The sequence below is a fragment of the Coptis chinensis genome, chromosome 9 (assembly GCF_015680905.1).
Source record: "Coptis chinensis isolate HL-2020 chromosome 9, ASM1568090v1, whole genome shotgun sequence".
Lineage (NCBI taxonomy): Eukaryota > Viridiplantae > Streptophyta > Magnoliopsida > Ranunculales > Ranunculaceae > Coptis > Coptis chinensis.
In genome coordinates, this window is record NC_141464.1 from 47,501,972 (window position 1) to 47,574,060 (window position 72,089).

The 72,089-nt window shown below is 39.3% G+C and overlaps 2 protein-coding genes and 4 long non-coding RNA genes across 6 annotated transcripts; 5 read left to right on the forward strand and 1 right to left on the reverse strand.

Annotated features, from left to right (window-relative positions):
• Positions 1 to 18,467: 18,467 nt before the first annotated feature.
• On the forward strand, positions 18,468 to 18,913 carry LOC147476347 (uncharacterized). The gene is made up of 3 exons (XR_015207608.1): positions 18,468 to 18,590; positions 18,685 to 18,724; positions 18,836 to 18,913. It is a non-coding gene; the product is annotated as an uncharacterized LOC147476347 (long non-coding RNA).
• A 9,513-nt stretch (positions 18,914 to 28,426) lies between these two features.
• On the forward strand, positions 28,427 to 29,502 carry LOC147476348 (uncharacterized). Its single transcript, XR_015208161.1, has 2 exons — positions 28,427 to 28,848; positions 29,304 to 29,502. It is a non-coding gene; the product is annotated as an uncharacterized LOC147476348 (long non-coding RNA).
• Positions 29,503 to 33,738: 4,236 nt separating this feature from the next.
• On the reverse strand, positions 33,739 to 35,663 carry LOC147476349 (uncharacterized). Its single transcript, XM_086585708.1, has one exon. It carries the CDS (start codon positions 35,332 to 35,334, stop codon positions 33,739 to 33,741), a length of 1,596 nt encoding a protein of 531 aa, XP_086441834.1. The 5' UTR covers positions 35,335 to 35,663.
• A 94-nt stretch (positions 35,664 to 35,757) lies between these two features.
• Positions 35,758 to 36,321, forward strand: LOC147476350 (uncharacterized). Its single transcript, XR_015208163.1, has 2 exons — positions 35,758 to 35,869; positions 35,954 to 36,321. It is a non-coding gene; the product is annotated as an uncharacterized LOC147476350 (long non-coding RNA).
• Positions 36,322 to 38,779: 2,458 nt separating this feature from the next.
• On the forward strand, positions 38,780 to 41,059 carry LOC147476351 (uncharacterized). Its single transcript, XR_015208162.1, has 2 exons — positions 38,780 to 40,300; positions 40,454 to 41,059. It is a non-coding gene; the product is annotated as an uncharacterized LOC147476351 (long non-coding RNA).
• A 1,116-nt stretch (positions 41,060 to 42,175) lies between these two features.
• Positions 42,176 to 42,574, forward strand: LOC147476352 (polyubiquitin-like). Its single transcript, XM_086585709.1, has one exon. The coding sequence runs from the start codon at positions 42,176 to 42,178 to the stop codon at positions 42,572 to 42,574; it is 399 nt and encodes a 132-aa protein (XP_086441835.1).
• The last annotated feature ends 29,515 nt before the right edge of the window (positions 42,575 to 72,089 follow it).

The following is a 72,089-nucleotide window of genomic DNA, read 5'->3' on the forward strand; positions in this document are numbered from 1 at the left end:
GACGACGCTGAGGTTCGCGAGAAGTCTTCGCGTTATCCTCCAAATGGATGCGATGAGTGCAAACATTAGGGTCAATTCCCTTAATGTCGGCTAGGGACCAACCAATCGCAGACCGATGTTCCCTAATCACCCGGATTAAACGTGTCTCTTCACCCTTAGTTAACTGAGAAGATATAATTACCGGATGACTACCATCCGGATCAAGTTGAATATATTTTAACTCCGGGGGAAGAGGTTTAAGCACTGGGGTGGAAAGAAAATCAATAGATGTTTCATCAGGGTCCCCATTTTGCATAATGAATACTTGCTTAGGTAGCAAGTCTTCATACTCGATATATGGAGCAAACCGGGAAGTCTACAATTGGTGTGGACTCAAGGATGGTGTTGACTTCCTCTAAGTAGGAGTTATTTACAAAATTTGAAGTTCCAAAAGAAAGGAATTTATACATATTGTTTTCGGGAAAAGTGTTGTTAAAATAATCTCGAGCTAAGTGATAAGAGCCCAAAACTGTAGTTTTAACCCCTTTAACCATCACACTTTTAGACCAATTATGTGAGTAATAATTAAGAGTTAACACTGACATGTGTTTTATGCATTTCAGGCTTCAAAGTCCATTATGTGCGTAAATGTGCCACTTTAGCGAGATAAAGGAGCAAAGGTCGGTTACTAAGGAGTTCCGTGATTAAAGGCCAAGATTCAAGAAGATAAAGCCTTTCTAAAGCCCACCAAAAGCTGAAAAAGTCGACGCCGGGGCGTAAATAGCACACAAGTCGCCAGAACTTCCGGGCGTCGTATCTTTGGACTCAGACCTCGGAATGGAGCCTACCTTATGTCAAAACGACCGGCTCGGAAAGAACTTTCCAATGGTCTAAACCTTGACCCAATCAGAGGAGCAAAAGTGGACGAAAAGTCTATTGAAGCCAATTGTAGCTGAAGAGGCCATTTTGGACTAAAGAAATTGGGTTTTGGGCCCGATTTTCCGGCCCAAAACATGGCTCCAAACCCATGCACGATTTTTGGATCTGAATGTATAAAAACCAAAGCTTCACTCTTTGTTAATGGTAGATAGTTAGACCTAGATTAGTTAGCCTCCATTAATTAGTTTTAGAACTTTGTTTAATTAGTTTCAATTCATTGTATTAGATTAAACCTTTGAATCTTATTCTTCATTTGATTAGATCAATAATGTAGTATTTTTATCAATTTCGATTTTTGTCATTTCCATTTCTAGATCTAATTTCAATTCTTGTTCTTATTTCATTTTAGTCATTAAATTAGATGTCATTATTGTTTGATTAAGTAAATTTCAATTCTTTACATTATGTTTAGTTTAGATTCAATGGGAAATGTTAGTTTGATGAATCAAGGCTAAAATCTCCATTAGAGGGGTTGATGAAGCCTTGATGAAAACTTAGTTGTTAGTGTAGAATTGTTTGTAGATTCTATTCCACTCTAGAAAGTCGTGTCTCGCCATGAGAATGGGTGGACGACCTCACATGCTAGTTAGTATTTGGTAGAAATGCCACGAACACTAGGGATTAGAACTCGAAATTCTTGCCGTAAGAACGTAAGAATCGAGATACAACAATCTATGCTAGGTTATTAAGTTGGATTCGAGGTGGATTCAGTTCCCCTCTAATCCTTTATCTAGATTCAAAAACAATCATATTTCCATAGAATTCGTAGTTTAAATTAAAATAATCAATTTCATATTGCATCGTAGTATAATTCCCCCTCGTAAAACTCTCATTAGACTTAAGACCGACTAATTAGATTAGAAAACATTCTATGCTAGAGAACTAGGAGTGGAACGAACTTCCTACTCCACTATATTCGATAGAATTGAGAGTAGAAACTTTGATAAATATAGGCTCATAACCTAGTTTAGTTTACTTACGTTTTGAGTTCATCGTTCATTTCGTAGGTAGACTATTCAATTTTAACTTTTATCAAATGGCGCCGCTGCCGGGGATCGAACCCGGGTCACCCGTGTGACAGGCGGGAATACTCACCACAATAAAAAAAGCTACCTAACCACGCTAAGTTTCTTAAGGACTTGTGCACTACTATGCGTAAGACCAACATACCTAAAGACGCTTTTTCTAACCGAGCGGTTCAACTTTATCCAAAAATAATGGAATTGTTAAGTACAAGGACCCTAGTCGCCCTATCGCATAATGCACCTTAGGAGATTCTCACACGACGATCATTTACTAGACACGGGGCTAGTGTTAACTTACTCCCGCTTTTATTTGTATAAACAAATAGGTCTAGAGGAGATGCAACCTACTAAAATGACATTACAATTAGGCGACGGCCTATTAAGATCCTAAGGGTGTGGTTGAAAACGTCGGCCGGTTAAAGTCCAAAATTTTTACTACCCAAATTTAACTTAGTTATCCTCGACCGCGTAAGTCACTAACGACTCTGTACCAATCATTTTAGGGCGCCCCATCTTGGCACGCCAACGCTCCATAAACCGCTATGCGATGGTTCGATGTCCTTGTCCTTTGGCCATCTTTCCGGTTGAGGTAAATGTTTTCAAAATGAGGACACAGTATCCCGATTCATCTACAAATGGAGAGGTTAGCATGATCGAGAGCTTAGCTCAAGATTACTTCAAAAACATGTTTCCGAAGAAACAGATTAACAAATTCCTTTCCTTCGGAAATTCCGACTTTAACAATGACTCCCTAGTAGTACACGAAATCGAAGAAGAATTCCTGCAACTCTTTTGCACCGCTTCTTTAGCACTTTGCGAGTCCCCCCTTGCCAACAACCATTCATCCCTTGATGCTATGACGGAAGATGAATTTTTCAATCTCTATCCTAGTGATCCTTTTGACCCACCTATTGAGGAATGTCTTGCATATATCAAGATTTCTGATGATATGGACTTGAGAGCTCTAGCTGAGAATCATTCACCTTCCCTCACCAATATTCCCCACCCTCCACCTTTTCAAAGGAACCTCGAAGTTTGCACTCGATCCTTTAGTTTCTCCTGTGCTTCATGATTTTTAAATCCACCTAGTAAACAAATACTTCCCAAGGATAAACCACTTGACACCTTCATTTTCGGACTTGAGACAAATCCCTAACTATACCATGAAGGAGTTTTGTGCTAAACCCACATCCTCATTTTTTCCATGTTTTCCCTCTAAAACTTATCCCAATCCACCATATCTTCCACAACCATTCACTTTTCCACACTTATTCACTAGGACACCCTCTCGCTTTAAAGATGAAACATAAGGTGCATGCTCGGTTTATGTTATAGTCTATCCGACTTCGCTTTCATTCCACTAGGGTCAAGGTCGTAGGAAATCTTGGTGCTTGATTGTGTTTGGATATGTTTTCTATGATATTTATTTATGGAACGATCCACAACTATTTGGGTTGTTGATATATGATAAACCGCATATTCATACATATATTTAGATAAAGTCTCGAGTATCCGACTATAAATCGACTCAATTTTGTGTTTTGGTGCATTTCCTTTCATTTCCATATATTGGTGAATGCACCATTCAGGTAACCGGGCCCTCCCTATGGAGTGTGTGGTTGTAAGTACCGGATCCTAAGTCCACGGTTCACATAATTCATGTTTTCCACTCTTGCATGTTTTCTTGGTTTTTGAGTCATGTTTCTCTATGGTGTGAATTATGTCTTTACTGCTTATTGTTTTCCTTTATATTAAACCTAATTCATAAAAAGTAAAAAAGTTTAAAGCTATAAAAATAGTAATCTAGCAAGTCTCGTGAATCGACCTTAAAAAGACCCAAGTTTTAGTACAATACCAACTTTCTGAGTATAGGCCAAACAAAAATTTCAAACTTAAAAAGAGTTTTCCAATTTTGTTTGGGGGTGCATGATTTTGGTATTCATTTCAAATCTTGTTGCCACCCTAAGCCTGTCATGTTTACTCCAAGAGAGTTTGTGTTAGTTAGTCACGCACCCGGTTTCATTGTGCTTCATATTATCATATCATCTTTACAATATTTACATTACAGTGCGCCATTTTTGCCACGCTTCTATGGTAAATTCTTTTCCTTATCTCTTTACACTTTGAGGAGAAAGCGCCTGATTGTTTGGGGGTGGGATAGAAACATTTGCAAAAATTAGACACTTTTAGGATGTAAATTACGACTTTTTATTTATAAAATGTTAAAAATTATAAAAATTAGATAGTTACATAATTTAATTGTGCTATTAAATTGTTTCATGAACCCCTTCTCCCAAATTGTTTGGGGGTGGTATAGAAACACGATGTAAATGTTAAGCACATATTAGGTTGTATATTACGATTATTTGTCTTAAAAAATAATAAAAATAAAAATAAAAATAAAAAGTTTATGCTATACACTTAGGAATATTGGTATTGTTTCTTTCTCTATGCTCTTAATAATCTAGAAGTCTCAATGTAGCTTTTGCATTAGAATAGTTTTTAGAAACTTAGGTTAATATGTAGGTAATAATCTTTGCATCTATCTATAAATATATTACATGAGTATCTATGATTGTTGGAAGCAAGAAGTTTCAAATCTATGCTAGAGTACTTATTCTACAAATCCTGTGAGAATATAGCCTAAAAGCCTTATATGAGTGAAACATTTGAGAAATGACACAAGGGAGAAGTATATTCCGAATAGAGAAATCACACGTCCACTTGCTTGACCACTATACCATGTCCTAAAAGAGAATTTAGGCCCTTTTTGGATCGATATAGCTAGAAATTCCGACCTAAGTATATTTTCCGCTTGTCGCCCCACTGAGCCTTTTATCAGCCCTTTCATAAACCACAAATCTTTTACCCTGTTACAAAAAAAAAAAAAAAAAAAAAAACCTACCCAATTTAGATAAGTCCGAGAATAGAATAAGGAAGAAAAGAAGAAGAGAAAACCTGTGTAAACAAAAGTTAGTTAATTGCTTCAGAAAATAAAGAAAAGAAGTTTACATCCAAAGAAAAGAAAAATAAAAATAGAAATAAAATAAAAACTCCAAAAAAATAGAATAAAAGGAGTCAAAAGCCAAAGAAAAAAGAAAAAAAATATGGCTAAGGATGGAAACAAAGTGTAGAAGCAAAAGTAAATAACAAGATTTTCTCTAGTTACATAATATGAAGACTCTATTATATCAGACTTGTCCCTTTTGAATATCCATTTCCTTCCTTCTTAAACCATCTCCTAATCCCCACAACACCTAATAAAGACCTCTAGCTCAATTAGGAATAGGTTAGTGGGATAGTAAGTGGCAGATGTGTTTGATCAACTTCGGCTTCCTTGTGTGTCATTGAGATTGTAAGGTAAAGTATGCCCACTGCACACTAGAGTAGCAAAACTTGAGTGAAAAAATCAGAGTGATTTTTGTCTTGACTTTTATGTGAGAACCTACTTAAGGACGCTATTCCAAAGTTTCAGAAACGGACCTGTTACTGCATTTCATAGCATTACTCATTGTATATATGTTTATTCGTAGATGATTGATTATTATGCATATATTAGCTTAGGTTTCGACTTGATTACTCTATTTGCATTGCTAGTAAGAGGTATAGTTAATTTAGAGCATGAATAAGGAAACAATAGTTTTATTTCTTAGTCGTTGTAGTATAGATGAAGTTTGTGAGTACCTTCACTGGAAAACTCTCACGAGACTATAACTCATCCACTAGGGAATTCCTAGTGGTTTAAGGCCTTGTTGCATATGGTCAATGCAATCGCTTGCTAAACGAGAGTAGATAGAACTCCATTTTTGGTCACTTATTCTAATTTCTCATCTTTGCTTGAGGACAAGCAAAATGCTGTTTGGGGGTGGTTTGATAAGAGCCCAAAATTGTAGTTTTAACCCCTTAACCATCATACTTTTAGACCAATTATGTGAGTAATAATTAAGAGTTAACACCGATTCGTGTGTTTTATGCATTTCAGCTTCAAAGTCCATTATGTGCGTAAAATGTGCCATTTTAGCAAGATAAAGGAGCAAAGGTCGGTTACTAAGGAGTTCCGTGATTAAAGGTCGAGATTCAAGAAGATAAAGTCTTTCTAAAGCCCGGTCAAAAGCTGAAAAGTCGACGCCAAGGCGTAAACAAAGACACAAGTCGTGAGAACTTCCAAAGGCCGTATCTTTGGACTCAAACCTCGAAATGGGGCCTACCTTATGTCAAAACGACCGGCTCGGAAAGAGTTTTCCAATGGTCCAAGCCTTGACCCAATCAGAGGAGCAGAAGTGGACGAAAAGTCTGTTGAAGCCAACTGTAGCTGAAGAGGCCATTTTGGACTAAAGAAATTGGGTTTTGGGCCCGATTTTCTGGCCCAAAACATGGCTCCAAGCCCATGCACGATTTTTGGATCTGAATGTATAAAAACCAAAGCTTCACTCTTTGTTAATGGTAGATAGTTAGACCTAGATTAGTTAGCCTCCATTAATTAGTTTTAGAACTTTGTTTAATTAGTTTCAATTCATTGTATTAGATTAAACCTTTGAATCTTGTTCTTCATTTGATTAGATCAATAAAGTAGTATTTTTATCAATTTCGATTTTTGTCATTTCCATTTCTAGATCTAATTTCAATTCTTGTTCTTATTTCATTTTAGTCATTAAATTAGATGTCATTATTGTTTGATTAAGTAAATTTCAATTCTTTACATTATGTTTAGTTTAGATTCAATGGGAAATGTTAGTTTGATGAATCAAGGCTAAAACCTCCATTAGAGGGGTTGATGAAGCCTTGATGAAAACTTAGTTGTTAGTGTAGAATTGTTTGTAGATTCTATTCCACTCTAGAAGGTCGTGTTTAAGCCATGAGAATGGGTGGACGACCTCACATGCTAGTTAGTATTTGGTAGAAATGCCAAGAACACTAGGGATTAGAACTCGAAATTCTTGCCGTAAGAACGTAAGAATCGAGATACAACAATCTATGCTAGGTTATTAAGTTGGATTCGAGGTGGATTCAATTCCCCTCTGATCCTTTATCTAGATTCAAAAACAATCATATTTCCATAGCATTCGTAGTTTAAATTAAAATAATCAATTTCATATTGCATCGTAGTATAATTCCCCCTCGTAAAACTCTCATTAGACTTAAGACCGACTAATTAGATTAGAAAACATTCCATGCTAGAGAACTAGGAGTGGAACGAACTTCCTACTCCACTATATTCGATAGAATTGAGAGTAGAAACTTTGATAAATATAGGCTCATAACCTAGTTTAGTTTACTTACGTTTTGAGTTCATCGTTCATTTCGTAGGTAGACTATTCAATTTTAACTTTTATCACTAAGCTCTCAATCATGCTAACCTCCCCATCTATAGACGATTCTAGTAACTGTTTCATCATTTTAAAAATATTTACTTCAACAGAAAGATGGCCAAAAGATAAGGACATCTTACCATTGCGGCAATTTATAAGCGCATTTGCAGTTGCCAAGAAGGGGCGCCCTAAGATGATCGGTACAGAGTCGTTAGCGACTTCTGTATCGAGGATAACAAAATCAGCAGGATAGTAGAAATCCTGAACCTTAACAAGCACGTTTTCCACTACCCCCTTAGGATACTTAATTGACCTGTCCGCTAACTGCAACGTTATTCTTGTAGGTTGCATTTTCTGTAGACCTATTTGTTTATACAAATAATACGGGAGTAAGTTAACACTCGCCCCCAGGTCTAATAAAGCGGTCGTCGTGTGGGAATCTCCTAAGGTGCATTTTATATTAGGACGACCAGGGTCCTTGTACTTAACAATTCCATTATTTTCGGATAAAGTTGGGAACTGTTCAATTAGAAAGGCGTCTTTAGGTATGTTGGTCTTACGCCTAGTAGTGCACAACTCTTTAAGAAACTTAGCGTGGTTAGGTAGCTTTTTAATAGCTTCGAGAAAAGGAAGGTTTATCGTTAGATTCTTGAAAACGTTCATAATCTCCTCAAAGTTTGTATCCCTGGTTAGCATGGTTAATTTCTGAGGGAACGGTGGTTTCGCTCTATATTTAGCATATGGCTCGACTTGATGTGTAACCTTGGCTTTCTATTTGTTAGTTTGTTGTTTAACTGGTACCTCTACAGTGGCAGGCTCTTCAGTTTCTATTTCGGTATCTAGTTCGATATCCGGTGTGGCGAGTACTGATGGGGTAACTATAGGCATAGTTACTTTGTTATCAACCACTCTTCCAGAACGGAGAGTGGTAATGGCATTTAGGTCACCTACGATTATAGTTTCCGTACTAGTATTACCGTTTACCTCAAAGGCTGTGTTTGCTATTTTAGGGTTTGGTATCGCTTGTCCTGGAAACACGCCTTTTGGTTGGGTTTTCATCTTGGGCTAATTGTTGTATGCCCTGATTTATGGATTATAAGATCTGTTGGTTTAATTGAGTCATTGTTTGGAAAAGTTGTTGGGTAACTTGTATAAAGACATCGATACGATCCGGTTGTGTAGGTGTAGTAGTCACAGGTGGTGCGACTGAAACTATCTCACGTTGATTATTTATGGGTGGGTTATGATAGTTACTATTGTTAACCGGAACGATACCTCTATTTGTATTATAACTATTATAATTACCCTGACCTTGTGCTAGACCTTGTCGTGGTTGCACTTGGTTGTTATAATTATTATAATTCCCCTGACCTTGTCCTTGTCTAGGTGGAACTTGGTTATAATTGTTTGCTTACCTAACATTTTGGTTATTAAACCCTGGAGGTGTAACTTGTTGATTGTTTCGCCAACTAAAGTTGGGATGTTGTCTCCATGGGGCATTAGGAATAGGATAGCTATTAATGGAGCAAACATTATCTTGCTCTAATTGTTGTTGTTCATAGGCGAGAGGACAATAGGAGTCAGGGTGCTCAGGACTCAAACAGAAATTACATGGGTTGGAGTTTACATTCATGACGGGATAAGCTTTTGTTGAACGTAAATAGCCTCAACCTTTTTAGTTAGAGATTTGATTAAATTTTTAAGTTCGGATCGGGTTTCATCTCAAACATACCAAAGTGGCCTTAATCAAGTTAAAGAAGAACTAGCGAGCGGGGGATATCATCACTACCCCCCCCCCCCCCCAATTATTATTGCGTTTAGTTTGATCTTCTAAAATTTGTAAGCCTCCAAAGGCTCCTTTACTTAGGAAACTACCCCCATTCATTACGTCAAGGACTTCTTTTATGGTGGTGTGAAGTCCTTTGAAAAGGCACGAACTAACGGTGTCTTTTGCTAGGTTATGGTGTGGACACTCTATAAGCAGATCGGGTGAAACGATTCCAAGCCTCGAAAAATGATTCATGAGGATTCGTCCGAAAAAATGAATCTTGAAAAGCATCTCATCTGTCTTTAGGGGTGGGTAAAAATGTTCCATAAACAAATTTGAACAAGTTTAGCCCACGAGTCCATGAGTTAAAGCGGCTTGGGCGTTAACCAAGACGCCGCCTTATCGGCTAAGGTGAAGGGGAATACCCTCGCTTTAATTTGTTCCACACCAACCGTAGGATGATGGAATGTTGTAAGGACTTGTTCAATCCTACGATGTGTTGATAAGGTTTTTCATGGTCTAAACCATGGAAAACGGACAAATTAAATATGTTTGGGGAATTCAAAAAATCCCCCACCGGTCCGCTAGAAACGATGCAAGATTTAGGGCTATCGCTCAAGGCTTTGTAAAAGTCGGAGAGAGGAGTCTCTCTTTCTTCACCATTATGTCGTGTGGTAGGTGGAATAATAGCTAGAGGTGTAGTGATTGGTATACTTTCGATAGACTTGTTTGTTGACGCTTGACGGTTAATTATGTTCGGTGTTTTTCTCCCACCGCACCTTAATCTCATGCAAGTCTAAGTCTAAACACGACAACCCTCCAAACAATCTTGATATATTAGTATAAACCTCTAACCGAGATGTGAGGTATGGAAGAAAGGAATACCGATTGCAAGGCCCTTGCTTCGCTTATGAATAGCGTCTTTGTTTACTTGTGTTCAGTGTATATAACAAGTTAGAACACCGAAAAACCTAAAACTTCGAGTTCAAACAAAAACCTGTGGGAAATCGGCAAAATTCAGCTTAGGGCGCTGGTGCAAAGGCCAAGGTTCCAGCATTTGGGCGCAGTGCTCCCGCTTAAGCAGTCGCCTTCGGTGTAATTTTTCACGAACTTTTCAATGCTTGAAACAGATAACCACCAGATGAATCAAACAAGGGTGGGTGGGTTTAATGGGACTTAAAATGACTAATTATACTATGAAAACAATGCTAAAGGTAACTAAGATGGCAAATATTTGATAAACATAAAAATGATAGTTTACCTACGAAATGAACGATGAAACTCAAAACGTAAGTAAACTAAAACTTATTACGAGCCTATATTTATCAAGTTTTCTACTCTCAATTCTATCGAAATAGAGTGGAGTAACAAATTTGTTCCACTCCTAGTTCTCTAGCATGGAATGTTTTCTAGTCAACTAATCGGTCTTAAGTCTAATGAGAGGTTTACGAGGGGAACTCTATACTACGAGGTGAATTCAATTAACAAGTTACGAATAACGAAATGATAGAATGCTAAGGGTTTGAATCTAGATAAAGAATTAAAGAAAATTGAATCTACCTTAACTCGACTTAATCCTACTAACAAAGACTCGTCATGATCCAAATCGAATGCTTCGCATATCAAAATAGTAATTATAATCCCTAATTATACATGACATTTCTACCAATTCATAACTAGCATTTGAGCGATTAAACCCATTCTCATGGTGAATTAATCGTTTCTAGAGTGGAATAATTATCACGACGATTTCTAAGTTTAACAAAGATCAAGCGTCATCAAGGCTTCTTCAACCCCTCTAATGGAGGTTTAGCCTTGATTCATACTACTATCATTTCCCATTGATTTAAAACTAGACATCATATAAAAATTCTATTCTTATGCAATTTATCTAAGCAATGATTGAAATCTCAGGTAATAACTAGGAAATGAATAACAAGTAATAAAGGAATTTAGATCTAAACAATTGTAAATGACAAAAATCAAAATTGACACACTAACTATTTTATTTATCAAACTAATGAAGAACAATGATTCTAAGAGTTTAATCTAAAACAAGAATTGAATTTAAACTAAACTTAATTTTATTTAATGAAAACTAGATCTAGAATTATCTATAGTTTTAGGTCTAACTAGCTACCATTAACAAAGAGCTAAACTTTTGTTTTTATATGTTCAGATCCAAAAATCGTGCATGGGCTTGGAGCCATGTTTTGGGCCAGAGAATCAGGCCCAAAACCCAATTCTTTCAGTCCAAAAAGGCCTCTTCAACTGCAGTTGACTTCGACAGACTTTTCGTCCACTTCTGCTCCTCTGATTGGGCCAAGGCTTAGACCGTTGGAAAGCTCTTTCCGAGACGGTCGTTTTGACGTAAGGTAGGCCCAATTCCGAGGTCTGAGTCCAAAGATATGGTCTTTGGAAGTTCTGCTGACTTTGTGCACTATTTCTGCCCGCGTTGACTTTGACTTTTCAGCTTTGACCGGGCTTTCGAAAGGCTTTGTCTTCTTGAATCTTGGCCTTTAATCACAGAACTCCTTAGCAACCAACCATCACTCCTTTATCTCATCAAATTGGCACATTTCTGCACATAATTGACTTTGAAGCCTGAAACGCATAAAAACACGTAATCAGTATTAACTCTTAATTATTACTCACATAATTGGTCTAAAAGTATGACTGTTACAGGGTTAAAACTACAGTTTTGGGCTCTTATCAGTTAGTGCGACCTAGTGAGGGTGCTGGTGGTAGCGGGAAGTTGCCTGAAGTGGATAGGTCTGCTACTAGTGGAAAGGACAAGAGAGCTTCCCCGTTAATACAAAAGATATCTCTTCCGTTCCTCGTGAGCGAAAGAGTTCCCTGAAGAGGAAGGCTGACGAGCCTATTTCTAGGGCAGTGAAGGTCGCTAGAGCGGCTGAGGTCATCCTCGATAGTAGTTCTGGTGTTGCTAGTGGGGAGCGAACTGGTGGGAAGATAGCTCAGTCTTCTAGATCTAAGCCCTCGGTGGACTTTAGCATTCTGGGTCTCGGGGATGCTGGTACTGTCGCTGAGAGGGTGAAAGAGAAAGCTCCTAGTGTAAAAGTTGGGAAAGGTCATCTTAGTTCTGGTAGGGATGACCTAGAGCGTAACCTTGTTTATGTAAACAAGCGAACTGGCCGTGAGGTGACTGTGAAGAGGTCGGACTACAGTTATAAGTCTGCACCTGTAGCGTCATGCTTGCTGGAAGGGATTACGCTAGATGGTGATCGGAAAGATCTGGACTCGAATGATCTGGATAAGAACCTGCAAGCGTTGGACCGGGCTCTCTGCTTGGTAAGTGCCAAACTACGATCAAAAGATGAGACTTAGTTTGTACGAGCTTTATTTATGTTTCTAACACGAGCTTGCCAGTGTTCGTGAGGTGCAACAGGCTAAACAGAAAGAGTTGAGCGACCTTAGGGGGCAAGTCGTTACCCTTTCCTTGCAGACCACGATCGCGGAGAACCGAGCGAGCGAGCTGGAAGGGAAGTTGGCCACAGTAAATGACTTCGCTGGTAAGTGTAAAAAGGTGGCAGTAGATGCTAAGGAGGCGTATGATCGTATGGTAACCGAATTAGAAGAGCTAGAGGATATGCATGAGCAACTGGTGGTAGAGCATGAACAACTCAAGGAGGCATATGCTCGTACGGTTGCGGGTGAGAAGGGGGTCTCTCCTACCGTAGATACCAGTGTCATTCTTGATGTGGTACCCGCTACTACTGCTCCTATTGTTGAATCACTTGTTGAGATTGAGGTGGGAACGAACTTTGAAGTCCCTCATATGTTGACCTCGCTCCAGGTCGCCTCTGGCTCTTTACTGGATCCGCTTCAAGTTGATAAGTTAATCCATCCTTTGTAAAAGTTATGTTGCTTTAATTGGCCATGGACCTGATACATTAGAACTGGTAACTTGGGGAAACCTGGGCAGTTCGCTTCTATGATGTGTTTTGAACAAGATTGAACGAACTGGTTTCCCGGATTGTTTTGGGCAGTTCATTTTGTGACTAATGCTTGCTAACTGAGTTGGTATTCTAGGGCGCTTCCAAAGAACTTCGGTTAGTAGATCTAACCGGTTTCCCCGAGCATTGCTCGGTTAGATTCGTTCTTTTGCCTTTATGAAATGCACGTTCTTTCTTGTTGCTCTTTTCCTTGGTATCTTGTATGCAGTTGTTGATGTTGTTATACTTGCCTAGCGTTGTAGATTCTAACTGGTCGGGAGCGTCAAGGCTATGTAACCTTTGAGCTTGATTGAGCGTCATGCTCTTTGAAAGTGTTCTTCTCTCAATCACTTCTAGCGTTGTAGGCTTCAACTAGTGGGGGGTGCTAAGGCTATGTAGCATGTGAGCTCGATTGAGCATCTTGCTCGTAGAGAATGCCCTCTACTGGGTCGGTCTTAGCAACGTAGGCCTCAGCTAGTGAGATGTGCTGAGGCTATGTAGCCTGTAAGTGTTCTGCTCGCAGAGAGCATTTGTTGTGTTAAAGCATTCTGGTTAGAGAGGATCTTAGCACGTGTGTGGCATGTGTGAGGATCCGAACCGTTTGCGAGCCAGAAATGGTAACCTCCCTATTTTTTGGAATTTGAAAAGGTGGCGGGTTATGCGAGACGTTAGTTAAGGTTTCGATGTATTAATGGTATGTCTTGGGAAGTGAAACGTTTTACCCTAAAAGACTTTTTGTGAGGGGTTTAGGGGTAAGGTTCACCACTTCTCTTAAGCTATTTCTCCAAGTTAGCTTCCAATTTCATTTCCTTTCTTCTAATGCGCATTAGGTTAGCTTCCAACTTCTCTTCCTTTTCTTCCTTTTCTGATATGTAAGTTATGTATACTTGTTGTTTTTGGTCTTTGCTGATTGGTGGGTTGTCTCTGGAGCATAGAATGGCTAGGGCAGATGGTGATGATTTTGTTAGGGAGACCTCTCCTCTTGTCTTGGAAAAGGTTGAATTCTTGCCACGCCGTTAGCGTGATCTGGGTAAACGGAAGTCGGTAGCTTCTGACACGAGGGCCACGAAGCGCTCTAAAACTGTGAGTCGCTCTACTTCTGGTTCGCGCAAGCGAACTAGAGGTGTGGTGTTCCGGTGCCCAATCTCTAAGGGTGGGGTCGACCTTGTTGCTCGTGACCGTGCTGTGGTGGGGAAGGGAAAAGCTATTGCTGGAGAAAGCTCGGAGGCTGGGGCCTTGTGGAGGTATGGTGGCGACCTGGGGAACGACTTCGTCTACACTGGGAAGATGGGGAAGAAGCGTGCAGTGAAACGAACTGACTGAAGCTTCGGGTCGGCTCCCATAGCTAATTGTCTCTTGGAGAGGATTGTCCTGGAAGGTGACAAGGAAAAGTTGGACAGCCAAGATTTGGATACGACTTTGGAGACCATGGACATGGCTTGCTGTTTGGTAAGCTTCTAATATTCTCTGGTCCAAGTTATTTTCCGAAAGAAACATTGATGTTTCCATTTGTAGTTTCTTGTTGGGTATCATAAACTGAAGCACACAGCCCGAGTTATGGAAGGTGTGGAAAGTGACGTGAGCAAGATAAAGAAGGACCTGTTGAGCTTGCAGCTCGTTCGAGAGAGTGAGAGGAAGGAACTGGAGGATTTAAGGAAACTGCATCAGGACGCTGTGGCTGAGAGGTCGTTGCTGGTCAGTTCGATGGTCGATGTGCAAGAAAGACTGGGAGCAATTACTGAGTACACCAAGCAATACAAGTTGGTTGCTCATCAGGCTTAGCGGGCATATGACCGAGTGTGCCAAGATTACGCGTTGCTGGAGGAGACGTACTTTGAATTAAAAGAATAGTGTGAACGTGGGGCTCTAGTATAAGCGTGTTTGTCGTACCCGGAGATGCTACACTACAAGAAAATCGATTTTTCCCCACGGATTCCCGGTATTTTTAGCCACGGTCATAAACCCTTGCATAGTTTCCTACGAATTTTGACCGTAGCAAATACATTTTTTCTCGTTTCGTGCCTTTAATACCTTTAGCCACGGTTTATCTCTTTAATTGGGCCGTGGGTGGAGCTACGGCCAAAACCGTCGGGTACAATTTTTTTAACCATGACACCTGCTCTACGCGTTTCGACCGTGGGCTTAGAGCTGAAAAGTTTGGGCGGGCTGACCACTTGCTTCCCTCCCACTGCCAACAGTTCTAAAAAAGAAAAGAAAAGACCGGACTGTTACTTCTTCTCTCATCTCCCACCGCCAACAGTTAAAACACTTCATCCCCCACCGCCACTCAACCCTATTTTTCTTTTCTGTTCCTTCTTCTCTCATCTCAAGAAGGTATTTCAAGCACCGATTTTTTTTCAAGCACTGATTTTTTTTTCAAGCACCGATTTTTTTTTGCCAAAACTGGGAGAACTAATTTTTCAATTTAAATTTTTTTAGGATTTACTAAGTGGGAAAGGGATTACAAGCTTCGTTTCTCTTCTCCGAACGCGATTCCTCCATTACAAATTGAAGGTGACTTATTATGCTATTAAACATTGATTTTTTATTTGATTTTTTTTTTTTTTTTTTAATCTAATATTAGATGTTGTTGTTATCAAAGTAGTATTCATTCCCTATTCTCTCTTTCTCTCTAATTTATATTAACCGATCGCCATGTCATGTTTCGTAAATCCATTTTTTTAGGGTTTTATATCTTTTGTTGGGTTTTATTTTATGAATCTGTTTTTTTGTTTTTACTTTGTATTGAAATCATGACTTGTTTTGGATTGTGTGTTTCTTTTCTTTTTTATTATTCTCTCTGTGCCGCTATGTATGCTATTTCAAATGTTAAACTACTGGTAATTCGACCTGCTACTTGAAAGTGATGTTTTTAATCAAGACCTAATCTATCTCTCGACCAAACACCTCAGATTGTTCGATTGTCCTCAAAGTGCAACCTTTATTCAAGGTAAAAAATTTCTATTTATGTTTTGTATCTATGTAATACCAAATTCCCTGTATATAACTGCTTGTAGTGCTTGTTGTTGGAACATTAGAGCTACCAACCATCCCCCGTATAGAACTGCTCGTGTCAATTTAAAAAATGGTTGCTGTAATTTCAGGGACAAGTCTCGATACATTCACTTATGATATAATGTTCTGATTGTCTATTAATATGTGAGATAGCCTATGGATTTTAGAAGGTCGAATTGGAGATATTGGTGATTAGTCATTACTAGTCACTTTACTTGCTTTTTAAAGTTTGATTAGTTTTACTAGTCTGGACAGTTGTTATGAATATTTGATTTGTTTGACTAGTCTAGAGTCTGGGCATGTGCTATGAGTTAATCTTTAGTTGATTAGTTTTACTGGTCTGGACATGTCCATGAAATAATCTCCAGTTGATTAGTTTTACTGTTGCACGAAGCGGAAGTTCTGTTTTTTTTTGAATGGGGTGAAAGATAGAGTCTGTGGAGAGCTCTTGGAGAGACCTCATTTACAACCCAAACTGGTGGCGAGATCATGGGAAGGAAAACTTAATGGACAGGTCAAGAAACTACGGCAAGTGATGTCAATAATGTAATATAGTCGTTGACGGTATTGATGTCAATAATGTAAATTTCTCAAACTCTATTTATTTTTATCACCCTTTATTTTTTGTTACTAATATATATATATTATTTTGTGTTTTTGTTATTAGATTAAGTTGGTTGGGATGGTTTCTGATAGAGTTGAAAGGGCTACAGATGTTTCTTTCTCTATTGATGATGGCACTTGGCGCCTTGTTTTGCCACGATGGTGAGTTTTCCTTAAGTAGATATAAGTCATGCCTTTAGTCAACAAACCATCCCATTGTAAGAAATGAAAGCAAGAATTGTTTATAGTTATAATTTTTTTTTTTTCCTATTTGTATTTTGGTTGAATGAGAGCATTGATTCGAAGGAAATGGAACAAATACAGTAAGTGGGTTCCTATCAGTTTATTTTTAGAGTAATAATTTAATTACTTAATTGCCTTTTCTTTTGTTTGTATGTTGATCTTTAGAGATGGAATGTACGTTGAATATTTATAATGAGAGTCAAGTTTTGAATGAGTTGGAACAGACGTCGAGGAAGCTTCAACAGAATCAACATGAGGAGAGTCGGAGAGTGTTTTAGCAGAAATTGACGTGGCATAAGCAGGATGTTAGGCATCTTAAAGATGTTTCGTTGTGGAATCAGACTTATGATAAGATTGTTGGGTTGTTGGCTAGGATAATTTGTATGATCTTTGCTCGGTTATGTACTCTATTTGGGGATTCGTTGCATCGGTCGAAATCTGGCGGGTGTTTGTCGGAGTTTTATTCGGCAAGTAGGGTCTTCTTTTGTTCGTAATCGTAAGGACTGCTTTCGTCCCTATAGATGTCCGACGGAATTGTCAAATGGCTTCGGGACCATTACATCGCTTAGCTTCTAGCAGTCCAAAGGTGCTTATAATTCAGACCAATGGCGAGAATTCCAGCCAGAGAAAGGACACACCTTTCGACTGGGCTGACACCACAAAGAAGTACTGATCCCTTCCTTCATCCAGAAAATGTCACTTTTCCATGCGAGCTAGCCCTAGGAGGCTTTTTACAGAATGCCTTCGTTTTTAGCGATTCAACCGGTAATGCAGCAGATGATGATATCGAGCATGAAGGTCAAGATAGCCGGACTTTCGATTGTTAAGGTCGCCGGTAATGGGTTGAGAAGAGACCATTACATCGATCTTCGTTGTTGCCAATTTACGTGGAAATACATATGGAGAGCTTTTATGGAGAACGAAGTAAGCAAACTAATTAATGATTAAAGATCTATCAATAGTTCTTTTAATCGCTTACTTCTTTGTCTATGATATGCAACTTTTTGGTCTAGTAAAGCTAGTAGTTATTATTTGGTTGGATGTAATATGTTTAATCTCGCTTGGAATTTTCTAATGATATCTTTATGTAATCCTCTATGCTTTATCGTGTTCGGATCGATTTTTTATTTAATCCTCTATGTAATATGTTTAATCTGTTGGAATTTTCTATGATATTTTAGTGATTTTAAATCCTTTTATGGATTAATGCCCCCTCAATCTGTTTTAGGACTGGTCTATCATTTGTAACAACTCTTATATTTATCGTATTTCGGTTTTTTTTCTAAATTTTGATGATTTTTGAGATGTAGCCGCTTCTCACATATATATGGTATTTGCGTAGAGACAAAGACTTCCAAGAAGTAAGTATGAGGAGGATGTCTATATTAACAACCATACATGTGTATGGGGTTCTTGATGGAAAGATCATCGATTGGGATTACAAATGCTTTTGAAATCAAGAACAGCATCGCGACTGGAGAGCAAAAATTGAATTGAGGTCACGGGCAGCTACAGATCTTATGAAAGCTAACATTGCTCGTAAAGAGGCCACTCAATGTGAGTCTGCGTTCTATAAAAGATCTTATGTAATATTTTCTCGCTAGATTTCTCGGTGAAGAGAAAAATCGACAAGAATCTCCATTGCGATAGATCGTTGCAGAAAAATCCATTTGTTGTACCTGTCCCATCTTCAATCCTCAAGAAATCCAAGAAAGCACGGAGAGTGGTTGTTGAAACAACCAAAGATGTTTCTAAGGTAAGAGAGTAATTATTTACTTAGAGGAGGTTGTTGATTTATGTTCTAAAGCAGCCGTTTCTTGATTCCATTTCTGTCTTTTGACATTCAACAGGGTCAAGTATCTGGAATGGTTGACTTGTGGGATACTAAAGGTATCATCTTAATAACCAATTTTTTCATTTTATCTTATACGTGGTCCTAGTTTTTCGCATGTTTGGTACTCTGTGATTACAAGGGTCTGAGTGAGATTCTTTTTCTTGCAGATGAAGAAAATGTCAAGGCCGTAAAGGTATGATGTCATCATTTTTGTCAAGTTCTAATGGCTTAGTTGCTCTCTCGCTGCCACACGAGGTGTGTGTGTGTGAAGAGATCAGAAAAATTTAAACTATTTTGAAACATGTTACTCAAAGGGCAATGTGTATTTTTATTTCTCTTGGGTGGCAGTTTAGTACTTTAGTTGTAGTGTTTCTTTCTCTATTGTTTTCTCTATTTTTAAAATATTGAAGAGATTTTGAGAATCTGTGGAGTATTGTCTATCTTTGATGGAAGTTTGTTTATTTACTAATTGAGAAGTTTTGTACGTAAGTCCAAGCCATCCCTTATTCCGGCAAATTGAAGTCGAACCACACGAACTACATGTTAAGCACTCCTATTTTATGTGAACATATAGGTATTACTCTTAATAGTTTTATAGAGTTTATTTGGAGATGGGATTTTATGGGATATAAAGTACATCAAGATGTTAATTATATTTAAGTTTGATGTATTTTATAACTATGTTTAGAACCTCTTTCCAATTTTGCCTAAACTTAGATTGTTGGAAGATTATATCTTTACAACGGGCTTTAAGGGAAATCTGAAATATATTCACTCACTCTTAAGTCGCAACTTGGGAACTCCAGTGTTGTATGCGAGGGAGGATGCATCCTATTGGGGGAGGGACTTACTATCGATATGCTGCTAGTTATAGTATTTTATAACTATGTTTAGGACACCTTGCATTTCTGATTTTGGTATTCAATCATTTGACACAGGCATTTAAGCAAACGTTTGCCCCTTTTGGTATGTGTAGGGAATCTATCGGATTACTGGAAAATGAAGGCGTGATTTACACAACAATCGACGAGAACCACTATAAGTCTGCTTTAAATGGCTGAATGCTCTTTCTTCTTCGAGTTCATCAGTGTTTGTGATTTGGTTTTTTAATCCACTTTGTCATGCTGTAGCTTTGTCCCTTTTATTATTTTCAGTTTTATTTTGTTCTCTAAAAGTTGTAGATCCTACTATGTTGAAAGAGAAATCGAGATAATTGACGAAAGCTTACAATATTTAATTAATTTGCTAGGTCTCTGTTGATTGCCAGGATTTGCAGGTGAAATAGGAATTAAAATATCAATATTTTTAAAAAAATAAATAAATAACTCTGCCACGGCCCATAGCCGTCTGGAAAGAACTTTTTCCCACGGTCGTGCACTTTACCCACGGTCAAATAACAACTGCCAAAAACCAAAATTCACTACGCAAACACCAAAGCCCACGCACTAAGACCGTAGGAAATATCTTTCCCCACGGACTACAAGCGTCGGTAAAACTAATCTTTACCTACGAATTCAAACCGTGGGAAATACTAACCTTTTCCGACGGCTTTTCCTACGGTTTAAAACCGTGGCAATACCGACGGCAATGACCGACGCAAAGACCGTCGCTATTGGTGGGCTTTACCGACGGTCATGACTGTCGGCAGACCATTCCCGACGCACAAAAAAGCCCACGGTCCTCCGACGGTCCAAAACCGTGGGAAAAGGGCTTTAACCGTGGGCTTTTCCCACGGTTTTGGACCGTGGCGTAAAACCTGTTTTCTTGTAGTGCTAGTAATGCTCCGTTTGCCAGTACTGTTCCTGTTGATCAAGCTATCATGCTTGCTGATGATAAGCATGTGACTCCTAATGTTTGACCATGGGTTCTGCATTTCTTCTTCCTTGGTGAGGTTTCTTAAATTATTTCTCTAATTTGTAAGTGGTTGTAAATACACTAGAACTGTTTTCCTGGGCTTGCCTGGGTAGTTCGCCTTTTGAAATGGTTGGGGCTCGGCCCAAATACATTAAGAGTTGATACCCTGGGGAAACCTTGGCAGTTCGCTTTATCTATCGCTTAGTTTTGTGATCTAGATGAACTGGTTTCCACGTAAGTGGCAGTTCAGTAGCTTTAAAGAACTGGTTTCTTGAGTGTGTTCAGACGGTTCATATTTACATTTATGACATGCATGTGTACTTTGAAGTATGATCTTACTTTTGTCTGAATGCTTATTGCATATACTTTCATAGGAATTTGACCTAGAATTGAAATGTATGTCCCATTGTCTGGGAAGACATTGGATGATATGAAGCTTTTGAGCTTGTTTGAGCATTTAGTCATTCAAAACGTTTGAGCTTTGGAGAGCGTTTGAGTTTGTTTGAATGTTTTGCTCTTAGAGAGCGTTCTGCACTTAGTTGACCCTGGAAATATAGGTCTCCAACTAGCGAGAAGTGTTAAGGCTAAGTAGCATGTGAGCTATGCATCCCTGAGCTCGAGTGAGTGTTTAGTTATTCAGAACGTTTGAGCCTTGGAGAACGTTTGAGTTTGTTTGAATGTTTTGCTCTTAGAGAGTGTTATGCACCTAGTTGACCCTAGAAATATAGGTCTCCAACTAGTGAGAAGTCTTAAGGCTAAGTAGCCTGTGAGCTATGCAGCTCTGAGATCGAGTGAGCGTTTAGTCATTCAGAACGTTTGAGCTTTGGAGAGCGTTTGAGTTCGTTTGAATATTTTGCTCTTAGAGAGCGTTCTGCACCTAGTTGACCCTAGAAATATAGATCTCCAACTAGCGAGAAATGTTAAGGCTAAGTAGCCTATGAGCTATGTAGCCCTGAGCTCTAGTGAGCGTTTTAATGAGGAGAACGTTTAAACTCTGTAAAGCGTTTTAGTTCGTAGACTTGACATCATTGGGATATTGCAGTTCATTAACGTTGAATAAAACTATATGGATAATTCTAAGAGAAAGAATTCATGGAAATGGAATTTTTTATTGATAAAATTTCTTTAACAAGAAAGTATTCCAAGGACGTGGAAATGCCTGTCCATCCTAGGTTTTGATCCAATATGCTCCATTGCCAACGACTCGTTCCACTATATAAGGGTTTTCCCACGTTGGTGTCAGTTTCGAGTCATCCTTAGTCTTTTTCAAGACTAGTTCGCCTGGTTGGAAACTGCGAGGGTTAACTCGCTTATTGTATGTCTTTCTCAGAGTTTGTTGGTAAGATGACACTCGAATGGCTGCTAGGTCACTTCGCTCTTCAAGTAAGTCAACCTCACGAGCAAGAATGGAGTCATTCTATCCAGATTCAATGATCTCCGATCGAGTCGTTGTAATTGTCAACTCAGTAGGGATGAAGGCCTCAGTACTGTAACATAGTGAGAATGGTGACTCGCCTGTACTAGAACGAGTTGTCGTTATATGAGCCCATAGGATGTTTTCTAGCTGCATTGGCCACTGATTTTGTTCTTTTCGATCTTCTTTTTCAAGTTTTCCATAATTGCTTTGTTACTAGCTTCCGCTTGACCATTGCTCTAAGTGTACTGGGGAGTAGAGAATGCGTGAACGATCTTCCATTTGGCCAAAAATTCTTTGATTGTCTTTCCTTTGAACTAAGAGCCATTGTCCATTACCAATGTGTAGGGGAGGCCAAATCTAGTAATGATGTTGGTCCAAATGAAGCTTCTGACATTAGACACTTTGACATGAGCCAAGGGAATCTCTTCCACCCATTTGGTGAAGTAGTCTGTTGCTGCTAGGACAAACCGAAAACCTGTGCTTTTCTGTGGAATAAATAGACCCATGATATCCAAACCCCACATGTGAAATGGCCAAGGGCTGGCTATGTTGATCAGTTCACGAGCTGACTGAATGATGTTGTAGCCAAATGTTTGACACATAATGCGTTTGAGTACATATTTCTTGGCATCGATCTGCATTCGTGGCCAGAAGTATCCTTGTGAGATCGCTTTGTGAGTCAGAGAGCGACCTCCTGCATGGTTTCCACATTCTCCCTCATGGATTTCTACGAAAATCGCCTGACCCTATTCTAGGCTTATGCACCTTAGATAGGGTCCTCCAGCGAATTTTCTGAAAAGTTCGCCATTTATGAGGCAGTAGCGACCTGACTGATATTGAACTTGTCTGGCCATTGTGTGATTTGCTAGTGCCTTGCAGAGCTGGATATAATCTATGATAGGTTGCATCCATGTTTGACTCATCTGAGTGTCAGAGAGTGGGCACAGGTCGGTAACTTCTAGGACGTGCTCTTTTTAGTAAGCAGGTCAGCCAACTACTTCGATGAGTAGTTTCCTAAGGTCGCAGTTCGGTGGTTCGGTTGCGAGGTAGGCCAAGCTGTCAGCATGGCGATTCTCTTCCCATAGGAAATGTTGTATGATGACTCTTTTGAAAGACGGTAATAATTGATCTACAACTTGAAGGTACTTAGAAAGGTTACCTTCATTGGTGGTATACTCATGGGCGACCTGGCGAACTACCAGTTGTGAATCGCTAAAGACCTTAAGCTCCTGCACATCAAGTTTTAACACCATATGGAGTCCCATGATCAGGACTTCGTACTCCGCTTCATTGTTGGAGGTCGCAAAATCGATGTGAACTGACTTTTCCACCATAGAGCCATCTGGTGACACTAGGACTACTCCGACTCCACTACCCCTTGGATTGCTAGCTCCATCCACGAATAGTGACCAAACCAACGGGTCTAGCTGTTTAGAAGTTGGGGCGTTGTCTTCTGGTTCCCAGTTCAGGTCGTCAACTGGGAAATCTGCTAAGAAATCAGCAACGACCTGACCCTTCTGAGAGGTTCTTGGGGTGAATTCAATGTGGTGTTTGTCGAGTTCTTCTGCCCATACTACCATGCGAGTCGTCTTGTTGGCTTTAAGAAGTATTTTCTTTAGTGGCAGGTCGGTGAGCACTTTGATTGGGTATGCTTGGAAGTAAGGCCTGAACTTTCTTGCTGAATAAAGTAGTGCCAGTACTGCATTTTCAATGTTGGAGTAGTTTTTTTCGGCTGGCAACAATGTCTTGCTGGTGAAGTAATTGTTCACCTTTCTTGAGGATTTGTAGGAAAGGTCGGCACTTGTCTGATGCTCTCGATATGAATCAGTTTAGGGCGGCCACCATTCCTGATAATTTCTATATTTGCTGCTTTGTTTTTGGGTCGGGCATATCCAAGAATGCTCTAATCTGATCTGGGTTCGCTTCTATCCCTCGTTAAGATACTTAATACCCCAGAAATTTCCCAGAGGACACACCAAAAAGGCATTTCTCTAGGTTGAGCTTCATCTGAGTTCGCCTGAGTCTGGAGAACGCTTGTTCGAGATGATCTAAGTGATCTCCAGATTTTCTTGTTTTTTACAACCATGTCGTCTATGTAGATTTCCATGGTGTCTCCAAACATGTCCTGGAACATTTGGGTGATCAATCGTTGGTAGGTCGCTCCAATGTTCTTTAGGCCGAACGGGAGGACGTTGTAATAGTATATGCCCTGTTCTGTTACGAACGATGTTTTCTCCTGGTCTTCTTCTGCCAGTAGGATCTGGTTGTAGCCACTGTAGGTGTTCATGAATGACATGAGTTCGTGGCCAGCGATTTGGTCTATGAGTTGGTCAATTCTTGGTAAGGGGAAGTCATCTTTAAGGGTTTCTTGGTTGAAATTGGTAAAGTCGACACATAAGCGAACTGTGTCGTTCTTTTTTGGGACTACTACTATGTTAGCAATCCATTCGGGCTATTCCACCTCTCTAATGATGCCTACTTTTTTAAGATTATCGATCTCGTCATTTATTGCTTTTTTTAACCTAAGAGATAGTTTCCTAGGTCATTGGTGAACTGGCTTAGCATCAGGGTTAACATTTAACTTATGGCATGCAATATTGGGATCAATTCCAGACACATCGATATATGACCAAGCAAAAACATCTTTATTTAATGATAAAAAGCTTACAAGTTGTGCCTTGAGAGTAGGATCAAAGTTAGTTCCTATATAAACGAACTTGGGGTCGTCCTCAGTTCCTAGGTTGACTTTTTCCTTCATCTCGGTCTGAGTAGCCATTTCAGTGGGTTGAACGACCTCTGTGGTCTTGGTCTCTTGTGGTGTCTCTTTAACTTGAAAGGGTGGGGTGACCTCTGGGGTATGGACTTCGGGAGGGACATTTTTTACCAAGCCCCCAGTGTTCTATGTAGTGAGGTCGCTGTGGGGGGTATTGGTCAAGATCTTGACCTCAGAGATGAAGTTTTCTACTAGCTTGGTTTTGGCAATCTCGCCTTTGTTTTTGAGTGAAGGCCTAACGGGCTTACTAACTGAGTGGATCTTATTACAGTTGTGAGCGTCGAGCTGGTTGCTACGGAGTTCCATCATGCCTCTGGAGCCGGGGAAAAGTAACACTTGATGAAGTGTTGATGAGACTGCTTGCGTCTTGTGGATTCAACGGCGTCTTAGTATAGTAGTATAGGACAAGTTCACATCCAGAACGCTGAAGCATGTGTTGATGCTGACTTTGTCTTCATGTGATCCCACCAAGACAGGTAGAATGATGTCACCTATTGGGTAAGCTCGTGATCCATTGAAGCCATAGAGGGGGGCTATTGGATCGACCATAACTGATTTGGGCAAGTTCATCTCCTTCAGAGTTCGATAGAATAGGATATCACACGAACTGCCTGGATCGATCAGGACGTGTCTGACAATCCAGTCGTTGATTTTGACGTGGACTACCAAGGCATCATTATGTGGGAGGCACACCTTGTTGAGGTCGGCTTCAGTGAAGGTGATGTCTCCTGAGCTGCGGCCATTTGTGCATGGGATGGGGGCTGCTTGTGAGGAGAACTGATAGACTTCGTGGAGGGCACCTATGCGTCTCCTTTTCTCTCTGGAGGATGTGACCGAGTTGTCTTAGAAGGTGATAATGTTGATGGTTCTGTTGGTGTCTCTGTCGGAGGAGTGTTGGCGACGCTCGTGACGCGATCACTCATTTGAACTTCCTCTTGCACGAGAACGAGCTCTGTTGCTTGGGCGTGGTGGAGTTCGGCTTTGCTCTCTGTGAGCCATGAGTTTGTGGCGCAGGTCGCCATCGGATATATCAGTATAATGTTTAATATGCCCTACCTTGATGAGGTCTTGAAGGTAGTACTTTATCCCCCGACATTCATTGGTCTCGTAGCACTTTGTTTTATGGAAAGCGCAGTACGGCTTCCCTGGTTTGTCCTCTAGCCGCTTTACCTCAGGTCAGTAATAGGTCATGTTTTTTATTTTCTCCAGTATGTAACTTGGAGATCTTGTAAGCACAGCGAACTCTCTTTTGGTTTGGTTTCTGGTGCTGGTCTGCTGATCCTGTTGCCTGGGTCACTTGTTGGAAGATGGGGCGTTATCTAAGATTGCAGCAACCTCGCCTGCTGCCTTCAACCATTCTTTCTCAAGGCCTTCAGCAAGCTTGATGTACTTCTCCACGCATGCATACAGTTCGGCCAGCATTTCAGGGTGTTCTTTCATCAGCGACCTAGACAGATCAGTGTTTTTTCTGATTGCATTGGTGAAGGCCACTGTGGCAAACAACTCCTTGAGGCCGCTCTCCATGGATAGTAGCTCTGTATTAAAACGTCCCAGGAAGGTGTGAATTGGTTCGTCACTCTTCTAAGACAATTGGAAGAGTGAATTAAGGTCGGCTGTCTTACGTCTGTTGTGGACCTACTGGCTTTCGAACTGGTTAGTGAGCTTTTCGAAGCTGTCTATTGAGTTTGGTCCTAGCAAGTTGAACCAATCGAGGGCTCCGTCTTTTAAGCTTGCTGGGAACAAGCGACACTGCAGGTGGTCGAACTCCTGCGCACTGTAGAGTGCAAGACTCTGAATAATGTAGCGAGCTACGTGCTAACCCGGGCACGTGCTGCCATCGTACATTGGGAACCGAGTCTGAATGAAATCTTGGGGGGAGGGTTTATTGAGTACCTCGAGTGTGAAAGGGTATGCCCGGTACGTCTTCAACATCTTTTGGACGACTTGAGTGTCGTCCTTCTTCCCTGTTCTCTGTTCGATCCGCTGGGAGAGGCTCTTGATTTGCTGGTTGACCTCATTGATCTCATCCTCAGCGGTAACCCCATTCGGGTTCTGGGACTCGACCTGGGTTTTGAGAGCGGCGTTCTCCTGTCGGAGCTGGGTGATGCTGCCATTCATGGCTTCCATCTGGGTAGCCATAGCCTTCAGTTGATCTTGGAGGTTGTCCATGCTTCGTGGGCTTGAGATTTTGTTTGAAGGTTTTTTGTTTGAAGGTTTGTGAACTCAAGAAATCGAGCCACAGACGGCGCCAATGTGAAGGTTATATTTCGTCTAACTTTACAGGTGTAGGTAATTTGGAGGAGATAGAATGGTTGATTAAGTTTGACCGAGTTCATATGGACAAACTGCCTACGTATCAAGTTCTCTCTCTGAGGGGGAGAACTGGAGTCAGGTCAGACGTAGTTCCTCATCCTCTTTATATAGGCAAGGAGTTGTGCCTCCTGCCGCGTGTCAGGTCAGATCCAGGTCTTCAGGTCACTCCCGAGCCATGATGGCGAGTTATTGTGAAGCGTGCATGAAGCTCCGGTCTTGATAGTAGTAATAAAGACATACATTACCGACCGTTGAGACGAGTGAGAGTATCGGAGATCGCTACCATGAGAGGTCATTCGTGCGTAGCGAGTTACTATGAAGCGAGCTCATGTGACGAAGACTTCCGGGTCGGTTGACTACAGATTAGTCAGATTGATTGCCCTAGTTGAGTCACTATAAAGCGAGCTATGAGGACGAGGATCGAGGATCGATCTGTATTTATGTTTGTGCTGAACACGTGCTTAATATTCATTGGTTGTGAATATTACTCCCTCACACCTATAATTGATTAATGAATAAATTTATGTTAGACAATCAGTTGTTATAATGAGACGAAACACATAAATACAGTACATGGCTACATGAGGAGGAGGATTTTGTTACCAGAATTAGAGCTTGCAGTTGAATCTAAACCCTGGGTGTACAGGAGTAGAAGGAATAAAAATCTAAAGTTAGGAATCAAATATACAAGTATGTGCATTTGCATTATTGAATTGAATGACGAAGCCACCGATTTAACAATCACTATTTGATGCAGATGTGAACAAAGTCGAAAGAACACAAGAAAAGTTTAATAAAAATGGCTAAGTTGCATTTATAATGAGATACAATTAAAATGATACAAAATGGGTGTGTGTGTTAAAATTTGAATTCTGTAATGGTTTTTTATACTTACCAGAGTAAAATGTTGCCACTTAACAGCATGTAGCATGCTGGGTCGAGCCAAATCAACACCCTTCAGGTTAGTAATGTGGAGGAAAATTGGAGTTAATACCGGCCAATTACCTTGCAGAACTGCTAGCAATTTTAGAAGCCGTTGAAACACCGAGCAAAAAAATTGGACTATGCTAATATATATATGGATCGAATCAGACCGGATATTAAAGCTTTGTCTACAAGCAAGTTACCATGGTGGGTTCTTCAAAGATAAAATTTGGTCAAAGCAAAGTTTCACCAGTAGAAGTTAAAGTTTAGCAACTGTCCAATAATGTGATTATAAGCAGTCGTGAATAGATCTACCGTGTGATTGGGTAGGGAAAAAAATTAAGCATGAGTGATTGAACTTGGACCGATTCAAATCAATGACTTTTTTGTTTTTGCTAGTTTCCACTAGGAATATATTAGACCGTTGTTATAATGAAACCAAAACAAGTGAAGTTGTGGCTTCAGATGCACTCTAAAGTCAAGTGTGTCACATCTCCCAAAGTGACTGGACTTAAAAGATCGGATTAGTCAATGAAGTCTCTACGCGCTTTTCACTCTTGCCTCTCAAGTCTCAAGACTCCGAGAGGGTATGCTTCAAAGTCTTCCATATCCTCCAAAGTCCAACTTAAGTCCCTTGCTATTCTGTTATTTATAGTTGTCGAGGAACTTTGAGTGGTGAGAACGAAGGAGTGTTCAGATTTTGCCATTACAAATTTATTATTTGGCAATGAAGATTCCTTCATGTGTGACAAAATTTCGACCGTATTTCTTTAACCGATCTTTTTGGTTGTTTTGTGTCTTTTTGCTTTTTATACTCTTGAGCTCAATGCTAGCAGATGCTACTTCCAGAAAAGCATCATTCCATACAGATAATGACGATCCTCCAATGGGAGGATTATGTAATGCCCTTTTCCATCCTTTCACCTCTTAAATTTATTTTAGTTGTCCATTTATATTTTGAGATTGATTGCACGTAAGTAAGGATATATATATATATATATTTGTTTTTTTAGCAAACACAATAACTTTGTTAGATTGAAACAAATGTATCATGTCTTTCAGTAACTATCATACACATTTCTAATAAAAAAAACAACTATGATACCTACCTCGAAAGGGTCTAAAAAGTTAGCAAATATAGAAATCCATATGCTTTCATTATAAGCTGAGGGCTTATATTAGTTATATATACTTGGCAACAACGAGCTAGAGATGTCGATGCCCAATCTTGCCGACAACTCCTTGTTGCGTTGTTGTTTATTTCCTAGTACATACATATTACAACTGGTTGTGCGTGAGCGTTCACTTGTACAAGCACATGGAAATTGTACCTTACTTTGTATATAATTTTCAGGGCCTCATCGATCTAACATCCCGAAAGCTGGAGCAGCAGAGATTTCAAGTCGACCTTGATGTGGGAGTTTTCTTTTTCAGTGCCAAAGTAGACTGTCTTGTGTTATGCAGCAATCTAGCTTTTGCTTTAGTTATGGACTCACATGTTGTGCTTTTAAATAATGGAAATGCAATTCTTCCTTCTGGTTGTTATTCAGTAAGTTTTTTTTTTTTTTTTTTTAAACAGTAAGCTGGGGTTAGGCTGACCCCCACCTGCATATATTATCCAAAACGTACATATCTGGTACCTAATGCATCCTCCTCTACGAGATTACTAAGTTCGCTACCTATTGGAGGTCCATAATGCATTAGCTCATTACAATGAGAAGGGGCTAGTCCTGCAAGGTAATCTGCAGGCCTATTGGCCTCCCTAAAAACATGTGAAAACTTACAACGCATGAATTTCAAAGAAGTGTCTAAGATGTGTGCCAGCACATTCTGGCAATACCACGGCGGTTTAGCTATCTTTGTTGCAATCTGAATTGCTGCGAGAGAATCAGATTCCACTTCCACTTTTAGGAATCCCATTTCCTGACAAATGCAGAGACCAACCTCTATGGCTTTCATCTCTTGGTATACAATGGATTCCACGCCTCCACTTCCTGTAAACGCTGCCAACAAGACTCCCTTTCTGTCTCTGATTACACCCCCGTGGCCCATACCCTTTTCTGACAAGGACCCATCAGCATTTAGCTTCACACTACCCTGTTCTGGGGCCTGCCAATATACACTTTGTTGTTTGGCTCGTTCAAACTCTACCTGAAGCCCTATAGCCTGGCATAATCTTCTCGCAGCTATTGAATCTTCCATAGATGCGATCTTGAGTTGTACATACGCCTTCATACTTCTAAGAGTTCTCTTTAACACCACTGCTGCAGGTTGTGCGTTATTCTTGAACCGTCGGGCATTTCTTTCTTTCCATATCGCGTCTACAGCAGCACAAATGTAGACTTTGGCAATTTCGGTTACTTGGCTTGCTCCTCGGCATTCTCTCGGATGAACGACCATTCTCTATTTGAATTGCGGTGATTTGAATTAATTCCCAAAGACCGACATTATTCCCCATAAAAGATTACCGAGAATAGTCACACTCAAAATAGAGATGGTTGGAGAACTCTCTACTTTGATTACAAAGGCAGCAGGACGAATGGTTAAGTATTCTTTTGTACACTAGCCGATCTTGAGTTGACAAGCTGTTGGAGAACAATTGCCAGCAAGTAAAGGAATGTCTTGGAATGACTAACCTTCCCCAAACTAACCTCTGCCATCGGACTTTCCCTCCATGTCTTCTCAAGGCCTCATATGCACTGCTTGACGTGAAATTTCCACTCTGATGTGGTTTCCAAAGGACTCTGTCTTTCTCTAAATGGCTCTCAATTGTCGTAGACCTGATGTCCTCCCTTAGTCGATTACACTGAATATTGTCAACAATTCCATTCCATTCTCCATCCGAGATTAGCTCACTTACCTTTTATACTGAGAGGAGCTGGATACTCATGACAGCTTGATTGTTCGCCAGAAGAGGGCTGCTGTTACACCATAAATCATGCCATAAAAGCGTGTCTTCTCCATTAGCTATCGCATAAAGGATATGATCTTTCGCATGTTTTCGGCACTTGAGGATGTTTCTCACTGACCAGGAGCAATCTTTTGGTACTTTCATGGTCCACAAATAGCTGTTCTTAAGCTGATTCTTCCATATCCAATCAACCCACAGAGTTTTTTCTTTGCTCGCTATCTTGAACAGCAGTCCACATTGCGCACCAGTGTTCCATGTCTCCATATTCATAATGCCCAGCCCTCCCTCTTCTTTTGCTTTGCTGATAGTTCCAATACTTGCTTGGTGCACACACCTTTTGATATCAATCCCACTCCATAGGAACGTAGCACATATCCTTTCCACTTGTTCTAGAACAGTTATTGGTAGGATGAAAGTTCTAGCCCAATAAATATGAAGAGAGCTAAGAATCGATACAATCAGCTGGAGTCTGCCTGCATGCGAGAGCAACCGTGCTTTCCAATCCTTGATTTTCCCAGTTACTTTTTCAACTAGAGGTTGGCAATCTTTGATACCTAAACGGGCTGAAAATAGCGGGAGACCAAGGTATTTTACTGGAGGTTTGACGAGTTCAATGCCCAGGATATGAGCCAAGTCAAGAGAATCTTGATGCCCCATAGCCCCAATCATTATGGTAGTCTTCTGGGAATTGATTTGGAGCCCTGTAGCATCACTAAAGGCAAGCAAACAATCTTTGAGGGCTGCAATAGATGAAACTTCCCCTTTACAGAATATCAGAACATCATCCGCAAAGGTCAGATGGGTGAGAAGACTCCTCTTGCATTTCGAATGAAATTGGAACAGCTTATTATCAATACTCTCTCTAATCACACAGCCCAAAATCTCCATGATTAATACAAAGAGATATGGGGACATGGGGTCGCCCTGTCTTAGACCCCTGCCTCCCGCAAAAAACCCCTCCGGTGAGCCATTTATAAGAATAGAATAGTAAGGTGAGCTTATACACATCTGTATCCATTTCTTCATCTTTGGTGGAACGAGGAATTTATCCAACATGGCTAGGATTGTTACCCGACTTACCATATCATAATGCCTTTCTAATATCCACCTTGGTGAGCATCTTGGGGTACCATGTCTTCTCTCGTAGCCTCTCAAAGACTTCATGAGCTAGAAGGATGTTATCTTGTATCGATCTCTCGGGGATAAAGGCCGATTGATTCTCATGTACTAACTCTGAAATAACCGGTTTCTTGCCCGAGATGTAATCACTTTGGAAACACACTTGTACAAAGTATTGCAAAGTGCAATAGGCCTATAGTCTTCCACCTTAGATGGATTACTCTTCTTTGGGATTAGGCATAGAAATGTAGCATTTGTTCCCCTCGGCATCTTACATGTTCTGAAGACATTCCTGATAGCATTCAAGACATCCTGCCCCACTATATCCCAGCAGTATTTGAAAAAGAAAGGATTGTATCCGTCTGGTCCTGGCACTTTGTTATTCTCCATTGCAAACAACGCTTCCTTGATTTCTGTATCAGTGATATCGGCGTCCAATACCTCTCTCATGGCTGAATCAATCACATTTCTAACTTTCAGCCCCATGAAGAACTCTTCCTCGCTGATTGATGGAGCTGCAGTTCCCACTGTTTGGGTTAAATACTTTACAATGCACTGTGCTACCTCTGTCTGCCCATATACTGTTACCCCATTATCATTGGAGATGACCCATATTCCTTTCTTAGCCTCTTTTTCCTTCAAAGAATTGAAGAAATAACTAGTGCATCTATCCCCATCTGTACTCCATTTCTCCTCTGATTTCTGTTGCATATCTATCTCTTCAGCTCGTGCTAGCTCGATATACTTCTTCAAGGCTGCCCTTTCTCTTTCCCCTTCATTTACATCACTTGAGTTATTCTGGAAGTTTACTTGTGCGTCATGTAGCTCCTGCCTTGCTGAGTTTACTCTCTCATGAAGATTAGAAAAATTCTTCCTTGCCCATGGCCTTATTCTTGTCTTTAGCAACTTCAGTTTCTATACCAATATATACATCGGGTTATTGTAGATATTGGTGCTCCATACTTCCTCTATCATGGCCTTGAACTCACGGGCGGTAAACCCAAAAGTTTCAAATCTGAATGGAGTTGGAGTTACGAATGATCAACCCACGTAAGTAGCATTGGCGAGTGGTGCGAAACTCCTAGAGGAAGGAACTCGGCTTCTGAGAATGAGGATAACGAGTCACCACCAATTGTTTACTAAGCATCCGTCAATCCTTGACATGATAATTGGGTCGAACCACGGACTTGTTCCACCAAGTGTAGAAAAATCCAATTGAATTGATGTCGACAACCCCAGTATTCAAGACAAGCATTGAATTCAACAAACTTCATTCGGATGCATTGGGTCTCCCCCACTCTTTCATTAGCCGCGTTGATGTTATTAAAGTCCCCGGCGACACACCACGGCTCTTTGATTGATTTATGAATACCCATCAAGTCCTTCCACAAATCGAGTCTCACTTTAGAATTATTACTAGCATAAATAACTGTGAATAAGAATTCTTCCGCTCTTGGAAGGTATTTGACTCTGCAGTGTATGAATTGCTCGAGTCGACTAACTTCAGACACATGAACAACTCCAGGATTCCAACAAACCCATATACGCCCTGACTGACTCTTTTCATAATTGTTTACATGCTCCCATGAAGGACAACAAACCCTCCTAATGGTATCATACTTTGGTCTTTTGACTTTTGTTTCTAGTAAACCAAAAACACACAGCTTTTTATCTATTCTCACCTTATTTATTTCTGCAGCTTTCAACAAATCATTTGCTCCCCTCACATTCCATACGCTAATAGGTTCAATCATTGATCCTATCGTTTTTTGTTTTTCGACCCCTTAGGCCTGCCCCTACTCTTGCTTCCTTGTTTTTTCTTTTCTTTAGACCCTTGATTAATTTTCCCTTTGCTTCTGGTCACCACACCTCCTGGTGTTGTTGGGGGGAAAGGCTCACCAGTCAAAGGAATTAAGTTCTTATCCTTAAAGTATTCAGTTTCCTCTTCAGACGTGTCCTCATCAGACATCTCCCCATTTCTTAGCGCCGCAAAGCTATTGTGATATTCCTGCTGCTCAGCATCGTATTCCAACAACTGGTTCAGGCTACTATCTATCCCCACATCTTGTACTACCTCCACATAAGGCACTATGGCAGTACCTATATCACTCTGTTCCCTTTCCTTACCTCTGTCCCTCTGGTCGCTGACTATGTCACTCACCTGACCCTGATCAGTTCCAAAAGGAGCTGTTATTTCTGGCGTATGCATCTCCGGGATAACAAGACTCAATTCATATTCCTCCACTAAACCCTCATTCAAGTTGCTGTTTGCCATTCCTATCTCTATTACCCCTTGATTCACCATATCCATCTCTACTTCCTGTGTTGAGTTCCCTGTACTCTGGTCATCACCTTGTTCCTGAGCAACTTCAGTATTCCCACCCTCATCACAGCTTCCTGGTATAAGACATTCAGTACTTTCAGTAGGCGTACCTCCAATAACCACCTCTCCATCCACTGTTCTCAAGCAGCTACTTTCAGGTTGACTCGGAGTATTGTCAACCACAACTTCTTTCTCTCTAGTCCCTCGAGCCTCAGTGTTGCTCGTTTTCCTCGTACAGGTTGCAGTAAAGTGCCCGAAAGATTTACAATTCCCACACATCTTAGGTATCCACCCATATTCTACAGATATCCTTCTTATGTCATCCTTACCCATTTCTATGTCAAAGAAAGTTGGGAGCTCTGCAGTGCTCTCTATTTTGACACTAACTCTTGCAAATTTCAATCTTTTCCTGTGCGCAGTAGCGTCATCCATACTATCAGGAACCCCAAGCCGACTTGCCAGGTAGCTCAACCCATCTTCCGTCCATAGCTCCTTTGGGACATTATGCAAATTTACCCATATAGGAATCAATTGCACCGAATTTCTCCTTCTTTCAATGTCTTGGGACCATTTTGATATTACAAAGCATCTACCTGAAATGTAGAATGTTCCAGTTTCTAAAACCCTCTTCCTATCCTCACTATTAGAAAACTTGAAATAGAATACTTCTTCATCAGCAACCATCTCAAAGCTTCCTTTTAGTTTCCAACGTTTTCTTAAGTGGTCCCTCACGGTTAGGAAAGGAAGCCGTTTCTCAAGAAAGAATCCTACAACATAATCGTACCATTCAGTGATGCCTTTCATCACTAAGTCTAAAGGTATCTGTGTGATACCATCAATGATTTGAACATCCACTTTTTGTAGCGTATTGCTTAAAGTTGGCGTCTTGGCAGCTTGAAACAAGGTACTCCAAGGTGTTGGACGTGGTTGTTCTGAACCCAGCGCTCTCTCTTCGCTGTTGTTGTTATTAGTCTCTCTTGTCTCTGAATGGAGGGGTGGGAAATTTTGGTTGTTAACCGACAGGTTCGCCATGTCAAGGATCAGCAAACCAACGCAAGGTGCTTGAAGTTGATTCCTTTTCAGAACTCTCACTGTAATCAGTGAAGGATTTTACCCGAAAAGGAATGAAACTAGAGGCTTTAGAAGATAAGAATTCTTCTCCAAGCAAGATTTAACTAAAAGCGGCAAAAAGTTGGTGTATGCGATCACTGCAGCAGCTTAAGTTACTTCACTTCCTATCTCCCAACAACATGTCCCCATTGTTGGTTTGCTAGATTCAAAGGAAACTTTTTAAAATACCATAACTACTATTATACTCTAAAGGTATACCTTAAAGAAGCGTAAAAGAAACAATGTGTTAGAGCATCTCCAATGTATTAGACATTTTGCATCAACTTGTTTTAATAATGGTATGTTATTATGCAACTAAAATTTGGAACTTCGAAAACAGTTAAATTATTCAGTAAGTTTGATTGTCTTATAACTGAATTTCTACATGGATGCATGTTTCCTCACTTTCTGCCCACTGCGTCTGGATCATGGGATGATCAAATCCCACTACTAACTGGTAAGGAATACGACTAAGACCTTGATAGTTGACACTTGCTTGATTCTAAAACTCAATTCTGTTATTTTTTTTAATTGGTTTCAGCTCTAGTAGAGTTTAGAACAAATTTCCCCTGTACCTTTTCAGAAAGGTCGGTCCACAACTATAAATTGGCGACATATCCACACCAGAAATTTCACTTCTACACAGAAATAAAACCACCACTTTGTGAGCGTACAAGACATCTTCAGTAAATTTGAAAGAGTCTTTTCCTAGTCAAGTCGGACTACAAACAAACACTCGACAAACCATCGATTAGTGTTTCAATTCATTGTGTTCGGAGAGCTTATGTATATAGACTCCGTTGAGTGTTCACGGTTTCTACCTGAGAGGAGGAATTTTGCATAATTTAAAGATAGCCGATACTCTATGCCTTGAAATCATTGAATTGACATTCTGATTTTTCCTTTTTATTATTCATTCCTTACACAAGCACAACGACAAGAGATCAAATCACCTATAAACACAAATTCCCTAATGTTTCAAAATTTGCTCTAGCTAGCTATATGGGCATTGAAACGTAAGTGCGGTGAAACCCATATGGTATTCTTTGGCGCAATGTAGTATTTTTTTTTTAAACAAGTTAATAGGGTTTGGCAAACCCTTACTTTGAGCATTCCCCTTACATCATTTGAAACTAGTTCATAAAGTTTATTGTCTAAAGAAGGACCATTATATTCTGTTTGCAAGATTTTTTGTTAACTTCTCTATAGACATGAGAGAAGATCACATCCTTAAACCTTGAAACTTTATATCTGATATCAACAATTAAATTAGGGTCTTTTGCATTTTGGTCCTACTATTAATAGCGAATTTAGGGTTTGGTCCATTTTAGTCCCAAATTGACATAGGTTCACTTTCTTAATACCCAAATTACCCTAACATGCGTTAATGCAAAGACGTGAAACTAATCAACATCCAACGACAAGAGTGATCAAAATCCACCTATAAATCCATCTAAAATTTTATAATACCATATTTACCCTTAAAATGTTTTTAATCAAAATTTGCTCACCATAGCTTTTAGCCACCATAACCACTACCACCTTCTTCTCCACTACTCAATTATCACCTCATTCATCACCATTCCACAATCATTGAAATACGTAAAAATCATTTGTCCCAAGCGGTGAAACCCATATGGTATTTTCTTTTGGCGCAATGTAGTATTAACTTTTTTTTTTTCAAACAATTTTTGCTATTTGTGACACATTTACACTTAAATTGTTGTATGGTACAAGAAATTTTACAAATTTAGTAAGTTTTATTAAGTACAATTTTAACTAGTTTTTGTTAAGTTGTATGGATTAAGAGAAAACACAAAGAAGATGAATTAAATGAAGTTTTACGGGATTCTAAAATTTGAATCACGTGTTCTATTTCATAAAGAACTCATTTGGCTCAATTCGATTGGTTCATTATTTTAGTTTATTGAAGTTGAAATAGCTAGATTGTTTTGAGAGAAGTTTTTCTGAGTTTTATTTTGCTTTTTGAATTGCTTAAAGATTTTTCTTTTAAATGACTACAATGGTTTCATGTTTACAATCACATAAAATTAATTTTAAAGTTTAGCTAAGTAATTTAGTTTTATGTCATATTTAATTTTTAAATTTTTTATTTGTTTCTATTTTTTTTTTTATTACTCACAGTCTTCAATCAGATACCATCTTATAAGGCACAGAGGGGTATTATAGCCTTAGAGTGCAACACCTTGACTATACTGATTTGTCCTATTGAACTTAAAATACTATAAGACTACAAAAATTAATTTTGAATTAAAAAAATAATAAATAATAAAATAATAAAAAAAAAAGATTGGGTATTTGAAATTTCAACTTAAACTCCTTAATAAATGAGACAAAATTTTTAACAACTCTTATCTTAACTTGAAATAAATTAAAAAAAAAAAAAAAAATGAGTAGTTGATTAGTAGTTGATTGTGTTAATGACGGACATTGTTGTTAGATAGTGGTGGTGGTGGCGATTCAGATTGTTATGGAGGGTGGAGGTGGTGGTGGAGTGGTATTCAAGAAAAAAAATGTTAATTGTCTAAAACCGTTGGATTGAATGAATGAGATGATGTCATGTATAGTTTTTAGTAATTGGTCCCACTTTTAATAACAATATTTGCAATTTGGTCCCACTTTTAATAACAATATTTGTAGTTTGGTCCTCAAATAAGTCACGTGTCGACGACATGTGCGCAGGGTATTATAGGCATTTTAGAAAATATATGGATGGAATAGACGTGGACCGTTCAGTCAACTCACGGTCAACACACTTTAACGGCAATTTGGGACCAAACTGCAATAAACGATTAATTGTGGACCAAACCCTAAATTCGCAATTAATAGTAGGACCAAAATGCAAAAGACCCATTAAATTACACCAGAGCCATGGGGCTTCTTCAGAACCTTTGAGAATTTGAATTGCTTTGAGGGAGTCAAAGCAAACTTGAGTTTATGACTATTTAGTACCACGTACTTTCACTTTTTTTTCCTAAATGGTACCTGTACTTTTTTAACACGAACTCTCAATTTGTTTCAATTTAGTACTTCAGTCTCTTTTCCGTCCAATTTCACTAACGGCGTTAGCGAGCTCATGTGAACATTTTTTTTTTTTTTTTTTTTTTTTTTTTTTTGTTTGTAATAATCTTAAAAATTTACGTGAATAGTGTGTTTTTTTTTTAAGAATTAATTTTTAAGATTGATTAAAGATTATTACAAAAAAAAAAAAAAAAAACACACACACACACTGTTCACGTAAATTTTTAAGATTGATTAAAGATTATTATAAAAAAAAAATGTTCACATAAATTTTTAAGATTGATTAAAGATTAATACAAAAAAAAAAAAAAAAAACATGTGAGAGATCACTAACGTCGTTAGTGAAATTGGACGGAAAAGAGACTGAGGTACTAAATTGAAACAAATTGAGAGTTCGTGGTACGAAAATGCGAGAAAAAAAGTACATGTATCATTTAGGAAAAAAAAATTAAAAGTACGTGGTACTTAGTCATAAAGTCGAGCAAACTTTAACCTTATGAATACTTAGTTGCTACCAGAGATGTAGTCCCACTTCAATAGTTTTAAGCTCTTGAAATATTACTGAACGTTGGTAACCTCCACCGGTGTAAGTGAGAATAATATTCCCATATTGATCAATGATTATTCCACCATAGCCCACAGTGTTCCGCTTCATAGAACCATCAGTATTCAGTTTCATATACCCTATCGGAGGGAACTTCCATTTGCAATAGATAGGCTCTTTAGTTCTGAATTTTACTTGAATGTCCAGCCTAGTCAGTAAGCATCTGATATCTGCAGAATCTTGAATAGTGTCAATCCTTATTCCCAAGTAAATTTTCATTTCGTTGAGAATAGAGTTAGCGATATGACCAAAAGTGCTTGAACTGTTACTGAATCTCCTGCTATTTCTCTCTTTCGACAAATGACCTATTGTGGCACAAACATACACCTTGTATATTTTACCTTGTGGATGAGTTTTTTGCAGAAATTAATTATATCACACCATTCTACATTTGAAGCTTTTACTGATCTTCCTAAGCCAATAGCATTCTTCACAAGTGACCAGACATTGGTAGAGAATGGACAACCAAAGAAGAGGAGCTTAGAGTTTTCCATCGTAGAATCGCAATGTAATATTTGCAACTGCCTCAACTTCAAAGTTCTTTGTGTCGATTATATGTGCCTAGAAAACAAGATATTGATGTTATATTAATTAAGTAATTGAATGAGCCCGAGCCGCTCGGCTCAAATTCCACCCTTATCCACAGATGCAATCATGCAAATCAAGAGGATAATTGTACACTTTGACTCCCTTATGGCGGTTGATCTTATTAACGTAAGGGTAGATGCCCCCATGGAGTTCTTGGAACTTACTAGGCCATTTGTTATGTGGTACGTAGGTTTGAATCTATTGATTTTGTTCACGTAATCAGGGTGTGTACTGTGTAGTAACTTTGCAGCATACTACTTTGTCCCTCGTCGTGAAATGAGCTTAAAGCAAAATTGTGCGAAATTTTGCAATTAAAATACCGAAATCTCTCAAACTACATTTCGGCATTAAAAGAAAGGAGGGATTCTCGGGACATCAAAGACCATTAATACTGAGTAGTGGAAAATGCTCCCAGTGACCCACGTCAGCCCCCTTTTTTCTCTGAGACTGACACATCAGATTTTTCATAAAAAAAGGAATTATACGCTCTTTTTTGCCGATTTCAATTGTTCGTAACCCAAAATAGATAAAAACCTCTTTCTATACTCTTTTTTCAATTCTACAAAATACTCCCAACTCTCCAAAAAAAATTCATCTCTTCAAACCCTCTCTCTTTTTCTTCTTTTCTTCCAATAGATGGACAATATAGTCAAGGTACTTATTTATCCCTCTCTCCCTCTCCACATCACAATTTTTATTCCCATCCCAAAATTAGTAAAAGGATTTTTTTTTTTAAATGATAAAGAACGGAGCTTTATCTGGATTGGGCATTTTAAATGATATCATATATACTTTGATCATGTGTAGGAGGAGCACTGTATTACCTCCATGCTAGAGGGACTTGAGACAACATGTTGGGGTTGTGGACTGCGGCTTCTTCTATCGTCTTATACTCCTGTTTTCAAATGTGGCTGGTGTGGGGCCATTACAAATCAAAACCTTGGAAAAGATAGAAGAGAGAGCTTCAGATGGAGACATTGGAGAGACCGGTCTTTTGTATCCATACTTCTTTTGTTCATGATGTTTGTGATATGTATGCAACTACAATTTGTTCCTTTTAACTAAAAATTCTGTCCAACTTGACATAGTAGTGAAAATGACACCCCAAAAGGAAGGGAGATATATCGTATAATTTCATGACACAACTTTTATCAGAGCTTACAAGTAGCTCCGTGTAATTGATCAAGAGGATAACTTCTACACGATATGCATGTATAGGATAAGATATAAGGTAGGGGAGTGGTGTAAGAGCCAATGATGATACCCGTTTGAGTTGAGCTAACTTAGTTTAGCTGGTAAAATTTGTGCGAGTTATTACCACACTTGAGCTCAAGCCAGCCAGCACGGTGACAGCATTGTACCTAGATTGCAACCATAATATAAAATAACAACTAGATTGCAATTTGGTTCTAATTAGTTTTTAATGTTCCTCTTCTTACTTGACATTGAGGTATTTGGCATTGTATTGATTTATTTTTCCTCCTTAAATTAAATCACAGGTGGTGGGGTCTGGGCAGCTTACCCAGTTATTTTTTCAGTCAGTTCTTTTCGCGGCGTCCTCCACACCTTTTTTTACTATTGGCTCAATATTCCTTGCCGAGTTAGGAACTGCATTCCCAATGGCTTTATCCAGGTCCTATAAAAGCATTCAAATTCGTAAGTATATATTCAACGCAAGAAGAGGAGAAACTCAATAACCTTTCATGTAAACCATATTCCTATTCCTATTCCTATTCATGTCTTTTTACTTGAGGAGCTAGTATTACCATCTTCCACGCTTATCTGACCCTTTGAAGAATTGTGAAAGGGAGATTCTGAAGGCCTTGACTTCTCTGGTGGAGATGGTACCGGTGAGATTGAGAATCTGCCCTTGCCAGTATGTGTTGAAGACATCACTGACTTAAACACAGACTTAGGTAGACTTCAGCGAAAGAGTGTTAAGCCAAGATGATGGGGTGGCAATGGGTGGAGAAGGGAAAAAGCAAGACATCAAGTAAGTAACAACATCATTATCAACTATTTAAGCTATATATCGAAGATCTACTTTCATGACTATAATATCAACTTTCTACAAGAGATTAAAATCTGACATATGCCCATACCTTGAGTTGGCTCTACTTTGTGTTTTTTGAATGGAGGATCTCTCTTTGGTTTATGGGTTGTCCTTCCTGAATTTATTAGCAAAACATATCAATGTTGTTGATCAGGGTAAAATTAAATAAAAGAGGGCGTTAATGAGGTTGGGAGTGGGAATCACAAGATACACCAGAATCTTTAAGATACCGCACATGAGTAGCTCAGTAACTACTCCTCTTTCAGGGGGGGTTCTGTACTGCAAGCCTCAACTTTGATCAACTCTATAAATTTTGTGTGAATGAATTTTTAAGCAAAGTACTGATTTTATTGTATTTTGATTTCTGGCATGGTTATTAAAGGTATTGTGGTTAAAACTGCATAGAGAGAGAGGTGAAGAAGTCTAACACAATCTAAAATGTGAGAACTGAATTTTCAAAACTGGAAGGTATATCTATGGTAAATCTGAAGAGTCTATCTTTTGCGGGAGATTGGCTTCAGAATGAGCAAAAGGTTGTTGATTATGACATAAAGAATGGCTCAATCATCAGTGTCTTTCTGGATTCAGGATTCCAAACAAAAATACATGTAAAGATGTTGCAGACTGGGAAGCCAATAACACTTGATGTGGATATAAGGGACCACATCCCCTATCAAAAGCGGGATACGAACAAGGAGGGTATCTCTCATGGCCAACAAGAGCTTTTCTACTTAGGAGAAGAACTGGATGATGGTCGAACGATTGCAAGTTATAACATTGAGGTAGGGTCAACAATTTATGCAGTCTTTCGCTTGGGAGATACAACGCTAATATCGGTTACTCTTGAAAAAATAGAACTTTTAGTCTTAAAGTGAAAAGATGGTTGATGGTTCTGATGTCAAGTTCCCCGATTTAAAGCATGGTGGGGATCCCAATTGGCAAAACGAAACTCCGGCTTGACAAGGTGGAGTTGGAGAATGATATGACTTTAGCGGACTTACATTTTTCGAAAGGACGGACATTGAATTTGAGGAGTGACATGCAAATATTCATTAGGGTGCCTTCAGGTAAATTCATTAATTGCAGAGTGGATGGATCTTATACCGCTCAAAATGTGCAAGAAATGATTGAAGAGCAGGAGGGAATACATATAAGGTCGCAGCGCTCTCATCTACGGTCGCGATGCGGCTTGAGCCTTCCGAGTTTGGACGACTATAATATTAAGGAAGACGCATACAATTCATTTGGTTCTTCGCCTATGTGGGTGTTAGATAAAGATAATTGTTAATCTTCCGGTTTGGATTAGTTGATTAGATAGAAGGTATTATATGTTTTAGCATATTGTTCTTATTGCTTAGAAGCTTTTAGAATTTTATTTCTATGCAATTTAAAAGTTGGATGCTTTTGGGGTTTTAATTGTGTGTTTTTTTATAGTTAAACTTTGGTATTTGGACTCAAGTTTTAGTAGATTGTTTAATTTCTTTGACACTCATAGGCCACATTATTAGCATGGCTTTCAAAAAGTAAAAAAAATACATAATAAGCAATTAGTGTTGTAATATATTATGAGGCTTCAAATGGGGTATATAACGGTGCATTTAGATTGATTGTTTTATTCCGTTTTTTTATAATGGATCGCTACCAAGTGCTACTCTTCTCAACCATGCCTAAATCCTTAGAAAGAGAGCTGGAAACAACTATGGCAGCCGTGTAACTGGAACCACGATGAGATCTACTCAGCTGATGGTTAGTTTAATTGGATTGAGGGAGTATTGAACATTGCTGATAATCAAGTTCTTTGTAATTATAAATTAGAGCGCCATCTACTGGATGTTCCTAATTAGTATTCCCATTACCATATGATTCTCCAGCCTCATAAGGTATGAACATATTGATGTAAGAATGACATTTTTATCCTTTAAGTGAAACTGATTTATTAGCATCTTAAAAGGATAGACTACAACTCCCTATATCAATAGTACACGGTATTGCCTGAGATCATAAAATATGATAGCTATAAATATATCAATGGAGAGATTTATCTATATTGATAATATATATTGATAGTCTTGATGAAGATAAATGGAGAATTTGTGTGAATTTGAGGAATTACATTTTTTTTTTTTTTTTTTTTTTTTTTTTTGTGGATTGGTAGAACAAAATAGACATAATTCTATGTTACTGTACGGTGATATATATAAGATGAAGCTTATATATAGAAAACGACATATTGAAAAGAGTCCTAGCTCACTTCAGTAGACAATGTCATCTTCCTACCAAGTGGCTAAATGCCTAAATAGATGATTTGGAGTGGTCAATGACCAAAATTATGATGCCCATTTTTTTTTTTAATAATTTCAGGATATAAAGGGGTTCAAGGTTCCTCCTTAGATTGCGATTTTCATCTCATTTAGAAATGTATGGAACCCTGTCCAACATTATTTAATTTTCTATTTTCAAGTGAATTTGAAGTAAAATTTTCAGACGACTTCTCATTTCCAAGGCAAATATAGCTATTCTAACATAAATTGTTGTTTCAGGACATGTGGATGGCACCCTGACTAAGTTTGAACTTGGATATTTTCATGTCAGGCAAGATTCAAGGTTCCTCCTTAGATTGTGTTTTTCATTTCATTTAGTGATGTATGCAACTCCTGTCTGACAAAATGTAATCTTCTATTTCCAAATGAATTTCCATGAAATTTTTCGAGCAGCTTATAATTTCTGGAAAATACAACTATTCCAACAGTATGATTATTGTTTGATGTCACGTGGACGTGCCACCTGTTTAATTTGAACTTAGCGACCCACTCTCTCAATGCCTATTCGATCAGTGTCATTCAATCTTCAACCTCACCACCCACCAAATAAAGTTCTTCCCCATGGTAAGTTCTTCCTCAAGGCAAGATAATCACTTTGCTTCAAAGATATATTATTATACGTTTTTACAACTCTAAGATCTGTGCTTTAAAGATAATCACTTTGTTGGGTGGTTATATAACGTTTTCCAAGTATATCAGAATTGTTAAAGATTTGTTGCCCAAGGTTTACGTCTTTGTCATGACTCACGAGGTCAATTTCCAATTATTAGAGCTCCTATTATTTGGTTTAATTTGTTCTTATTATGAAATCAAATTCCCAGGTTTTCTTCATCTCTTCAATTCCCTATGAAGTATATATGTCAAAATGTGGCCCTTATTTTCTTCATTTCATTGTGTTATTTAGGACAATAATACTTCAAAAAAAATTAGAAAAACATAAACCCATCAAACAAATATATATATATATATATATATATATATATATATATATATATATATATATATATATATATATATATATATATATAAGTGAATCATTAGCTATCAATATACATATATTGTTCATTCAAGTGGATTTTAGGTTTTTGAGTCATTAGCTATCTATGTATCAAGTCTGGCCATAGGCCGGGCCAAATGGCTAGTATCTTATACAAACACGTAAACAAACTCAAAATCGTTAGGACATTTATAAGTTTTAGACTAGGCTAATTTTTTTATAGATATGATCTCCTAACTATTCTAAACATTGTAATAAATAATCAAAAAAATTAAAATTTTCTAAACTTACCAAATATAGTATCAAAAAATGGTAAAAATTAAAGGTCCACAATTAGCCAAATTTTGTAATTTGTTGACTACATTTGGCAAGTTTATAAATTTTTTATTTTTTGGATAACTTGTGACAATGTTTAGATTAGTTAGGAGATCATATCTATTTAAAAAAAAATAGCCTAATCTAAAACTTATAAATGCTCTAACGATTTTGAGTTTGTTTACGTGTTTTTATAAAATATATCCCTAAAACCCCTCCCTTAAAACAAAACCCAACAAATGAGCACGGCAGAGTCCCACTCGTAGAACCAGGTCACTTTCTCATTTCTTTATTCTCACACGTTATTCACAGGCACTACCTCATTTGGTAAAAAAACATTCAGCGCCACGTCCACTCAAGAATCTTGGTAGGACCTCTTTCGGGTCTTGCTAATTTTTTCTTCTCATTAATTCTCTTTCACATTGTTATATATATCAAAGGGGTAAAGATTAAAGTAGAATAATATTTAGTGTCCTTAATTAATCTTTGGGGCTAATATTTTCGCAACACGTGTTTTGTAGTTGCATAATAACATACCATTATTAAAACAAGTTGATGCAAAATGTCTAATACATTGGAGATGCTCTAACACATTGTTTCTTTTACGCTTCTTTAAGGTATACCTTTAGAGTATAATAGTAGTTATGGTATTTTAAATATGTCAAATGCCGATACTTCTAACTTACAAATATGATTGCAAAATGATTACAAAGAATACTTTGCATGAGGCATGTAAAAGTTATATTTCGTCTAACCTTACAAATGTGGGCTGATTCAGGGAGATAAGGTGTGTCGATTGGATTTGACCGAGTTCGGGTGTGCGAACTGCCTACGTATCAAGCTCTCATGCTAGGGGAACTTGAATTAGGTCAGACGTAGTTCCGCATCTTCTTTATATAGGCAAAATGATCGCGCCTCCTGTTCTCCCACGTCAGGTCAAGTTTAGGTTTCCATCTCATTGGTGAGCCTTGATGGCGAGTTATGGAGAGTCCATGAGGTGCGTGCCTGAAGCTTTGGTCTTGAAAGCAATTATAAAGACATATATTACCAACCATTATGGAACGGGATGAGCGAGCATTATGGAGGTCGCTTCTGGGAGAGATCATCTATCCAACTTGAGTCACTTTGGAGCGAGCTCATAGGACGAATACTTGAGATCGGTTGGTAGTCACTTGGTTGAACAGATCATTTGCCTGAGTCGAGTCATTATGAAATGAGCTCTGAGGACGAGGACTTGAGATCAGTTAGTAGTTTTGTTTAAGTTGGACACGAGTTGGATATTCATTAGATGTGAATATTACTCCCTCACACAGCCCCATCTTAGTAGGTCGCTATGTACAGAGGAGTGATCTACTGAGAGAGAACGGTAGCACGTGTTTATATCATGTGAGGATGCAAGCAGTTGTGAACAGAAATATCAACTGCCTCATTTTGTGGGATTTGAAAAGACGTTGCGTAAGGGTACGTGTCGGTCTAGGGTTTTAGTGTAATCATGACGTGCATTGGAAACTTAAGGGTTTTTTGTTTGCACAAAACGTTGCTGGAGAACTGAAGAGCTACCATTTTTTCAGACTTTACCAAAGTTTAGAGTACTTAGGTTAGTTCCACTATTCTTTGCCATTTTTGTTTTATTTCTCGTCTGCTTTGATAGCTAGGTCATGTTGTTTTGTGAGAAATCAATAGAAAGAAATATAAGAATGTTTGATTCGGATGATACCCGATCTGACGAGATAATAGAAGAATCGCTAGGGTTTGAGAGTGTAGAGGAAGATGTGAAGTATGATTTTTTCATTGCCATAGCTAGTAGTGCAAGCTCTGCTGCAGCGTCCTCTTCTAGTGGTTTACATTCTAGGATTGTATATAAAGACAATGTGAAAAGCTTTGTGGAGTTGAGGGAGGCTTGTCGTATAACTGTAAGCGAGCTAGCGATTTACGACCTAAGTTCTGTGGAGAACGTTTTTAGTAATGAGTTCGTTCCACGGGATTACGGGGTGGTCGTTTGTGAGGGACAACTGAGGGTTGGAATGAGGTTGTCGTTGTCAAAGCTGACCTGTGAATTTTTGAATTTTTGTGAGAAAATGCCCTGCCAGTTCGTTGGCTGATATTAGCTTTTTCTATGTCTTTAGAGATTTGATTCTCTAATATGATGCAAAAGCGAACTCAAAGTTCCTTACTCACGATTTTCGTATCGTAAAGTGGAAGTAAGAATCGAACCAACCTAAAGGTTAGGACAACTACAACTTGGTTGCTACTCTTAGGGAACTAGTGAGTAAGTTTATATTAATACTAGGTTTCTTTCCTATACAAACATTAAAGAAAAAACATTAAGATTTGAAATCATGCAATTAATATAAAATACAATTTACTAAAGAAAAGGTGGAGAGCTAATCCTCCTCATGTGAAAATAACATTTAGTTGTTGATTTGAAAAGGTTCATTTGATTCTTCCTAGACTCATAGACAAGCCCTAATGGAAGAAAACTTGATCCCTAACATGTATGGCTCATTAAAGAGTTCATACATGCTAGCAAGTGGAACCAAGTAATGACTTATCTCTAAGCTCAATACTTTAATTCCTAACTAGACACTACACCAACTATCATTTTGGGATAGGATGTAGGTCTAGTTGTTCTTCCTAACAACCTACCAAGCCAACCACAAATATTCTCCCTCACATGAGATGGATTAACTCCCCAAAAGAGAAGTTAGCTCATGATCCTTGGGAGGATGAATTACAAGCTAGAAGAACAAAAGAGAGAGAAAGAATAACAAGAAAAACTAACTAAACTCACTTGCTTTTTATTTATTTCCTAGAAGAAAACCAAAGTTTCCTCCATTAAAACTATTACAAGCTTTCTTACCAAACAAAAAACTAAATAATAAGAATGACTAAGGAACTAAAATAATACAAGGTAAGGAAAAGAAGTCAAGGGAGTAAATGGAGTGTCCCCTCCCCCCCCCCCGCCCTGTTTTGTTTTCTTCTTTATTTGAGAGACATCTCATTTCCTCCCATGTAAAACATCAAACCACATTTACTTCATTTTTATCCACCACATTAAAACAAAGTGACACCTTGCCTTTTTTTCACTATTAACACCTAATCTAATTAATTACATGCAAGGTGTCAACTTTGCACCAATAATTTGTCATTTTGTCTTGACATGCTCCATGATTGATGACTCATCCAATCTTGCAGGCCCGTATAGTGGGTCCTATGTGCAGTCCAGTGGCAGTCCGGTCTTTGGGCAATTTTACAACTTCCCGCCTATGCGTTAGAGTTCATCGCCCTGATTGTTTGAGCAGCTCACTTGTCGCATTCGGAGTCCTAGTTCAAGAGGTAGGAGCTTCGGAAGTTTGATGCTTCTGTGCAGATTTGGAAGAATTCATATACATGTCGTTCCTCGTGCTTTATTGCAGGTTTAAACCATATTTCCATGTTTACTGCGAATACCTGCAAAAGTATGAAAATATATTTATTTCATGATTATTAAACACATAGTTAACCAAATTTATATGTCTCAACGGGGTTTCATAATATACTTTTGGGTGCTTATCACACTACCCCCAAACAGCACTTTGTTTGTCCTCAAGCAAAGAAGAGACATTAAAACAGATAAGTGGCCAAAAATGTGTAGTCCTAACTAATTCTCGTTTAGCGAGTGCGGTTGCATTGACCATATGCAACAAGGCCTTAAACCACTAGGAATTCCCTGTGGGGACGAGTTATAACCTCATGAGAGTTTTCGGATAAGATACTCACAAACTTCATTTATACTACAACGACTTCGGTGGCCGAAACTAGTTTCCTAAATTAATCTCAGATATCCATACATCTCCTTAGCAGGGAACGAGGATTGATTTCTTTGAAACTCAAGTTAATATGTATTCAATAATTAAAACATCTACATATGATCATGCATGCAGTGAACTTTTCATTGAAATGTACTAGCAGGGTTGTTTCTGAATCTTTTGGAGAGTGTACCTAAATGGGTTCTCACAGGTATGTGTCAAAACACAATTTCACTCAAAAATTTTCCACTCAGGTTTTGTTAACTCCAGTGTGCAGTGGGCACACGTTTCCTCACATTCAATGACAGTCAGAGGAGCCAATGTCGATCAATCACGTCTACTACTTATTATCACACCACCCTACTCCTAATTGAGCTAGAGGTCTTTATTAGGTATTGTGGGGCTTAGGTGATAGTGTACAAGAAAATGGAAATGGATAATTAAAATTTACGAGTATGAGATAATAGAGTCTTCATATATTTATACTAGAGAAATCTTTGTTTTCTTTCCTTCTTCTCACTGAGTTTTCCAACCTTGTTCTTAAGCCTTTAATGGGATTTTTTTTTTTTTTTTTTTTTAACTGGCTTAAGAACATGATTCTATTTTTCTTTCCTGAAGCAAATAACTGACTTTTATTTGGGACAAGTCTTTCTCTTTATTCTTTCCACATTTCATCCTATTTCTCATACTCATCACTTAGGTAGGTTCTTTTATTTGGTTTAATAGATGGGTAAGGAATTTTTTTGGTGAAAGTGAAAGGTTTGATGAAAGGTTCGATGGAGTGACTAGCGGTAAAATTTGTAACAGTAAGAAATTTTTAGCTATGTCGATCCAAAGATGGCCTAAATTCTGCTTTAGGGTTGGTGGTGATCAAGTAAGTAGATGCGTGATTTTCTCTAATCGGGAAAACTACTCCTCTATGTCATCGCACACAAATCACTCATGTCAAGGTTTTTGGTTAGATTCTCACAGGATTTATAGTTTAAGTAACTAACCGTTGGTTCCAGAAACTTACTGCTATGTACAATCGATGATACTCAGTACATGAATGTTCATGAAAAGATGTATAAACTATTGCATACATATTATCTTAAGTTTCTTAAAAACAACTCCTAATTCGGATACTAATGTGAGATTTCTAGACAATTTTCATCATTGAAAAGGAAACAAGACTTTGTCACTAAGTACAATTATTAACATGAAAATAAAAACTATATACATGTTACAATTTTTGCTAATATTTGCTTTCTGGGGTTAAAGCACCCCAATGAGAATGATGCTTAGTCCTCGAAGTATCAATAATTAAAGAGAGAAAGTACCTGAGAACCGTGAGCAAAATTAGGGCTAGATTGCTGGAACAGAAAGGTTAGAGAACATAATATATTATTCAGAAAAAACAAGAAAATGTTCAATAGCACACTAAACATAGCACACGAAATAAAAACAATAGCATACGAAACATGAAAAACAATAGCACACCAAACATAAGGTTTAGCTAGATATATGTACAATGGCAAGCTCAAGTTTACCATCCAAATAGGATGTGAAGTTAAAGTCCTCTTGAAGGAAATGCATTTCCTTAGCATCGCGCCAAAAGATAATAGTCTGCCAAATTTCTGCCCAGTCTTCGTTTCCAGATTTCCTCAAATGTGTCTTCATATTTTCATCCTTCGAGTAACAACGAACATGCCTCAGGTACCAAGCGGGACGCTTCCATTGCCGAAACCTCAATGAACGAATGATTCTGTTTGCTAGGCACATAGCATCTACCTTGACCCAGTCATAAAAAGTAGCTGCAAACTGTGGGAAATGTGTCTTCATGATTCGGCAAGCGGTGACCGGTAAAAGTATATACTGATCCTGAAAAGTGTGAGCTCGTTTTAGGTTGGAGATAACACAACCTATGATGTTAAACAATGTATGACCTTGAGCTAGGGCACCGAATACAACGCAAGCAGCCTCATTGGCAGTAGAAAAATGCCAAACTCCCATAATGTTCAGGAGTACAAATAACATCGCAGTCCCCATGTTCATGGTCATGCTTGCTAAGGGAATGGTGACGTCACGCCATGCCACATGGCCATTTCCTTCTCGTTTAATCTCAAGACCATCACCGTAAGTTTCACGAAACGCTTGCCACTGAAAGGCACGGTAAGAATTATGATAGATGTAATGCCATGATGCAACAGGATCGTGATATGGAAGATCCAAAGTTAGTGCAAGTTGTTGTTCAGAAAAGATATGAGGTGTGTCACCAACTTGGATTGTGAACCCGTCTAAGTAGAAACCATGTGCATGGTTGAATGCTGGTATGTCTTCCATATTAGCATAAAAGTATGCAGCCAAACTCGGAGAATAAGTTTGGTCAGGTTGAAGAATTAGGGAAGACCATCCGATGTTTGTAATGTAGTCACGGAAGGGATGGCCATAGGTATTGGAATCCATCATAGACTGAAAGGATTGCTCAGGAATGAGTTTGGGAGGTACCATGTTTGATGAAGATGCAATTGATGAAGACGCCATAGTGGATGAAGTAAAGAAATAGGTAACGACAAAGGCAAACTGGATGGATAAATGAGTATGTAAGAGAATAGACCCTCCTGTAAGCACATATTAAATTATATTAGTCACAACGCAAATGATGACAATCCTATTAAGCATTTCATACAAAAGAAGACACAAAAGTAACACAAAATTCATAATACGATGAAAAATATAATAACATATATGAGTATTTATTTATGGACTTAGTAATAGTAGAAAATTATGGATTGTTATGTTGATCTTGGAGACGCATATCGTGCACCAGACTGTTTAGGTCTTCCATTTGTTGGCCGAGTTGCATCTGAATGTCCCCTTGGCTGGCAGAGAGTACAGTTTGATTTTCCATTAGAAGAGCGTGATTTTGCAAGGACTGAAAATGATTTTCCAAGATCTCCTCCTGTTCAACATCATGCATTGCTTGACGATCTTGGAAATCCTGAAGAGTTGTGATAATGATATTCTGACAAGCGTGTAGTTCCCTCAAACCATGATGAAGAAGTTTAATGCCTTCCATGGGATTAATAATGTTCAGCATGGCATTTTCATCAAATAAATGGTCAAAATTTGAGCTTGGGTCGTTCTATTCCTCTATCAGAGTATCAGGAGTCCAAAAACCAATGGAGTAATATGTTTGGAGTACTTTTATTTGTGCTCTTTGAAGGGGTGTCTCTGGAGAAATTACTGGATAACCCCAACGCATCATAATCTGCGTTACTAAAGTGGGTAGGGGTGCTGACCTTCTTGTTTTTTTGATTACGTTCGAGGTGTTGGATTAGACAAAGTCATCTCTTTGAATCTGCAAAATCCAAAGTAGGTGAAGTTGAGGCTTTGTGACTTCGATTGGTGTGATGTACCTACCACATTGTGTCCCCCAACCCGATGGAGCACAACACGTTGATTCTGTTTCAAAGAGCGTTGAAGAACAATGTGATGTGTATTTCCGACTTCGTCATGAGATACGGTAGCTTTTAGTAAAGTTTTGGCGGAATCAAATGATGACTCTTGAAAAAGGGACCCCTGGGTATTCACTAGGATTTGAAGTATGTCGGAGATCATTTCCTTAGTCAATTCCGAACGTTGTCCATAGGCATTGAAGTAGAATTTTCCATTTTCAGATCCGCTAAATTGGTAGAACATCAAAACCAATTCTCGGGAATAACCAGCTGCTGAATGATATAGAAGAGGCGTCCATCCGCGACGTATGATTTCGGTGTCAAAATAAGGAGAAAACCGGCCATCTTCGAAAGTTTTCAGGTAGTCTTTCTCTGCCGTTATTTTTCTTGGTTGATCCATTGGTAGTATTACTGAGGGAAGGATAGTGAAAATTGTTTGAATAAGAATGGCTGAAAAAGAAGAGATTTATAGCCAATCTATGAGTCTGTACCAATCTGGATTCCAAGTGTAGTTAATGACCCATGTGATTATGAACAGCATCATAGGGGATCCACAGTAAGTCTTGTCATGTCAGATATCCAAATACAATTAATGAGATGGTTCAATGTTAGAAAATACGGAGGAAAGTTTCACAGGGTAGTTAGACTTACACGTAATTTCAGAAATGATGATCATAACTCAGTAATATAATATAGATAGAATAATCGAGCTGCATGTGTAACAAGTGTTATGCATACCTTGTAGCGTACACGATCTTCTCTGAACACCATATGTAACAATTAATTATTTTGGTGAGTTTTGGACGGCCTTTCTTTGTTATGGTTTGTTTATTTATTTACTTATTTATTTTATGTTATTATTATTTTTTTTTTTTTTTTTTTTTTTTTTTTTAGAGAGGAAAAGACAACTAATATACACAAATATTTAATACGGAACTTCTCCATTTAATACATAACCCGTACAAATGTATGAGAATTATTTAACACACTATACTAATATACAAAATGAAAATCAGAAAAAGAGATGGTTACATAGATCTAGATGTTCTGGATCATGTTATGCATGAGTGACAAGAGAATAATGATAAACACTGTTATCACGAATACTGTGATAGCCCATTCGCGTTGCTCCTTTTCTCATCGCTCTATTTGATTCATTATGTTCAAGAAATTGAGAATATGTGAAAAAGAATTTGTGAAGAGGGAGAGAAGGGAATGAGTGAAAGTGGAAAAGGAGAGTTGTATTTATAACTTGATTTCTGACCGTTGGGCATCTGACCGTTGGAATCAGTCCGTTTGGTTCTGACCGTTGGGCTTTGAGAGTAGGCCCAATGCATCAAGGGACAACTAATATAGTAGGAATTACAATAATTGCATAACATAAATAATTTCTCATTCAAACCGTCTGGAGATACAAAATTATGAGAAATCAACCGATATATAATATTTTTATCACAAGAAAACTAAAAATGCAATGCATAAGGGAATTAAACAGCTACTGGGAATCCTCCGGGTTAGTAGAAGATAAACCCGGGTCTCTACGTCATCGACCACGACGAACTTCTGGCTGAGCTGACTGGTCTGGAATGTGGCCTATAGACTGTAGCAATCGATCTTGGAATTGCAGCTGATTTGCCAACATCATTCTCTGGAAACGGCCTTGGCGATTGCGCATTTCTTGCTGGAAGTCATTTTGGGAAGTAATCATCTCTTCCTAACGAAGAAACATCCTGCGCATACTAGTGTTCATGTGTCTCAAGGCTTCCATGGGAGTGTTGATTCGGTGCATGGTAGCCTCATTAAAACAGTCGGGTGGTGAAGGGGGAGGAGGAGGTAATGCGTTATCACGCTCAATGTCATCTCTAGCTCTGAGGGTCCCCGTGGTCGAACACAAGTCTCGAAAATTCCGAAATTCTCGAAAGACCTTGTTGGAATGAAAGGAGTAGCGGATTTGGAACCACTAAATTAAGCATAAGCTAAGTAACAAATGCGTCTGACAAGAGGAGCTGACCTGTTTGACGCGGTCGTAAGAATATGGCCCAGAAAATGGACCATACAGAAAGTGTGCTTCTTGTCCTGGAGGATCCACAGCAGGTGCAAGAATGTCTTGTTCACGTCAGACGTCTTTGAAGTGCCAATGACGTTGCAAGCCAACCATTAAGTGACAGCTAGTTGGTTTCGTCTGAGCAAGTGCTGGTACACGCAGTTCGAGCCATCATTGTACTCTCCCTCAAGAAGCGTGTCAAACATCAAATCCCTCGTAGTCGGATACTCTGACAATAACAGGGTCGGACTATCAGAGTTTATCGGAATCTGTGCTGTATTCGATATTAACTCCAGCGTGAGTTCACGTTCCAACCCATCCGCCGTAATCCAAAATTCATCACCCCGGAAACCTCCATTGTTGTAAAATTTCAACACTAAATCTTCGGAGTACTGAGCTGGAATTCGATGCAATAGATATTCCCACTCTCTACTAGCTATTTCCTCATCGAAAAATGGGTGAAACATCCCGGAATTGTAGAGGTTTTCGAAATTTCTCTCAACTGTGATTCTCCTTCGTGCTGCCATAGCGCGGTGTAGATGATATTTTGAGGGTTGAAATAGCTAGTATTGTTGGAGGAGACGGTGTTGGAGGAAGGGGATTCAATTTGGTGGAGTTTGGCCCGCGTGCGCGGGTTGAATTCACTGCTGGCGAGTTGCGTGCGCGAGGGTTATGTGGGGGAGACCAAGATCCGGATTTTGAGGGGGAAGAAATGAGAGGTGTGGACGCGTGGTTCCCCGCGTGTGGGTTTTGTAGCCGGGTCAGTGATTTTGGGTTAGGTCCAATATTTTTGCCCAAGCCCAAATGATTTCCAGAAATTCCCCTTATGTCCCGAATTGTTCCGAAATTTCAAACTTGGAATTTCGATTCGTTTTAACTCCAAATTGAACCAATGAGATATCAAAACGATCGGCATTAAAAATTCCATCCACTGGAATATGACATAATCACATTCAAACTCAATTTTTTTTTTTTTTTTTGGTTTTTATTTATTTACACTTTTATATACAAATGTACAAGACGAAAGGAACGTGTCAACAACACTGAAAATCCAAATAAAACAACACATCACAACAACTTAACTCAGGCAACTTTCATGTCGGCTCTGGGGCGAACCCAATCTTGCCAGACTGTGGCTTAGCCTTTATGTTATAGGGGCATAGGGTTCAGGACGGTACCATCCCTGACCAATGTGCAATGGTCTAGTAATAATATTACCCTTAGTACATATGGTATAGCCTCAAACCGCCCCTTGATACAGTCACATAGAAAACCGATCGGGGTTGGCCTGGTGGAATCCATTGCCCGCACGAACTAGGAAATGTCCGATGTTGCATATCACGACTTTCTTTGGGCACCATGCTTGGTGCTAAGGAAAAAATGAGTATATACATGTTGAGTCTTTTAACGTCAGATCCTCAAGACAAATCCCAACCTGTGGGAACAACGGGACGACGACGAAGTTTATCATGCTGAGCTGGTGTCAGACAATAATATACCTTATACCAGCTCAACTCGGATAGAAGATCAAGACACGGACGAAAAGGAGTTTGGCCAGTTCATACACCACCCCATCCTTTTAAGCGCCGCTTTTCGAAACAAAAAATACTACTACGACCATTACCTATTCGAGATGGGTGAGATTTGGACCAAATGATGAGTTGGAGTTCGCGAGGAAGAGAATAGAAAAGGGAGGAGAAAGAAGGAGTTGAAATTTTTGGTACCCATTGTTTTCCAAGAGGCACGTTTGCTCTATTATCTAAAGACAGTTATACTCAGTTCTGAAGTAGAGTTTTTGTGGACTATGGTTCCGGCGCTTGCAACCACACACTCTAGGGATTTAAAGAAAAGAAAATATAAGAGGGCCCGGCTACCCAAATGGCATACTTTCTCTGTTTAAACACATGGAAAGAAGTACACCATCGAATCTATTAGTCTATGTAGACTGGGTCATTGAGAAGAGTCTCTTCGACATCTGGAGAGCACAACTCATGATAATGTTTAAGGCATTGGCCATTTACTTGAAATTCGCTGTCATCATTTACGTTTTTCAAAGAAATAGCCCCATAAGGGGTGACAGCAGAGACTGTGAAAGGACCAGACCATCGAGTCTTTAATTTTCCTGGAAAAATGTGTAATCTTGATTTGTACAACAAAACTTTTTGACCCACTTTGAATTCTTTTCTCAATATGTGCTTGTCATGCACTCTTTTCATGTTGGCTTTATAGGATTTCGAAAGATCATAGGCATCACTCCGAATTTCCTCAAGCTCATTTAACTGCAATTTTCTCTTCGCGCCTGCCGCGTTAGTATTATAATTGAGGCTTTTGATAGCCCATAGAGCACGGTGCTCAAGTTCAACCGGCAAATGACAAGGTTTTCCAAAAACGAGGCGATAAGGAGACATCCCTATAGGTGTCTTAAAAGCTATTATGTATGCCCACAAGGCATCAGATAATCGTAGAGACCAGTCTTTTCTAGATGGATTGACAGTTTTTTCCAAAATGGATTTGATCTCTCTATTAGAGACTTCTACTTGACCACTGGTTTGAGGATGATACGGAGTTGCCACTTTGTACGTGACTCCATATTTCTTTACTAATGATTCAAAAAATTTATTGCAAAAATATTTTCCCCCATCACTAATTATAGCTTTTGAGGATGATACGGAGTTGCCACTGGTTTGAGGATGATACGGAGTTGCCAATTTGTACGTGACTCCATATTTCTTTACTAATGATTCAAAAATTTTATTGCAAAAATGTTTTCCCCCATCACTAATTATAGCTTTTGGAGCACCAAATCGAGAGAAAATATTTTCTTTTACGAACAAAACGACCGTTTTATGATCGTTAGCACGACATGCCAATGCCTCAATCCATTTTGACACGTAGTCAACTACTACTAGTATGTATAGGAAGCCATGTGAATTTGGAAATGGACCCATGAAGTCGATGCCCCATACATCAAAGATTTCCACAATTAAAATGGGATTTAAGGGCATCATATTGCGTTGAGTAATGCGTCCTAGCTACTGGTAGCGATTGCATGCTTTGCAATGCTCATATGCATCTTTAAACAGTTTTGGCCAATAGAATCCACATTGTAGGACCTTGGCCGCAGTTTTCTTACCACTAAAATGACCACCACAAGATTGTTCATGACAGAAGGATAACCGTCATTGTGTTCCCAATCGGGGATGCAACGCGGATTAGTTGGTCGAACAATATTTGAAAAGGTAGGGATCATCCCAGAAATAAAATTTCACAGTAGATAAGAACTTTTTCCGGTCATTACGAGACCAAGATGAAGGGACTTCTTCGGTAACTAAGTAATTTACTATGTCAGCATACCAAGGAGACGAAAAAATAGAGTACAAGTGTTCATCTGGAAAGGAATCACAGATAGGTTCGGTATTAGTATCAACATCACTGATAAGTTGTGATAAATGGTCTGCAACCACATTTTCGCAATCTTTTTTATCTCTAATTTCTAGAGTAAACTCTTGCAAAAAAATAATCCATTGGATCAACCTTTGTTTTGCATCTTTTTTCGCTAATAGATAACGAAGTGCCGCATGGTCAGTGTAGACAATAGTTGGAGAACCCACTAGGTAAGGACAAAACTTATCCAAAGCATATACAACGACAAGAAACTCTTTCTCAGTGGTGGTATAGCTACGTTGAGCTTCATTAAAGGTTTTACTCGCATAGTAAATGACAACTGGCTTATCTTCTCGGCGTTGCCCTAGTACAGCTCTAATAGCATAGTCGCTCGCGTCACATATTAATTCAAAAGGTTTAGACTAATCAGGTGGTTGAATTATGGGAGCGGTAGTTAATGCGGTTTTTAAAATTTCAAAGGCTTGTTTGCAATTGAAACTGAAATAAAAAACGGCATCTTTAAGCAGGAGATTAGTTAAAGGTTGAGCAACCTTTGAGAAATCTTAAATAAATCTCCTATAGAAACCTGCGTGTCCTAAAAATGCGCGAATGTCTCGAACTGATTTTGGTATAGGAAGTGAAGCAATTTTTTCTATCTTAGCTTTGTCGACTTCGATTCCGTCCTTTGAAACGATATGTCCTAAAACTATTCCTTTTGTAACCTTGAAATGACATTTTTCCCAATTAAGAACAAGGTTTTTCTCTTCACAACATGTAAAGACTTTTTCAAGATTTGATAGACAATTATCGAAAGAATCTCCATATATGGAGAAGTCGTCCATGAACACTTCCATAAAACGTTCAACCATATCACTGAAAATGTGAAGCATGCAGCGTTGGAAAGTACCAAGTGCATTGCAAAAGCCAAAAGGCATTCGTTTATATGCAAATGTACCAAATGGACAGGTGAACGTGGTCTTGTCTTGATCAGCAGGGTCTATGACTATCTGAAAATAACCTGAATAACCATCAAGAAAATAGTAATATGCATGACCAGCTAAACGTTCGAGCATCTGATCGATGAATGGGAGTGGAAAGTGATCCTTACGAGTGACGGCATTAAATTTGCGATAATCAATGCATATTCGCCATTTTACTGGGATACGAGTGGAAATGCATTCATCTTTATCATTTCTCACAACTGTAATGCCAGATTTCTTGGGAACAACGTGTATTGGACTTACCTAAACACTATCAGAGATAGGGTAAATAATACCCGCATCGAGTAATTTTAAAACTTCCTCTCGTACCACATCTTTCATGGTAGGGTTTAGTCGACGCTGCGGTTCACGCGACGTCTTAGCATTTTCTTCAAGGTGTATGCGATGGGTGCACACAGTAGGTGCAATGCCTTTAATGTCATCGAGGGACCATCCAATAGTAGAACGATGTTGTTGAATGACATTAATTAAACGAGCTTCCTAATCGTCAGTTAATTGTGAAGAAATGATAACTGGGTGACGACCATTTGGATCAAGCTGTACGTATTTTAATTTCGAAGGAAGAGGTTTTAAATCAGGGGTGGGCGGAGTGGGTATTAAAGATTCTTGAGAAAAGTCATCATCCATGCAGTAAACAGATTGATGTTCATCCAAGTTACTGGACATTACAGTCGTAGGGTCAAATAATGGTATTGACTCTAATAACTCATTTACTTCTTGTGTATAATCATCGTCCTCAAACTCGGATTCGCTAAAGGAAAGAAATTGGTATACTTCATCTTCTGGAAACGAGTTTGTTAAATACTCTTGTGGAATGCTGTCAACCCTGTTCACCTCACCATCAATGTCAAGCTCTGGAATTTGTTTCATCAACTTGAACACATTTACCTCTACCGATAGATTTCCGAAGGACATGGTCATTGAACCATCCCTACAGTTAATAAGAGCATTAGAAGTTGCTAGGAACGGACGTCCTAAGATGATAGGAATGGAATCACATGCAACTTCTGTATCCAAAATAACAAAGTCTACAGGATAGAAGAAGTTTTGGACTTTTACGATGACGTTTTCCACAATTCCTTTTGGATACTTTATGGAACGATCGGCTAACTGTAGAGTCATGGTGGTAGGTTTGAGCTCATGAAGTCCTAGTTGTTTAAATAAGTAATATGGAAGTAAGTTCACACTAGCTCCTAGGTCTAGAAGCGCAGTAGCCATATATTTGTCACCTAAGGTACATGGAACCGTTGGTCTACCAGGGTCCTTGTATTTGACTATACCATTGTGTTCTATGATGGATGGGAACTGTTCGGTGAGGAACGCTTGTTGAGGAACATTAGTTCTCCTTTTTGTGGTGCACATATCCTTCAGAAATTTTGCATGTTTTGGTAATAGTTTTAAGGCATAGAGAAAAGGCAAGTTGATCGTCAAATTTTTAAAAGTCTCTCGAATTTCCGCAAAATTCTCATCAGGTTTATTCTTTGCCAAGCATGCAGGAAACGGTGCCTTGGGACGGAATTTGGAAAAGGGGTCTTCTTGCTTATTTCCTAAATTCTGAGATGTTGACTTTATTTGATCTGGTGAATCGTCCGTAGGTTCATTATTAGAAATAGGTTCATTAGAACCTTCGGATTCCTTTGGTTGATCATCTGGCATACGTATTTGATTGTCTACCGTTTTTCCATATCATAGAGTAGTGATTGCATGCACCTCACCTTGATTAGAGGTGTTTGTACCAGGTGCATTAGTAAGTTCAAAGGCTGTGTTTGCTGGTTTAGGGTTTGGAACTGCTTGTCCAGGAAACACGCCTTTCTGACTCTTTTCTTGCGCCAATTGTTGAAGTGATTGTTGGATAGACGTTAAAATTTGAGACTGTTGGTTCATGTAGGCTAAGAAAGTCTCGTTTGACCTATCCGAAACGGGTTCTTGCGGGTTGTTACAAATGTAGTAGCTCACGATTATTGCTGAGAAGTTGTTGATTATAGTTGGGATCTGGATTAGCGTGCAATTGGTTTGATAGTTAGCATTTGAATTATTTTGAAATTGACCTTGTTGGTATTGTTGATTATTTCCTTGGCGGTATGGAATAAAATTGTTGGTAGGTCGAGCAATGGATTAAGCGAAACCCGGAGGAGCCCCCATTTGTTGGTTATTTTGGCCAAAGCGAAATTCGATGTTGTCTCCATGGTGCATTGGGAATGTTGAATGCACATGCCTCCTCCGATTGTTGAGTAGGGAAGCATATAACAAGGGACAATATGCATCGGGATGGTCGGGACTAAGACAAAAGGACACATGGGCGGTGTCAATGTTCATGACCGGTTTTGGTAGTTGATCGTTTTACTTGAACTGCAAGGGCATCTACTTTTTAGTTAGGGATTCTATCAAATTTTTATTTCGGGATCGGGTTTTACCTCAAAATATAGATGTGGCCTTTGTAACATTGTCCTTTGATGACCTAGGCGACTTCGGTGTTACCCCCAAGGTGTGTACCTTTTTTCGCTTGTTTTTCAAGAAAAGTATAAGCTTCGGTAGCTCCTTTGTCCATGAAGCAACCGCCGTTCATTATATCAAGAGTTTCTTTTTGATGATCGAAAAGACCATTAAAGAATGAACGAACAAGGACAACTTTGTCCACCGGTGATGAGGACATTCTAACGAAGATCGATAAAAGCGACTCCATGCTTACGTAAAAGGATTCATGAGGATTTTGACGAAAGAATTGAATTTTCTGAAGCATTTCAGTTGTTTTTTTCTAAGTGTAAAAGTCAAGCATGAAAGCTTGAACTAGTTTATTCCATGTGTCTATGGACTGTGGCTGTTGTCCTGCTAGCCAAATTGAAGCTTTTCCGCTAAAGTGAATGGAAACAAATCGAAGCAAGAGTTGTTCCTTAGAGATCTTTGGATGGTGAAATGTTGTTGCCACTTGTTGAAGCCTCGAAGATGATTATAAGGTTTTTCGTGCTCTAAACCATGATATATAGGTAACAAACTGAAAACGTTTGGTGGGATCGAAAATCACCGACAATGTCCTCAAGTTTGATGCGGGAAGAAGGTCCTTCCCGTAATGCGAGATAGAAGTCCGAGAGGGGCTTCTCTGGCTGGTGGAGGATTGTCGGCCATAACGCCAAGTTAAATGGCGGCGAAGGATGCGTGATTAAGGTAATTAACGAAGAAGAACAATTTTTAGGTGAAAACTTACGCAATTGCTTATCGTATTTTTTCGGCGATAGGTATGTTCAATTTCTTTAGTGGAACCAGGACCTTAATCTCATGCAAGCCTAAAATTAGATCTAACTTACGAAAGGAATTTAGTAGGATTCGAATTTTATTATTATCTTAAGCATTAGAGTTGAAGAACATATGCCTAAAATTTGCTAACGTGAAAGATGAAGCTAGGAATACGTGTGCATAAACCAACAGCCAGGTCACAAGAGAGATATGAGGGAGGCTTTCCGTGCAAGCACAGTTCTAATTAAGTAACCTCAATCTTTCAAGTTTCCTAGACACCATTGGAATATGATTAAGATTTATGGAATTAAAATTTATGCAAAGGCGGTATTAATTTTAATTTAATTTGTTTTTAATTATTAATTATTATTATTTTTTTTTTTAAAGATTTATGCAAGGGTTAAAATACAAACATGCAAATACGATCTACTCATACAATACTAGGTGCAGTAGCATGTGAAGGTACTCTACTCATACGTATAGCTATACGAATAGGCAAGCTTGTGTCATCAATAAATACTTCCATACGTACAGGCAAATATACATCAGTAATACGTATATGTACACTAATTTGTAAATCGGTATTACGTAAACGTATATCAACAGTAACAGGCAAATTTTAATCACGCATACGTATCTAAATACATTAGCATGCGAATATAGTATACATACGCAGATAAATACGACAAAACTAAACATGCAAAGTATTATACATAAACTAAAATACAACTCTTGTATTGCATAATAATTCGATTTCGACAATACTCATTGAGATTGCGAGTGTCATATAGAGAGCAGCTTTACCCCGTAGGGTTTAGAAACAACTTACCTAACTCAGATTTTAACTCTCGTTGGAATGTTCTCCTCTTTCTTGACAAAATCGACTTATTAGACAATACCGTGTACGTATACGTAGAGAAAAACTAAACATGTAATAATAGGCACTTATACATATAAATATAGATAACCATGCAAAACAGTACCATTGGTATGTACATATACATTAATATGCAATTCATACCCACTTAATCGCATATAAATATTTACGGGCGAATTAATATGATTCATGCATATTTCTAGCCTAAGACGTAAATAATAATCCATAAACTAATTTATAATAACTACGTACATGGCATTCATGCAATAAAAAAAAAATAGTAAAACGTTGGAACCTGTAGCTTCCCGCTAAACCGCCAAAGAGTGAAACAGACGTTTCAATCGTCGACGTGATTAATCCCAATAGATATTCGAAATTGCTAGGTACTGGTTCAAAGAGTTAGGCCTGGATATGGATCAGGGTGTATGAATGGATGCTGGAGGTTGAACAGGAGAAGCAAACAAGGAAATACACCCGCGGACGCGGGCTACACCTGCGGACGCGAGACTTTCCACGCGCACGCGTGTCAAATATGCCACAATTAGTTCAACTTTTCACAGAAGTCTTATAATTGCCTGAAGTATACTTTCCCAGTCCTAACTTTTGGTACCTGGAAGTGCAACGAAAAATCCGTGAGCGAACAGGTCTATTGCGAGACAAAAAAACGAAATTTAACAAAAAAACGTAAGAACGAAACTAAAAGGAAGAAAGGAAGAGAGTGGGGGTTCCCCCTTGATGCAACTTCCAATCTGTAGCACAAGTCCTATGGCTTTAGAACAGCAGCGGCGCCATTTTGATATTACACTTTTACTACGTTTAAAGATTGATTCTCTAATATGATGCAAAAGCGAACTCAAAGTTCCTTACTCACGATTTTCGTATCGTAAAGTGGAAGTAAGGATCGAACCAACCTAAAGGTTAGGACAACTACAATTTGGTTGCTACTCTTAGGAGTGAGTAAGTTTATATTAATACTAGGTTTCTTTCCTATACAAACATTAAAGAAAAAACATTAAGATTTGAAATCATGCAATTAATACAAAATACAATTTACTAAAGAAAAGGTGGAGAGCTAATCCTCCTCATGTGAAAATAACATTTAGTTGTTGATTTGAAAAGGTTCATTTGATTCTTCCTAGACTCGTAGACAAGCCCTAATGGAAGAAAACTTGATCCCTAACATGTATGGCTCATTAAAGAGTTCATACATGCTAGCAAGTGGAACCAAGCAATGACTTATCTCTAAGCTCATTACTTTGATTCCTAACTAGACACTACACCAACTATCATTTTGGGATAGGATGTAGGTCTAGTTGTTCTTCCTAACAACCTACCAAGCCAACCACAAATATTCTCCCTCACATGAGATGGATTAACTCCCCAAAAGAGAAGTTAGCTCATGATCCTTGGGAGGATGAATTACAAGCTAGAAGAACAAAAGAGAGAGAAAGAAGAACAAGAAAAACTAACTAAACTCACTTGCTTTTTATTTATTTCCTAGAAGAAAACCAAAGTTTCCTCCATTAAAACTATTACAAGCTTTCTTACCAAACAAAAAACTAAATAATAAGAATGACTAAGGAACTAAAATAATACAAGGTAAGGAAAAGAAGTCAAGGGAGTAAATGGAGTGTCCCTCCCCCTTATTTTGTTTTCTTCTTCATTTGAGAGACATCTCATTTCCTCCCATGTGAAACATCAAACCACATTTACTTCATTTTTATCCACCACATTAAAACAAAGTGACACCTTGCCTTTTTTTCACTATTAACACCTAATCTAATTAATTACATGCAAGGTGTCAACTTTGCACCAATAATTTGTCATTTTTGTCTTGAAATGCTCCATGATTGATGACTCATCCAATCTTGCGGGCCCGTATAGTGGGTCCTATGTGTAGTCCAGTGGCGGTCCGGTCTTTGGGCAATTTTACAACTTCCCGTCTATGCGTAGAGTTCATCGCCCTGATTGTCTGAGCAGCTCACTTGTCACATTCGGAGTCCTGGTTCAAGAGGTAGGAGCTTCGGAAGTTTGATGCTTCTATGCGGATTTGGAAGAATTCATATACATGTCGTTCCTCGTGCTTTATTACAGGTTTAAACCATATTTCCATGTTTACTGCGAATACCTGCAAAAGTATGAAAACATATTTATTTCATGATTATTAAACACATAGTTAACCAAATTTATATGTCTCAACGGGATTTTATAATACACTTTTGGGTGCTTATCATTGGCAATACCTGGCGTTTGCTTAAGGTGTTCAACTTGTTGAATGAGAATGGTGAATACCGCATTGAGGTCGCCGATATTGTGGAACATTTTGTTGTAAAAGCGTTCTAGGGCCAATAACTTTAGTTTATAGACCTTTACTAGGAAGTCTAGCATTCTAGATGGGGTCAGTAACGAACCCTGGAAGAAGAGATCGTTGATGGTAATTGGGAACTACTGTGCTTCTGGGTTTAGTGTCCACACTATGGTTTGTAATTTTGCTAGTATGTTTCTATGTTCTTTGTTGTATATTGAGAAATATGTGTTGTATTGAACTAACTTGTGAACTGGTTGTCTTGTAGAGGTCGCTATTACAAGGCGCACTAAGCGTGGAGTGATTGAGAAGCTTGCTAAGCTTAGTCGAGCTCAGAAATAGGCAAGGCTTCCCGAGGTAGCGAACTACTTTGTAGAGAGGGGAGGATGAGAAATATGGTTGAAGAGAAGGGGTTGGGAACTCGGGATCTGGGGGTGGGTCAGCAAGGCAACCTATCTACAGAGGTGGAGGTGATGGTGTGGGGGTCACTTCGATGGAGAGAACGAGGGAGGGCTCTCCGTTGGACCTGGAAGAAATTGGCTTCGTGTCGCGTTGCCCGAGTAGCTTGGTGAAGTGGAATGCGGATGTGCCTGATACTAGGGCCACCAAGCTAGCTAAGATTGTGGATCATTATGTTGGGAGTGCTTCTAGTGCTACCCCAGAGCGAACTGGAGGTAAGGGGGTAGGAGCTCGAGGTCGATGCGTGGGGTCGACATGAGCATACCCGACCTTGACAGTTTTGACAAGGGGTTGAATCTGACTGTTGATATGGGAGGTAAAGGGAAGGGGAAAGTTGCTGCCACAGAAGCAGGTAAGATGACCTCCCAGAAGGGTGGGGGTGACAATCTGGATTAGAACATGGTATATGTTAGTTCGAAAACCGGGAAGAAGCACCTGGTGAAGAGGTCAGATTGTAGCTATAACTATGTGCCTATTGTTGCATGTCTACTGGACGGGGTTGTTATGGACGGTGACAGGAAAGATCTTGATGCTAAGGAACTGGATGAGAATATGAGAGCGATGGATATGGCTCATTGCTTGGTACATCTTTTCTTGTAGTTGGCTAGCCATGTAAGTGGTTATCAGAAGCTGAAACTTTTCTTTTTATGTTTTATTTTGTGTAGCTTCTAACTGGTTGTCAGAAGCTGAAACAGATGGCTCAGATAAGCATTTCTGAGAAAGGAGAGTTGGAGAAAGTGAAAGAGGAACTAGCCAATGTGTGGGACGTTTAGGTGGTTGAGAAGAAAGAACTGGAGGAGGTGAAGAAGATGTACAATAATGTCGTACTGGAGAAGTCGGTGATGGGCAACTCTATGGAAGAGCTGAAAGAGAAGCTAGCTACTGTGACAGAGTATGCCAAGACATGCAAAAGAGTTGCTCAAAAGGCTCAGCAGGCGTATAACGCCTTGTGCACAAAATATGAGAAGCTAGAATTGACATACCTTCAATTGAAGGAAGAGCATGAACGTGGGGCTTTAGGTGCAACTGAGTTCGATGTACCTAGAGATGGAAGTACTGCTCCGTCTACGAGTGTTGTCTCCGCTAAGCAAACTGAAGAGCCTACTGGCATTCTGGAGCCTCCTATTGCTAGTCTACCTGTTGATGCTGAGAATGTTATTCCCGAGAACTAAGAGCCATTGTAGACTGAAGCTTTGAACCATGTTGCCTGATTTATTTTTTCTTGAGAGTTGTGAGGTTGCTTGTTTTGATACAATGGGCAGTTTTTGAAAATTATGATACAATAGAGCTGGTTTATTGGGCTTGCCCTAGCAGTTTGCCATTTTGATTGATTTAGAACTGGTTTCCTGAGTTGGTTCGGGCAGTTCGCTTGTTTTGGATATTGCGATCTAGTTTCCACCTATGTACGTGGCAAGTTGACACTTGTTGTTATATGCCGAACTGGTTCCCAGGGTTGGTCCAGGCAATTCATCTCTTTAATAGAATGCATGTTTATTCTGTGTGCTGAATGCAACTGCTTACTATTATGACATCGGAATTTGAGTTGAACTTAGAAGTGTATGTTTTGCAAAATCTAAGAAGATTGTGGCTCTAGAGAGCTTTGGTGTTCGAGTGATCGTAATGATCTAGGGATCGTTGTGAGTGAGTTGTTATGTGGCTTTGGAGCTCGAGTGCTATGTAACTTTGGAGCTCGAGTGAGCGTGTTGCGCAAGTGAGTTGGATGCTCTAGTGAGTGCTAGGACTCAAGTGAGTCTGATGCTCTAGTAAGCATTGTGACCCGAGTGAGTTTACTGTTCCCGCGATCGTTCGGCTCTGGAGAGGGAGTTGCTCAAGTGAGCATTATAGCTTGAGTAAGCGCATTGCTCTAGTGAGCGTTTTGCGCTGAATTAGTCCTAGAAGTGTAAGTTATCAATTAGTGAGAGTTATTTGAGCTATGTAGCCCTTGAGCTCGAGTGAGTGTTTTACTCTAGAGAGTGTTTTGTGCTGAATTGATCCTAGAAGTATAGGTCCTTAATTAGCGAGAATTATTTGAGCTATGTAGCCCTTGAGCTCGAGTGAGTATTTTGCTCTAAAGAGCGAGTTGCGCGTCTGCCTGTGGATTTTGAGAAACTGCTGAGTGTTGATACAAACAAGGAATGTATGCATAGTGATAAGAGTAAGAATAGGAACTTAAGTAAGTACAATCATCTATTAAATAAAACTTTTTCAACAAATAAGTATTCCGAGGACGCGGCAATGGCTGACCATCCTGAGTCTTGATCCAGTATGCTCCATTTCCAACGACTCGCTCTAATATGTAAGGGCCTTCCCATGTTGGTGACAGTTTCGAGTCTTCATTAGTCTTTTTTAAGACTAAGTCGCCTGGTTGGAAGCTTCAAGGGTTAACTCGTTTGTTGTATGACTTCTTAAGAGTCTGCTGGTAGGAGGCCACTCGAATGGCTACTAGGTCACGGTGTTCCTTGAGCAGGTCGACTTCTCGTGCGAGGATAGAATCATTATGACCAAATTCGACGATCTCAGATCTATTTATTGTAACTGTCATTTCGGAAAGGATAACGGCCTCAGTACCGTAACATAGTGAGAACGATGACTCACCCGTACTAGAGCGAGCTGTAGTTTTGTAATCCCATAGAATGTTCTCCAACTACATGGGCCATTGTCTTTTGTTTTTTTCAATCTTTTTCTTAAGATTTTCCAAGATTGCCTTGTTGCTTGCATCTGCTTGACCATTGCTTTGAGTGTACTTGGGAGTGGAGAACGTTTTGACGATCTTCCATTTTGCCAAGAACTCTTTGACTATTTTGCCTTTGAATTGGGAGTCATTGTCCATGACCAACGTGTGTGGTAGACCAAACCTAGTGATTAGGTTGGTCCATATAAAGTTTTTGACATTGGACTCTTTGACATGAGCTAAGGGGATCGCTTCTACCTATTTGGTGAAATAGTTAGTTGCAGCCAGGACAAATAGGAAGCCTGTGCTTTTCTGTGGGATTAATGGGCCCATAATATCTAATCCCCAAATATGAAATGGCCATGGGCTAGAAATGTTCATTAACTCGCAAGCTGGCTGAATGATGTTATGACTAAATGTCTAGCATTTGATGCATCTCAGTACGTATTTCTTGGCATCGATCTGCATTCGTGGCCAAAAGTATCTATGTGAGATAGCTTTGTGTGCCAAAGAGCGACCTCCAGCTTGATTTCCACATTCCCCCTCATGGATCTCTGGGAAAATCATCTGACCCTGTTCTGGGGCTATGCATCTCAGGTGGGGCCCTCCAGCAGACTTTCTAAAAAGCTTGTTGTTGACCAGGCAATAACGACCTGCTTGATACTAGACTAGTCTAGCCTTGTTATGATCTGGGGGTGTTTTTCCTTGTTGGATATAATCTATGATAGGTTGCATCCATATTTGACTAATCTGGTCATCTGAGAGTGGCATCGGTCGCTTATCTCTAGGACGTGCTCTGTTTGGTAAACAAGTCAGTCAATTACTTCAATGAGTAATTGCCTGGGGTTGCAGTTTGGTGTCCTGGTAGTGAGGTAAGCTAAACTGTCAGTGTGACGATTCTCTTCTCGTAGGAAATGGTGGATAGAGGCTTTCTTAAAAAAATGAAGGATTTGATGAACAATTTGAAGGTATTTAGAGAGGTTACCTTCATTGGTGGCGTATTCCTTGGCGATCTGGAAGACTACCAATTGTGAGTCACTAAACACCTTGATCTCCTAGACATTCAGCTACAACCCCATTCAGAGACCCATGATCAGGGCTTCATACTCGGCCTTATTGTTGGAGGTCGCAAAATCGATGCGAACTGACTTTTCGACCATAGCCCCCTCTGGGGAGATTAAGACTACCCCGATCCCGCTTCCACCTAGATTGATGGCTCCATCCATGAAGAGTGACCAGACTGAGTCGTCTAGTGGTTTAATGGAAGGGATATCGGTCTCTGGTTCCCAATTCAGGTCTAGTCGGCAAGAAAATCTGTAATGACCTATCCTTTAATTTCTAAGAAGTTCTGGGTGTGAACTCAATGTGATGTTCACCGAGTTCTTTTGCCCACATGGCCATGCGAGTTGTCTTACTGGTTTTGAGGATAAGCTTTTTCAATGGGAGTTCAGTAAGCACTTTGATTGGGTGTGCCAGGAAGTACAGTCTGAATTTTCGTGCTGAATATAGCAATGCCAGGACGGCTTTTTCGAGGTGAGAGTAGTTTTTCTCCACTGGTAACAATGTTTTGCTTGTGAAGTAGATCGGCTTTTCTATGTCCTTTTCCTCTTTGAAGAGAACTGAGCTGATAACGAAGTCAGATACGGCTAGGTATAGCCCCAGTGTTTCACCATCTGTTGGTTTTGCCAGAACGGATGGTGTTGACAGGTAGTCTTTAAGAGTGGAGAACGCTTGGTGGCATTGTTCGCTCCACGAGAACTGTTCGCCCTTTTTGAGAATTTGTAGGAAAGGGTGCCATTTGTCTAAGGCTCTCGATATGAATCGGTTTAGAGTTTCTACTATTCCTGATAGTTTCTGTATCTGTTTCTTTGTCTTGGGGTCGAGCATGTCCAAAAACGCTCGAATCTGATCTGGGTTAGCTTCAATCCCTCGTTGGGAGACCTGATACCCCAGGAATTTCCCGAAGGACACTCCAAAGAGACATTTATCGGGGTTCAACTTCATTTGAGTTCGGCGTAGTCGAGAGAACACCTGATTGAGATGATCTAGATGATCTGTTGCTTTTTTACTTTTGATAACCATGTCATCTATGTAGATCTCCACGGTGTCTCCTAACATGTCTTAGAATATATCTGTGACGTGATCGCTCTCTAGAGCGACCTCTAGCCTGAGAGCGAGCTCTATTGTTGTTGGGAGGTGGAGTTCGGCTCTGTTCTTTGCGAGCCATCAACTTGTGGCGCAGGTCACCATCTATAATATTAGTGTAGTGCTTGATATGCCCTGATTCAATGAGGTCCTGGAGATAATGTTTCAACCCCCAGCACTCGTTGGTCTCGTGACACTTTGCTTTATGAAAAGGGTAGTATGGTTTGCCTGGGGTGTCGTTTGGTCGATTCACCTCAGGTTTGAAGTAGGACGCTTTCTTGATCTTCTCTAGTATGTAACTGGGAGATCGAGTGAGTGTTGTGAACTCTCGCTTGGTGTGCGATCTGGTGCTGGTCTTTTGCTCTTTTGGTCTGGGGCACTTGATGGAGGATGGAGCAGCGTCTGAGATCATCGTGACCTCTTCTTTCTCGCCTTCACGCTCTAACGCTTCTTGCAGTTTGATGTATTTGTCCACACGAGTGTACAAGTCTTCCAATTTTTCAGGACACTCTTTCATTAGCGACCTGGATAGCCAGATGTGTTTCTGGATAGCATTGGTGAAGGCCAAGGTGGCGAAGGACTCCTTGAGGCCGCTCTCCATGGACAACAATTCAGTCTTGAATCGTTCTAAAAAGGAGTGGATTGACTCGACACTCTTCTGGGACAGCTGGAAAAGTGAATCGAGGTCGGCTTTTTTATGTCTGTTAGGGATGTATTGGCTAGCGAACTAATTAGTTAGCTTTTTGAAGCTGTCTAGCGAGTTCGGTTCCAGTGAGTAAAACCAATCAAGAGCTCTGTCCTTCAAGCTTGCAGGGAACAAGCGGCATTGCAAGTGGTTAAACTCCTGTGCACTATAGAGTGCGAGGCTTTGAATGTAGCGAGCTACGTGCTAGCTAGGGCACGTACTGCCGTCATACATTGCGAACCTTGGCTGAATGAAATTATGGGGGGAGGGTTTATTGAGTACCTCAACTGTGAAGGGGGGGCGCCCGATATGTTTTCAACATCTTTTGAACGACCTGAGTGGCGTCCTTCCTCACAGTGCTTTGCTCAATCCACTGGGAGAGGTTGTTGATCTGTTAATTTACCTCGTTCATGTCGTCCTCAGTGGTGATTCCATTTAGGCTCTGAGTTGCGACCTGATTTTTCAGTGCAACATTTTCCTGTTGCATTATGTTGATATTGTCGTTCATCGATCCCATATGGGTGACCAGAGTCTTCATTTGCTCTTGTAGGCTTTCCATGCTTCGTGGGCTTAAGGTTTTTTTTTTTTTTTTTTTTTTTGAAGATTTGTTGTAGTTTTCTTAAGAAATCGAGCCACAGACGGGGCCAATGTAAAGGTTATAGTTCGTCTAACCTTAGAAATGTAGGCCGATTTGGGGAGATAGGGTGTGTGGATTGGATTTGACTGAGTT

Excerpts from the sequence above, each read along its gene's own strand:
- LOC147476349 (XM_086585708.1), bottom strand. The coding sequence starts at position 35,334 with ATGGCGAACCTGTCGGTTAACAACCAAAATTTCCCACCCCTCCATTCA.
- LOC147476352 (XM_086585709.1), top strand. The coding sequence starts at position 42,176 with ATGGTAAATCTGAAGAGTCTATCTTTTGCGGGAGATTGGCTTCAGAAT.